Below are 62,487 nucleotides of genomic sequence, written 5' to 3' on the forward strand. Positions count from 1 at the left end.
AAACCTAAACCTAAACCTAAACCTAAACCTAAACCTAAACCTAAACCTAAACCTAAACCTAAACCTAAACCTAAACCTAAACCTAAACCTAAACCTAAACCTAAACCTAAACCTAAACCTAAACCTAAACCTAAACCTAAACCTAAACCTAAACCTAAACCTAAACCTAAACCTAAACCTAAACCTAAACCTAAACCTAAACCTAAACCTAAACCTAAACCTAAACCTAAACCTAAACCTAAACCTAAACCTAAACCTAAACCTAAACCTAAACCTAAACCTAAACCTAAACCTAAACCTAAACCTAAACCTAAACCTAAACCTAAACCTAAACCTAAACCTAAACCTAAACCTAAACCTAAACCTAAACCTAAACCTAAACCTAAACCTAAACCTAAACCTAAACCTAAACCTAAACCTAAACCTAAACCTAAACCTAAACCTAAACCTAAACCTAAACCTAAACCTAAACCTAAACCTAAACCTAAACCTAAACCTAAACCTAAACCTAAACCTAAACCTAAACCTAAACCTAAACCTAAACCTAAACCTAAACCTAAACCTAAACCTAAACCTAAACCTAAACCTAAACCTAAACCTAAACCTAAACCTAAACCTAAACCTAAACCTAAACCTAAACCTAAACCTAAACCTAAACCTAAACCTAAACCTAAACCTAAACCTAAACCTAAACCTAAACCTAAACCTAAACCTAAACCTAAACCTAAACCTAAACCTAAACCTAAACCTAAACCTAAACCTAAACCTAAACCTAAACCTAAACCTAAACCTAAACCTAAACCTAAACCTAAACCTAAACCTAAACCTAAACCTAAACCTAAACCTAAACCTAAACCTAAACCTAAACCTAAACCTAAACCTAAACCTAAACCTAAACCTAAACCTAAACCTAAACCTAAACCTAAACCTAAACCTAAACCTAAACCTAAACCTAAACCTAAACCTAAACCTAAACCTAAACCTAAACCTAAACCTAAACCTAAACCTAAACCTAAACCTAAACCTAAACCTAAACCTAAACCTAAACCTAAACCTAAACCTAAACCTAAACCTAAACCTAAACCTAAACCTAAACCTAAACCTAAACCTAAACCTAAACCTAAACCTAAACCTAAACCTAAACCTAAACCTAAACCTAAACCTAAACCTAAACCTAAACCTAAACCTAAACCTAAACCTAAACCTAAACCTAAACCTAAACCTAAACCTAAACCTAAACCTAAACCTAAACCTAAACCTAAACCTAAACCTAAACCTAAACCTAAACCTAAACCTAAACCTAAACCTAAACCTAAACCTAAACCTAAACCTAAACCTAAACCTAAACCTAAACCTAAACCTAAACCTAAACCTAAACCTAAACCTAAACCTAAACCTAAACCTAAACCTAAACCTAAACCTAAACCTAAACCTAAACCTAAACCTAAACCTAAACCTAAACCTAAACCTAAACCTAAACCTAAACCTAAACCTAAACCTAAACCTAAACCTAAACCTAAACCTAAACCTAAACCTAAACCTAAACCTAAACCTAAACCTAAACCTAAACCTAAACCTAAACCTAAACCTAAACCTAAACCTAAACCTAAACCTAAACCTAAACCTAAACCTAAACCTAAACCTAAACCTAAACCTAAACCTAAACCTAAACCTAAACCTAAACCTAAACCTAAACCTAAACCTAAACCTAAACCTAAACCTAAACCTAAACCTAAACCTAAACCTAAACCTAAACCTAAACCTAAACCTAAACCTAAACCTAAACCTAAACCTAAACCTAAACCTAAACCTAAACCTAAACCTAAACCTAAACCTAAACCTAAACCTAAACCTAAACCTAAACCTAAACCTAAACCTAAACCTAAACCTAAACCTAAACCTAAACCTAAACCTAAACCTAAACCTAAACCTAAACCTAAACCTAAACCTAAACCTAAACCTAAACCTAAACCTAAACCTAAACCTAAACCTAAACCTAAACCTAAACCTAAACCTAAACCTAAACCTAAACCTAAACCTAAACCTAAACCTAAACCTAAACCTAAACCTAAACCTAAACCTAAACCTAAACCTAAACCTAAACCTAAACCTAAACCTAAACCTAAACCTAAACCTAAACCTAAACCTAAACCTAAACCTAAACCTAAACCTAAACCTAAACCTAAACCTAAACCTAAACCTAAACCTAAACCTAAACCTAAACCTAAACCTAAACCTAAACCTAAACCTAAACCTAAACCTAAACCTAAACCTAAACCTAAACCTAAACCTAAACCTAAACCTAAACCTAAACCTAAACCTAAACCTAAACCTAAACCTAAAGCTTGCTTGCTTGCTTGCTTGCTTGCTTGCTTGCTTGCTTGCTTGCTTGCTTGCTTGCTTGCTTGCTTGCTTGCTTGCTTGCTTGCTTGCTTGCTTGCTTGCTTGCTTGCTTGCTTGCTTGCTTGCTTGCTTGCTTGCTTGCTTGCTTGCTTGCTTGCTTGCTTGCTTGCTTGCTTGCTTGCTTGCTTGCTTGCTTGCTTGCTTGCTTGCTTGCTTGCTTGCTTGCTTGCTTGCTTGCTTGCTTGCTTGCTTGCTTGCTTGCTTGCTTGCTTGCTTGCTTGCTTGCTTGCTTGCTTGCTTGCTTGCTTGCTTGCTTGCTTGCTTGCTTGCTTGCTTGCTTGCTTGCTTGCTTGCTTGCTTGCTTGCTTGCTTGCTTGCTTGCTTGCTTGCTTGCTTGCTTGCTTGCTTGCTTGCTTGCTTGCTTGCTTGCTTGCTTGCTTGCTTGCTTGCTTGCTTGCTTGCTTGCTTGCTTGCTTGCTTGCTTGCTTGCTTGCTTGCTTGCTTGCTTGCTTGCTTGCTTGCTTGCTTGCTTGCTTGCTTGCTTGCTTGCTTGCTTGCTTGCTTGCTTGCTTGCTTGCTTGCTTGCTTGCTTGCTTGCTTGCTTGCTTGCTTGCTTGCTTGCTTGCTTGCTTGCTTGCTTGCTTGCTTGCTTGCTTGCTTGCTTGCTTGCTTGCTTGCTTGCTTGCTTGCTTGCTTGCTTGCTTGCTTGCTTGCTTGCTTGCTTGCTTGCTTGCTTGCTTGCTTGCTTGCTTGCTTGCTTGCTTGCTTGCTTGCTTGCTTGCTTGCTTGCTTGCTTGCTTGCTTGCTTGCTTGCTTGCTTGCTTGCTTGCTTGCTTGCTTGCTTGCTTGCTTGCTTGCTTGCTTGCTTGCTTGCTTGCTTGCTTGCTTGCTTGCTTGCTTGCTTGCTTGCTTGCTTGCTTGCTTGCTTGCTTGCTTGCTTGCTTGCTTGCTTGCTTGCTTGCTTGCTTGCTTGCTTGCTTGCTTGCTTGCTTGCTTGCTTGCTTGCTTGCTTGCTTGCTTGCTTGCTTGCTTGCTTGCTTGCTTGCTTGCTTGCTTGCTTGCTTGCTTGCTTGCTTGCTTGCTTGCTTGCTTGCTTGCTTGCTTGCTTGCTTGCTTGCTTGCTTGCTTGCTTGCTTGCTTGCTTGCTTGCTTGCTTGCTTGCTTGCTTGCTTGCTTGCTTGCTTGCTTGCTTGCTTGCTTGCTTGCTTGCTTGCTTGCTTGCTTGCTTGCTTGCTTGCTTGCTTGCTTGCTTGCTTGCTTGCTTGCTTGCTTGCTTGCTTGCTTGCTTACAGTTTTTGCTCGCTCACGTTTTTGTATGAGTTCACTCACGTATTCATCCTTAAACCTTTTCCGTAAGTCTTCGCGTAAATTCTGACAATAACGATACCGGATATTTAAGGCCTTTCTATCGACTTCATCAAAGTCAGTTGTATGATGGGACATAACCCACCACCTTCCCATGGTCCTACCAACCTTTCGGTCATACGGACCGAGGACCGAATCATGGGCGATGCGAGTGGTACTTGCTCGGGGCTCTTTCCCACCCGCACTTCTTGACACCCTACAAATTTTTGTCCTGTCCCCTGGACTTCCCTTCTCCCCTTTCTGGGGCGGGACACCACGCCACGGCTTCGTCGCCGACCTTTTGCCTCTCCCTGTCTATGCCTCCTCCAGCAATCTCCTCTGACGGTGCCAAGTGTGCGCGAATTCCCGGAATCGTGCGAAGTTCGCCTCGGAAGATACCAGTTGCGCGAAATAGACCGGTCCCGCTTCCGTCCTCTCCAGGTGGTCAAACAAAGTGCCCCGTTCTGAATCGTACAGACGACAATCCCACAAAACGTGATCCCGGTACTCCTCAGCCTCCCCGCACGGACACACCCCGTCCTCGGCCAGCCCCAGATCCCTTAGCCGGCCCCTGAACGTGCCGTGGCCCGTCAGGAGTTGCGACGTCTGGTGATCCGGTTCGACCCAGGACGCCCGGAGCCTTTCCTGCACGCATGGGAAGAAACGATAGAGGTCTCGCCCCCTGTCCTCGGACTCCCATCGCTCCTGCCACATGCCTACCACCTCGGAGTGGGCTGCCTTCCTTAACGCCGCGAGCTCCTTCCCCGCTTTACCGACCCGATTCGACCCCACCTTGCCCGCGCGAAGCACTTCCAAATCGGCTGGTAAAACCCCAGCTAGTACCGGCAGTGCCGGAGTGCTAGTCGTCCTGTATGCCTTGGTCAGAAGGACCGCGGCCTGACGCTGAGCACGCAACAACCGACTCCGTACAACATAGAAGCTAGTCCTATGGTGCCACACGGCTGCGGCATACGTCAGGGTCGCGACGAATGTACCATAGTACAGTATACGTAGCGCCCTGTACCGCACCCCCCATGAACTGGCCGATACCCTAGACATTTTGCCAAAGCATCGAGCCGCCCTATCCCCGATGTCCTGCGCATGCTCCGCGAACGACTGCTGTTCGTCCAGTACCACTCCCAGTAGCTTCACCGTCGACACGGTCCTGATCGATTCGCCGCCCATGCGTATGAGCGGCGGCCGCTTCAGCTTGCCTTTCAAGGTAATAGATTGCGTCTTCGCGGGCGAGAACGACAATCTATTCCTCTGGCCCCACTCCAGCGCGAGCTGTAGTGTAGCCTCCGCGTTGCGCTCCACGGTCGCCCGCGAGTCGCCCTCGACCAGGATCGTGACGTCATCCGCGTATGCCACCAGGCTGACCCCCGCGGGCACAGGAAGACGCAGCAAGTCGTCGAGAAGCACATTCCACAACGTGGGACCCAGGACAGAGCCCTGGGGACACCCCATCGTCGATCCCTTCCACTCAACACATCCACCCGCAAATAGTCCGACCCGCCTGTTGGTGAAGTAGGAGGTCAGCAGCCGATACATGTTCGGCGGGCATCCCCCCTGTTTAAACTTCACCAAGACCATTGGCCACCAGGCGTTGTCGAACGCCCCGGCAATGTCTAACATTATCCCTTGCACATACTTGCACTCTGACCCTTTCACCGTCATAAGGACGCTGTCCAGCGCAGACACAGTCGACCTACCTCTCACAAAGCCGTGTTGCCCCGGTGATATGCGGCTGTAGAGACCCGGGGTACAGTCACATATCACTCTTTCTAGGATCTTGCCCATCACTGGTAGAAGGGTCACGGGTCTATAGGCCTTAGGGTCTGTCACGGCCTTCCCGTTCCCCTTCGGGATAACTACCAAACGACCTATCTTCCAAGAGTCGGGAAAGACACCTTCTTGAACGCATTTTCCGTACATAGCCGTCATTTCGTTCGCGGTTACCTTCCAGGCGTTCTTGACAATTCGGACTGTTATGCCGTCGATGCCGGGGGCTTTGTTCGGTAGCTCCCTGATGATACGATCGAGACGCTCCAGTGTCACTGTTTCCACGTCCCGACCGGGCGGCTCGCAGGCCGCCGCAGCCCTAACTTGCCTATGGTACGCGGAGTCGGCCCCCGGATTGTCGTCGGGACACATTACCCTAAGCACCCCTCCCATGGCGCCCGCCGCGTCGTCGGCGAACCCCTCCGCTAGCTTCAGCCCGTTGATCACCCCCGGAGGCGGGCGCACCCTGCCGCTAGCGGCCCGGTACGCCAGCCCCCACGGATCATCGATCCCACTTTGCGCTATGCGCAGGCAGTGGTCGGTTTCCGCTTTGTGCATCGCGCCCCTGTACTTCGCCCGGGCAGCGTGGTACCGTTCCTTTGCCTCTGTTTCCGCCGGTCCGCCCGCACGCCTGGACTGCTGCCATTTGCGCCTACGCCTATTATTTTCCCTGCGAAGACGGTCCAAGGAGTTGGACCACCACTCGTAGCCCACCGGTTGCACTCTAGGCGTTCCTAGGCACTCGGCCGCCGTACGATCCAGAACCCTACAGTACGATACACAGACTTGCTGCGCGGGGGCGCGGAGGTTGATGGTCTCCATCCGCATTGAGAGCGTGGTCTGGAAGCGCTCCCAATCCACCCCGCGGTCCCGGTACCTCCTCGGCTCACTGCATGGGTCTGCGTCCTGGCACCGCGAGGCTGCGCGTGCTTCACTGTCCAGGATGCTGAGTGTGATCAGCTGGTGGTCACTGCTGCTTACCCCCTCACGCACTGTCCACTCTGCGGATTTGACCCCCCTTGTGGTTAACGTCACGTCGATGTTCGACGTGCCGTTTACGCTGGAGAATGTCGGGGGCTGGCTCTCGCGATTGACGACGATGAGTTGACGTGAAGCGATGAAAGCCTCCATCGCCTCCCGCCTCCTCTCCGCGTCCGCGCCTCGGCCCACCAGATGTCTCCTCTCGCTGAACCAAAGGGGAGAGTGCGTGTTGCAATCTGCGCATATCAAGACTGGAGCCCCTCTCAGTCTGTCCAGTACCCGCTCCAAATGCTCCAGGTGTCCGTCGATCGGCTGTGAGTACTGGAAGTAGGCGGAGACGACGTACAGGCTACGCTTCCCCCCCCTGCGTAACCTGTGCCACCGTGCAGTGGCTGGTGCTAAGATGGTGTAGCACCAACGTGGCGATTGTTCTCTGGTTCGCCACGTATATCCCCGCCTTGGCCGTTTCCCCTCCCTCGGTGCTGCCTCCCTCCAGGAGGCCCGCGCACCCCGACCTCGGATACTGTTCTTGAACAAGAACGATATCGAGGCCGAGGCTCTCTGCGACGGCCGGGAGCTCCTTTGTAGCAGCCTCAGCACCCTGCAGGTTTAATTGGCCGACGCTTAGCCATCCTCCCTTACTACGGTGGTGCTCAGCCATAATTTACAGTGTTGAGCGCCCGCTGTTCCGCATACTTCCTCGCGGGGCACTCGGGCGCATGCGTACGGTGCGTAGTGTGCGGCCTCCCGAACGACTTGCATGTGGCGCACACCGCCTTCTCGCTCTTACAGTCGCCGCTTTTGTGCCCGCCCTCTCCGCATTTTGCGCAGACTATCTTCTCTGACCGGCAGTACTTTTCGGGGTGTCCATAGCACTGGCACTTGGCGCAGCACGTGATATCCACGTAGTCACAGACCAGATGCCTCTCCCAGTTTATGAACACTCTCTGCCGGTCTATAATGGCATCTCTGAGGGCGGGGCTGCACTCCAGCACCACCGTAGTCTTCCCGCCGCGGCGGCCCTTCATGAATGCGATCCGCGCCTCTTTATTGAATTTGTCGGCAGGCCACGCAGCGTCTTCGCCGAAGTTCTGTGAGTGCACAGCGCGCAGGAATCCTTCAGGCTCGGGGTCTTCAACGCCGAACACCCCCACCAACGGTTTCTTGATTTTGGGCTCCCCAACCCTGAGTGTCGGTGGGGCCGCCTTCTTGATCCGCTCGGCCGCCTCCTTAGTTGTGGTTTGCACTAAGACCCCGGCATTACCCACGCGCCGCACTCTGGTCACTTGCGCGCCTACGGACCGCGGATCGATGCTCTCCTTCAGAACCCTCTTAGTGTCGTCCGCGGTCTTTAGGCCTGCCGCCTCCTGAGTTTCGGCCGGGTAGATAGTTAGGACCCTACCATCGCTCGCTGGGGGCTTAGGCTGGGCCCCCTTTGGTCCAGTCCTTAACATTGCCGCATAGCTTTGAGGGCCGCCCGTGGACGCGCTGGACTGCGGCCGTACACTTCTTTCGTTGATAATATACGACTTTATTTCTTCAATTGCATCAACTGCGTTGGCGCCCTTCTGCGCGTCTGCTACACGCCACGCCATAGTGGCCAGTGCCGCAGTCATGCGTTGCACAGCGCTCCCTATCATCGCAATCTCTGCCTTGTTTAGTCTCGACGTGGAGCTACTTATGGCCGCCATGATCTCTGCCCCGGCAGACGTTGCCCCGGCCAGAATCTCGTCTACGCCCTGCTGGGCATTATCTCTCCCCTCGCTAGTGTCCTCGGCTCCGCACTCTCTTGACACACACTGCCGCGCCGAGTCTGACACTATTCCCGGCGATGACCGGGGCCTCTTACTCGGGAGCGCCAGTGCACGCGTCTCCGGCGGGGTATTACTCCCGGGGTCCGGGGTTGGTACCGGTGTCCCCGGGGATCTCCTAGCCGGCCTCACCGGTGTTGGTACCAGGGGCCGGTATGTGGGCGCTGGTGCCCGGAGAATATCCACGTCCTCATCTTCTTCCTCCGGCGCCGATCTTGGTACCGGCGATGGCGGCGGGCTCCTAGCAGTCAAGCTAGACCGCTGGAACGCCATTATCCCAGTGTCCCCACTCACAGATTGTCAACAAAATACAAAAAATAAACTTAAGACTAACACGGTTTAGCAGTGGAAGTAACAGAAGATAAAAATAAATACAAGTGTCGGGTGTAGTTCTTGTATTGATTTTTCGAACTTGTCGAAAAATCGCCTAAGTCCCGCACACAATACACAACCACGCAAAATGCAACAAACAAAACAGAAAGAAACAAAAAAACAAAAAAACAAAGTAAAGAAAAGATACAAGTGCACGGCGTAGTTCTTGTATTGACGTATCAAGAATTTCGACTAAGTCCCGGCGTAGGTGTATGATGGGACAGTAGAGGCTGGATGAACATTGAAGGAGTCAACGGTTGCAGATCCTTTTGACCGCTTACATATGTGAGGGGCCTGCTATTAATTACCGCCTCGCAATCACAAAGTACCGTCTGCAGCTCTGTCAGTGTGATAGAAGCTGTTCCTAACACTCTTCGTAGGATTTGTTTTAAGAATCCGATCATCCGCTCATAAAACCCTCCCCACCAAGGCGCAGCCGGAGGCAAAAAGTTCCATTTTATTCTGGCAATTGATGAAAAACGTTGTATTTCATCCCAATCTAGTGAACTGAACGCATTATCGAGACCTCGGAAATTTGTGCCGTTGTCACTAAACAACTGTTCCACTCGTCCTCGTCGCGCTACGAAACGCCTTAGCGCCATCAGAAAGTCGCCTGTCGACAGTGTCTCCACTACTTCTAGGTGTACAGCACGGTATGTGGCGCATGTAAACAGAACGATCCAAGCCTTGTCTCCTGAACGCAATGTCAAAGGGCCAGTTAGATCAACACCAGAAAACTGGTAGGCGACACTAGCTTCCATCCGCTCTATTGGCAAAACTCCAGTGGACGCTTCACATCGCCTTGCTTTAAATCTTTTGCATATAATGCATCGATGTATAGTACTTCGTACTAATTTTCGGGCTCCTATTATCCAATAATTTTGCCGCAAGTTATTTAGCAAGGTCTGTGCTCCAGCATGCTTCAGCTCGATGTGCCTTCGCTCTACTAGACGCTTAACGATCGTGTCTGCTCCAGGAAGAACAATAGGGAACTTGAAATTGTAGTTTTCACTTCCTAGTGACAACTTTGTGTTCAGCCTTATTAATCCATTATCATCAACAAAGGTTTGTATATTTTTATCGAGTAACGACTATTTATACCTCTGTTGTATTAGCCTTATAAGTACATTCTCAGCATATTCAAACTCGTCGAATGTTATTTCTCTAGATCCTGTTCTTTTCTTTAATCGCAGTATCCAGTAAATCATTCTAACCAATTTTGTGTAGCTTGAAAAATAGGTTAGTCTATCTAAGAAAGATTCATCTTCGACAAGCATGGCAAAAGTACTAGTCTTCTTTCGCTCGTCATCAGCTTCTGGCGCGTTAGATGTGAATTCTGCAACCGGCCAGTGTTCTTTGTCTAAGCGCAACCACGCTGGACCCTCCCATCATCGGCTCTCGAGCAATCCTTTAGGTGCCACACCTCTGGAAGGCAAGTCGGCAGGATTAAGGTGACCTGGAACATGTCTCCAGGCAGCGGAGGAACTCAAACCCTTTATTTCCTTTACTCGGTTTGTTACGAATACGCTCCATGGTCCCTCACACTTGATCCACGTAAGTACGACGCTTGAGTCTGACCAAAAATATAAGTCATAATCAGGCAAATCCAGCGATTCAATAACAGTTACGGATAATCTGCTAGCAAGAGTTGCAGCCACCAGTTCCAGTCGCGGAATAGTTATTTTGTCCACCGGTGTTACTCTGGACTTTGCTAGAACGAGACTCAGGTTAACATTTTCACCTTGTTTTGACCGCAAAAATATACATGCTGAATATGCGTCCTTGCTTGCGTCACAGAACACGTGTAATGATGTTTCACAATCTTTTATAGGCATACTAGTCAGCCGCCTGGGAATAATGCAATCATTGATGACGTGAGCTTGTTCTAACCACTTTTTAAAATCCTTAGCCAAATCATCGGGTAATTTCTCGTCCCAAGAAAGTTTTCTACACCAAGCCCTTTGCATTATCATCTTAGGAACAATAGTCGTAGGACAGGTTACTCCAATAGGATCGAAAACCCTTTGAGCTATCGATAGTAAGGATCGTTTTGACAGTTTCATGTCAATGTTTTTCAAATTAGCATTTACGCGAAGACTTACGGAAAAGGTTTAAGGATGAATACGTGAGTGAACTTATACAAAAACGTGAGCGAGCAAAAACTGTACCGCTACAAGTTGGCGACATTGTTTTGGTAGAGACTGAAGGCAAGCGCGTGACGTGGCCATTAGCCTTTATAGAGGAATTGTATCCTGGTGCTGACGGTGTGACGAGAGTGGTTCGGGTACGGACTTCAACAGGAACAAAACTAAGACCAATACAACGTGTTTTTCCTCTTGAAGTGCACGCGACTGACAGTTCTATATTAGATTCTATCTCCAGACAAAGAGAGACTGACTCAACAGACCATAATGACGACGACGCGACAAACCATCCCAACACTGCTGAGGCCAGAAGCACACGGTCTAGGCGAGCCGGGAGGCTGCCGCTGCGCCTGTTCGATTATATCTTAGACTGAATAGGTGACCTCCCGGTTTGTCCGGCCCTGGCAGTGTGACGTATGTTGCTTAGTAACAGATCTACAACTGCTGTTTTTTTGAGTGTCATTTTTCTCTCTCCGAATAAAATATTGTTTTTACGTTGCACAAACGCCTTTTCATCTGCCACAGAGAGAGAAGCATTTTTATGCAGGTGACAGAGAAAGAAATAGTATCTGTTCGTAATGCCTACTTTATTGAAACTTCTTTTTCAAAAGATAAACCACATTTTTTCATGAATTTTGCGACACGAAATTATATTTGATATCAACTGATGGTCTGAAAGGTCTGAATCATCCTTCAAAGTTTTCGTTGCGATGTCGCTTACACCCAGCATAACATATTCTCTTTGCTAGCAAGAATAAGGCAAAAAATATGTTTTAAAATAAGACACATAAGTGACATTATTTTGTAGAGGTGTCAAAACAAATATTATAATTATGGTGATTATGGTACCTAAGTACAGTAAGCATAGTGAGGGCACCTAGTCCAGGGAGGCGGCGCGAGTCCCGTCATAACACTTGAGTCCAGCGGCCGCCTCGTGTACTCCCGCGCAGGTAATCGAGTCGCCGCTGCTCGCGCCCTCGCCTTTCCCTGGGGTAGTGTTTGTATAGTTAGGGCGTGTAGAGTTAGAAGCTTGGCTCTAAATGAGATCTGATAACTTTTTGAAATTGCAATCGCCATAATCTCGTCTTGGCATAATTTTACGTGTTTTTGTTGGGATTTTAATATATCTCAAGTTACTGTTCTTTTCAGACTTTGAAGCCAAGCAGATTAAATGATAATAGTATTTAAAAATTACATTCGAAATGCAGAAGTCTAAAGCGATTCACGAATTACAATTATTCATTGAGGAACATGCAACCGTTGATGAAGTAGAAGATGAAGAAGGCGGCGGGGGTGCGGCGGGGGCGGCGGCGCGCGCCCCCTGCTGGACTACCCCCGCCCAACCCGCCGCCACCGCCCGTGACCCCCGTAAATCAATCAAATTATAAATAATACAAGACAGTCCCTACTACAATATTAATTTCATCAAGTTTCTCTTTTGACACCTATAAATTCCATAGAATTTATCTAAATGTTTTTGTTGGGATCGTTTTGACGTTTAATAAAAAGTAGGAAACTTCTTCTATGGTGTAGGTTGTGAGGTGGATTACCAACCTCACTTACATCAGTAAGTAGTAACCGGGACCAACGGCTTAACGGGCCTTACTTTCAGATTATCAGGTGATCAGCCTGTATTGTCCTAACCAAACTAGGGATCACAAAGTGATTTTTGTGATATGTGGGGACCGGGATCCGAACCCGGGACCTCTGTATCGTGAGCTCATCGCTCAACCTCTGACCCAAGAGGCCGTACAACTGATTATGTTGGACGGATTGTAGGAAGTCAGGTACGAGTATGTATTAAATTAATTCGTTTTCTGAAGAGATATGTGACGAGAAAGAAAATCCTAACCAACCAGCGATGGAAGCTAAGAGAGGGTCAATGAGGTTGGCAGGCCCCAGAGACACCTTACAAGGCGAGCCGCCCCACGAGGCCGCGCCACGGCCGGTTGCGCGCCGGCCGCAGCTAGAGGTGAATCCTTCTGTTGTATTCAAACGTCGAATATAGGTCAATGTTCTCCCAGTAGATACTTCTATTTCGTCAAAATATTCTGAAAACCGAAAAAATACCGAATAGATTTAATATTATCTTGGATTAAATATAAGACCCCAAAATATAATAATATAAATAAAAATATAAGTTTAAAAACCCGATTACGGAAAAATCGCGCTCTAAAAGTATGAAACAAGAAATATTTCTTTGAAATTCTTCCGACGAGTGATGTTATATTTAGGAGCATTGGAGGTAAGTATATCAATGTTTAGGACACAATCGTGGATGTATGCTGATCTGTCCTAAGAGTTTGCTAACCACGGCACTTGAACTTTATTTTTATTGAACAAGTAATAACAACGTCATCATCGTCTCCCTAGCATGCATCTCTTACCTATTCAATAGAAATATTATTTCTTACTTTTTATTAGACATATTTTGAAGTCGGTTTATTTCTTTATAAACATATTTTTGTAATAAGGAGCGCCCGTTTAAGAGTTTTAAATTATTATATTATAAATTGTCAATTTTATTTAATTATAAGGCTATGGAGTCATATGGTCTGAATGTGACGCCTGCGCCGTCTGCCGCGCAGACGCACACGAGCCACGATACGTCCGCCGACACTGACGAGCGAATAAAAACAAAAAGTAATGAAGCGGTGACAACGAGCGACGTCGGCGGTCAAATAGAAAATATTAAGAGAGAAGATAAGCGTGACGTCGTGTTGGCGGACCACGCCGGGAGCACGGATGATGTGAAAATACGAAAATGTCACAAAGTTGTTGAAACAATATATATTGCTAATATGAAAAGAATAAAAAATAAAAAAAGACGTCAACATGAAACTATCAAGAAGCACGCAAAATTGACGATAAATGAGAAAGGTAGACATTGTTGTACAATTAGATGCACTCCACTTGAAATGTAGTAATTGAGTGTGCCTGCCCTTGATGGACAGGAGCGGTGCAATGGCAGAACATGTGGTTGTGACATCGTATACAACTAAGAGCCCCTATTAAAAAAGCTTCATTAATTATTTTATAACTTTGTAAGTAATGTTTTTCAGAACATGACAAAATTTGCTGTAATTCCAACCCTCTTGATGTGAAAACTGATGCAGATAGTAAAATAGCAATGGAGCAGTTAGGATTTGAGGGAGAGCTGCCGAGCACCAGCGGCCGGCTGCAGCAGGTGAGCCGGAGAGGGTCACTTGACTAATTATGAAGTGTTGTTTGGGCTGTACCGTCAAATAAAACGATGGTACATACTAGCGTTACACCATTTTATATTTTGTTCTAAGCTTTAACAATTATATTTTATAAGTCCTATGTCCATAGGTGCGAGATGTATTAAAACAAGTTAGGAATAAAGCAAAGGATATGTACAAAATGCAAGCATACCAGGAACAAACAGGACGACGCGAACACTGCACTGAAGGAGATAACACAAGTCAACAGGGACATATTGCGAAGAAAAGAACCCCAGACATACAAGAGAAGTGTGCAAGTCACAGAGATGTTACAATGAAACAAAGAAACACGTGGGAGGACAGCGAAGTAGACTACATGCGGGCCGCGTGCAGCACCTTAACTGGACAGTTAAAAATAACTAGATGCAAAAAAAAGGTAGGCTTATGAATATACTTTGAACAAATAAAATATTGATGATTCCATTTTCTAATTTTAATTATGTTTCTTTGTGACGAAGGAAAGTCGTACGATACATAAAGTTAATTCAATCGGCAGTAAAAGAAACAAACGTTTTCCAATAGATTTGGTAATCTTAGTAATGTTTCTATGGCTCATAGCACGGAATGAAATAATAATTAATATAATAATTACAGCGAATGAAGCAAATAAATGCACTGTTTGATTTTGTTTTCATTTATTTGCTTGAATAAACTTCCAAATGTAATTTAAGCGCCTTTTTTGAAACTATTTCCATTATTATTTGCCGTAAAAACACCTCGACCAACCCGCAGTGGAGCAGAGTGGTGGAGTAAGCTCCATACCCCCTCCGGTTGAGACGGCCAGGGAGGCCAGTGCCCTGCAGTGGGACGTATACAGGGTATTAGTGACATCGTAACGAATACTAAGGGAGATGATTCAGACCATGATTCTGAATTAATATCAAATGGAATTTTCCATCACAAAATTCATGATTTTTTAAGTTTTTGTAAATTATTTTTAATTCTATACTTTTGCGATGGAAAATTCCACCTGATATTAACTCAGAATAATGAACTAATCATCCCTCTCAGTATTCGTGACGATGTCACTCACACCCCGTGCAAGTACATACAGATAGCCATACAAGTAGGTATGGTATGGGTGTTAGTGATTATGGGTGTTAGACATTAATTATAATTATCAATTACCTCACATTTATAAAAATATATATTTCAGGGTGACTTTTTACTCCACCCAGCTAGTGCAGAGAAGGTAGAGAAGTCGCTGCACGTGGCGTCCCAGGCGGGCAGCGAGGAGGAGGGGGCGGGGGCGGAGGGGGAGGGGGAGCGGGACCAGCCGGCAGTGTCGTGCGAGTGCCGGCGTGCGCTGGAGGAGGTGCGTGGCGCAAGTCTTTCTTCTCTGTTCACATAAACAAACAGACCGGCGGAAGGACAGAGTCACATTATAAGGGTTCTATACCAAAATTTGCCAGGCTTTACTTCTCTTTTTATCAGGTATACTCCTCTCTTCTGACAACCTTGGATATGTCTCCTTGTAGTTCTTTTAGAAACAATAGTAAACTAAAATTTCAACGGTGTTGACCCACAAAATTTATTTAACTAGTACCCTGGATAAGTACTCTAATTTGTGAACAAAATATCAAACTGGTTCTTCTCAAAATGCAACATTCGCACACCCACCGTACATAAGTTGATCATTTATTACTAGCGTCATTTTAATGTCGAGTTCCTATAGCGTGCCCACCTGAACATCATCAGATGCTGAATACCAAGGGCCAGAGAGCTCATCAAGACTAATTAAACAAAACCAAACTTGAAGGACTTGCGCTTTTGTCGAGTGCGGGTTCCTATGACCACCTGGTCATCATTAGACCCTAGAACCTTTAATCCTATCTAAGAACCTTCTCGCTAATATTAATTATAACACCCCTCTCTGCGTTGCGTCGTCGCAAACAAACAAGGATTTGACTTTGCCGTTGAAATAATAGCACAACAATCAAAGACATAACACAATATTTTTTGTAACATAAGGAACGCAACACACGCACGTAACATACAGCTGGCAAGGAGTGGGTGTATAATACTATAATACACCTTTGTCTACCCCTTTAGGGATACATGCGTGATGATGTGTTAAATAAGCTTAGAAAGTCTTTTTTTCTATTTTTGTGTGAAAATGTTAATGCGGTTCACAGAATACATCTACTTACCAAGTTTCAACAGTATAGATCTTAGTTTCGGAAAAAAGTGGCTGTGTTATACGGACGGACGGACAGACATGACGAATCCATAAGGGTTCCATTTTGCCATTTGGGTACGGAACCCTAAAAATGGCCACGTTTGGTTTGCATTTATTTAGAAGCTTGATTTTATACAAGTTCATTAGACCGCAGACATAAATATTACATAATAATTTGCACGCGTTCCGTGAAAAAGGTCTTCCGACCTTTCGACAAAGTGATCCTACTTATAAAGGTTCCGTTGTTTCTTTTGAGTTTCGGAACCCTATACATATCGTACAGCTATAGATATATGTACATTACTCAAATATGTAGCGGAACACATTGATGCATATTTTGTATTATTTCCAGGACATTAAAAAAAAGATGAAAGAACAAAAAATATTTAAAAGAACACAAAAAACGAAAGAAAAGCAGGATATAACAAAACCGCAAAGAAGAAAAGGTGAGCAAGACAAGCAAAACTTAGAATGTTGCCAGACGGATCAGAATACTAAGAAACACACGGACGGACATACAAGAGGAGAGAAGGTTCGAGTGAGATCAAAACCCAAATCCAGTTCACAAGAAAAGCAAAAATTTGAATCAAGATTAGAAAGAACGGAAACCGCAAACAAGGACCGTAAACGAACTGACGTAGTGGAGTCCATGGAGGTGGAGGAGTGTGTGTACACGGGCGTGTTTGGGGACGGGCGGCGGCGCGTGGACCTGGTGCTGGTGGTGTCGGACAGCGAAAGGCACGCCAGAACGAAGTTCGATCTATTGATGGGCCTGGTGCTGATGGGGGTACAACAGGAATTCGAAGGGGGGCAGGTACGTGGGACGCGTCTGCTGTCTCTGTTTACTAAAGTAAGCGTATTGGTAAAATCGTTCATAAGTTATAGCGTCAGTCGTGACCAAGGAAAATAGTAATTCTCTATAAAAAAAATATATTTAGATTTAGGTATATATTTATTTTTCATCTGAAAGATTTCTTTTATTTATATTAGTTGATTTTTTTTTTGAACCACTTGTTGTTTGTAAAACCACTTTTAGGTCTAATTTTGATAAACAAACCAACGCTATTGGCTACGAGCATTCATACTAATATTATAAAAGCGAAAGTGTTGGTTTGTCCGTCTTTCACGGCAAAACGGAGCGACGAATTGACGTGATTTTTTAAGTGGAGATAGTTGAAGGGATGGAGAGTGACATAGGCCACTTTTTGTCTCTTTCCCCCCCACTTCCCCCCCCACTTCCAGGGCAGTCTTAGAAAATGGTTTCAACAATGTCCCCATCGGGAATAAAACCCAGACCTCCGAATCGCTATCTTAACCAATACCTCGATATAATTGATTATTGCAATGTAGTCGATTTAAATGTATTGCAATTATTCAAAAATCGATAGTATCGATACTATTATTTATTTATTTTATTTTTTATTTGATTGTAACTATCGATAGAGATAGACGTATCGATATTAAGATTATTTAGGAGTTTAGAAAATAATTAAACATTAATCCATATACTTACTACTTACAGTGGATTATCAAGCAACACTATGCCGTTCCGATTTCCAGTTTGGATTTAAATTATATTTCTGCCTAAAATTGACGTGTGTTCCATAAATTTTATGCCTGTCAATTTCCCGTCCCTTTCGTTTCGGCGGATAAGAAATGGCAGGTACTTGTAACTTAAAATAAAATTAGAAGGTGTGTACTGGAATTAGCACCAATATTCCTGGACTTTACAATAAGATAATCACTTTGGTTTTGCTTTAGATTATATTGCTAGTACTTTTCTGTGTTCTAAATCAGGCGTTACTTACCCCGAATTTAACGCGAGCGCAACCGCGGGCAAAAGCTAGTAATAAATAAGTAAGCAGGTATATCGTACCGATTATGTGGTGGCAGCATGGTGCAGCGAGTGGTGTCTGTTGGACGTTGTAGTTGTCGAGTTCAACGACGTTCGTGAAGCTGCACGCGGCGGACGACGTGCTGGACAGGTACGCGGGGGTGCTGGAGGCGCGGCCCCACTACCGCGCGCCGCACGAGAACCTCATGACGGACAAGGTCGCCTTCCTGGGCGCACACTTCAAGTTGAAACATGAACGCGAGTGGCTCAAGTCAGTCAGGTATGGATCTTAATCAACTATAAGTGGTAGCGGTGCGCTGTGATGGTGGCCATTTGAGATGCAGTATTTTTATTTTAAAATAATATAGGTACCTAACCCCAAATCAGAGGAATTCAATTTACTTAGTGTAGAATATTGAATAGCAAATTTATTTGTATTCCTTGTATTGTAAGAATGTCGCGCGTCGCGGGGTCGCGTGTGAGGTGATTGGTGGTGTGATGATGGTGGTTGCCTGTGGTTGGTGGAGTGGTTGTTGGTTGCAGAAGCCGGCACGTGGCGCCGCTGCGCTACTCCAACCAGGAGCGCAGCTATATCATGCTCATGATGCTGCGCCACCAGTGCGCCCAGCTCGGCTACCAGCTCGAGCGGTACGTGTTTCTCATGTATACTACGCTAGGACTGCGTTGTCCATCGCTGGTGTGTTGACGGCGGTCTGGTGTCCGTCGCCCAACCAAGGCTTACCAAACCTGTTACCATTTTTATATTACAGTTTATCATGTCTATCTTTAAGATCAAACGCAACCAGCCAGTTTTTCGACTATTTTCCATTGCCTCGTGGCTTATACTTAGATAGGTACGCCCGTGTGACCCCTCATCCACCCACGTTTGTTAATGTAATAGGCCCTGTGCTGTGGACCTGGACAGTGGGCAGTTAGCTATCAAGTAGGACCACTCGAGATCGGGATTATAAACCAATATTTCGAAGAATATTCTTAAACCTGTCTTATAGTTTAACAGTACGTAGTAACTATTGTAACATTTTCCTAATATGTGCCACGAGGTCTCAGTACGAGATCAATACGATTAAAGGATACATCATCTCATTTAAAAAAAGGAAAGGTTTTATTTCTATACTTACATTTTGGTATTACACAATTAACGCTGTTTAAATGACTTGTTTTAAAACTCAATAAGCAACATTGTACTGAACTGATTTTAGTAATTCACAAAGTAAATTCATTGGTTATCCGTAAATGAAACCATGAAATAAGTATAAGTAGTTTGATCCGTTTATTTTTACTCATAATGATCTAAATGATCCCCATTAAAATATAACAGTGACAATGCTAGTCTTATTTACTTTCGTGTTATTTTATCTTTACTGTACCATGTTTTATGAACAAATAAATAATTTTGTTTTTTTTTATTTATAACGTATGTAGAGATATTCTCTTTTTTACTTTTGGTCGGCACCTGAGGTCGGCACGATTATCAAACGAATCCATTTTTTTTTATATCTTAACTATAAATATTATCCAATCAAATGTATACAATATATCGTAGCATATTAATTAACATTAGTTGTTTCAGATTGCAGTTTTTGGGAATAATTTTGGATGTGTTTGCGCTACACGACGGCCCGTACTATTGTCCGGAACAAAACAACTTCAGGATATATAACTGTCGGCAGGTAACTACCGCCCTCTATACCGTACCCACACCCAAGTTGCAGACGAATACGGGAATCAACAGTGCCAGTCGTAGCCGTCGGCGAGGTGGCTAACCCCCTGGTCCAACATCGTTGTCACTACGTCATAGAGTAGGTAAGGAATAACACTACGTTAGAACGGCAACACTGCAGGGTAGGTACCTACTTACTTGTTGTGGAGTGACACAATATTGCTTGTTTAGATAGAATGCGTTGTATGTCCCTATTAAAGCCCCCAGAGTAGAAGATAAATAAAACTTAACTTCGTTATTTGCAGGTGCTATTTCTAAATTGGGCTGGCACTCGCAATATGTTCAAATACCAACCAATGCACATAGTAAACGAGTATTTTGGTTCCAAGGTAATATAGGATTTAAGTATACAAATATACTTTTTTGCATTCTAACGTGTAACATGCAAGGTTTTCTTTAATAGGGACTTACCCTAATAGTAACTTGATCGACCATTAATGTCCATGCCGTTCATCACATTACGCATCTGACGGCATGTCAAGAGGGACAGTCGTAGTCGCGCCCCTGGGCCCGGGCTGTGGTCGGGTACAGCCTCCTCTGTTATACATTATGTTGGTCGCATCACCAACACAGCTCACTTGTGTCATAATGTAGTATTAATAATTATAATCAGTTATTAATAAGTTTAACGGATTGTTGTCAGCTCGCGTTTTATTTTATGTTCTACGGATTCTACAACAAGGCTCTGATATTTGCATCTCTGTGGGGTATCTTCATGACTATTGTGTATCTTATTAAAGACGGTGATTACTTCAAACAAATAAGGTATGTAAGTATATCAATGAAATAAAGTTAGTATTTGACATCTGCTCCACGCGACGAAACGCGGAACCATCCCTTTGTGTTCCTTGTTGTCCGAACAGCGACGATGGGCAGGAGCGGGAGGGGCGCGGGTTCAACCAGCATTGACCACTTGTCTGATTTTAAATATCTAGAGCCAATTGATCTAAATAATAATCGTGTGCCGCCCGCGTCCGTCACAGGTCAGCCGCTTGCTAAAGCTTTATAACGACTAAGAGATCTTGGCATGGTTTTCACCAATAAGTAGACCAATACACTATACATAATAGTTCGTTACGAATCCATCATTGGATTTTAATGTAATTTTATTGTACTTATGAACTACCTCTTAAACAATTTCAGGTTAAAGAGTCATATAGATTTTATAAATAATGATTTATCAAAATTAAATGACTCCGTAAAAGCGTCCGTGGGTGTCCTCGCGTATGGCAACTTCCTGTGCGAGGGCGAGCCGGAGCCGCGCCGCTGCCACATGACCGTCCTGCAGTACCGCCGCCACTCGCTGTGCGTGCGGCTGCTCACCGACAGTCCCTATACTATACTATATAGCATCGGAATCGCGTTGTGGGGTACGTATTACAAATACAAATACAAAAAATACAAAATACTTTTTAATATTACCTACTTACGTATTATTTGAGAGGGAGATATAAGTAGATCATAATATACATATAATCCATAATCCGAACGATCCGACAACAACAAACACAACGATTACTCTCATTCAGCGCTTACCGCTATCGACCCACTAGGATCGATTAAATGTTTCAAACACAAGGTAGCCCGAAGGTTCACGTTCAAAATGAAAAATTAGTCAGAGGAGCTCATTGGTTTCCTAAAAGAACCCCATGTACGTTGTTAAGTAGACGTAATTAGTTTGTCGCTATCTATTTCATAAAGATTCTTTTATTTTACCTTATAAAAATAAAAACTGCCAAATCAAAGATAAAAAAAAAATATTGGAAGTCAAATACAATTGTTACAGTTTTTCATTGGGTTTGTAAAGAAAAAAAAGTTACGTACACTTATTCTAAAGCCATTGCGAGATTTCGTCTTAATTAGCCTTATTTCTCTAGTTTTAGTTCGTATGGCGCACCATTGCGGGACATCGCATCTCGCTGTCCCACGAAGGAGAGTGCCATTCCATGCATAAATGCATATGCTGCCCAATAGCGGGGAACCCCCATTTGTCCGGCCAAGTAGTGCCATTTGCGGCAAATCTACAATAAGTCACGTCAACAAAAAGTCAATACGTACAAATCTATCTTTGTACCACAACAAGATCAGTGGTTTAGGCGCGAAAGCGTAAGACAGGTGGATTTGTATCTCAGCATTTATAATATTAGTAGGTATTAAGTTAAACAATTGTTATCGTGAGTAAACAACGTGAGACAGAAAATTCCGCTTGATATCAACTCAGGATCTTGGCCTTTATCACCCCCCTCCATATTCGTTACGGTGTCATTAACACCCTGTATACAGGGTGGCCCAGAAGTTCAGGTTCAAAATGAAAAATTAGATAGAGGGGCTCATTAGCTACCAGAAACACCCCCATGTATGTTCAGCAATTATTTACGGTTTAGGAGATATGACCCATTTTGTACCTTTTTCTAGATTTTCTACCTTACTTCAGAAATAATCATTTTGTCGCTATCCCTTTCTTAACAATTATTTTATTTTACTTCACAACCATGCCTAAGGCTGTGTACCGCTCAATCAAAGATAAATCAAAGTCAAATCAAAAATAAAAAAAAAGTTATCGGAAGTCAAAGTGAGAATTCGACCAAAATTGTTACAGTTGTTAAAACTTCGCCGAAGAATAATAAACACATGAGATTGTCATGGACCCTGAAAGTATTTCTAAAAACTGCTCCATTTAATAGGCTTTTAGAAACATCCAAGAAAAGTACCCTTAATACGGGCAAAAAACTAAGTAATTTGACCTCAAATATTGCAAGACAGACAGATTTGAAGGAAAATTTGACATTCTCATACAATGTAGCCACATTTTCCGGGCGGGAAGGTGTGACACGGCACATTGTGCTTGTACTAAATGTCGATAAAAGAACTATCGATAAATTCAAAAATTTGTTCAGGGACATCAGATTTAAAATATCATAATAAAGATGGAGTGGAGGAAATATTATTGATGAACTGACAGGTAAAATAAGGGAAGTACCTAATTGTAATTGACATACATAATCCAAGTAGAAATTGGGACCACAAATTTTGACTTGGATTGAAACAAGCTTGTCTATTGTGAGGTTTTATTCAAAAAATCATATCCGAATATGATTTTTAAAAGTGGCGCTTTCGTGCTTTTATTATAAGGCAAATGTAGTGTATTCGCCTCAATATAATATATAAATATAATATATAAATAAATATCGGCTCGTTGGCACACACTACGTCTTCACTACAGTTTACTTTTTTTGTGGCCACCGCGTAGTGCATTGCCCGAGACGATGTATTTTATAACGACATAGTCGGCAAGCTTCCCTCTTTTTCCTAACTCCTTCATAACTAAAAGATATTCCAAACAGCTTTCATCCTCGCTTCCATTTTTGCCAATTTTATAACTATCTTTATTATCATATTTTTAACCTGATTTCCCTGAACGAATTATACGATCCCGACGACCCGATTACTTTAGCCATAGAGGCAGCCAATCAGCTCGCGACACCGAACACTTCAGAACCCCGATACCGACCCCGCCGGCGTGGTCGACGACTTCCTTCAATCAGCGCTTATCGCTATCGACTCACTAGTACTCACTACGGTCGATTAATTCTGACAAATATTTTTCCTCTCAGACAAATTCAAATTCAAAATTCAAAAATATCTTTATTCAGTAGGTAACATAGTTACACTTTGAATCGTCAATTTTTACATAACGAACGTCTCATCCGCCAAAAACTACTGCAGCTTCTCACAACCTGTATAGCCGGGGAAAAGAAGCTGCAAGAAAAACCTCGGCACAGGGCCCTTGACGTTCTTTAAAAAAATAAAAATAAACATAAAATATTGGTATACAATTGAGTAATTTAGCTACCTAATATCAGTTCTCAGACAGTTAATCCCATGCATTCATATCTTCTAAATAATCACTAACTTTATAATAACCTTTTTTTGTAAAGTTTTTGTTTAACTACTGTCTTAAAACAGTTGAAAGGCAAATTCTGAATGTCAATGGGAATCTTATTGTAAAAAAAAAGACGACGCCCTGAGCCGAGATTGGCGTCCAACTGGGCACCCTCAGGCCTGTTGTCTTAGATTTTGTACCGGGGAGAGCCTTCAGCGCTCCCCATTTGTCCGGCCAAGTAGTTAATGCCATCTGCATCAAAATTGACGTGTGCCTGTTGTACCCGTCCCTTTCTTTTTCAGTGGATAAGAAAATGACAGGTATAACTGAAAATAAAATTAGATAGCATCTGCAGGAATTAGCACCACTACTTGCATTAAACATGTTACATTCCAGTGTTTTGATGACATAGGTAGGTATCTGGATACTGGCGTATAGTTACCCACTCGAGTTTAAACTAAAAAGGTAATTCAAAAAAAATTACCGACTTCAAATTCTGTCAAATAAAAACTAATAAATAATATTTTGTTGAACACAATGTTAGAGTCTCAATTCTGAAGTCGGCGCAAATAGAAAGTCGGAACTGACATGTTCCACCATCGTCATAGTGACCACGGTGGATGGTGAAGATTGCTGGATGCGCTGAATATTACATACCCCTATGTGTATGTAATATTCAAATTGATAACCTCCTTTTTTGAAGTCAATCAAAAAAAAAGAAGAATTATGTACTTAAGTGTGATAGTTAATGCTTTGTTCCAGAACAGTCAGCAGTGTCGAGCTCTGTAGGCACTTGAACCGAAGACACAGCAAAACCAACAACTCCTGTAAATACCACACGATCAATGGTTTTCTGGCTTCATGTGTGAGTATTTTTTTATGTCCCTGTGGTCTTGTGGGTCATAATGTGATTGAATGTGGCGCAGATGGTACGGGAGAGATATTGTTTGACGGTGACTGAATGTTATCTGAGTATTTAATTCTTCATTTTGTAGTACGGTGGATATGTCTGTTTTTATTTGAGCAATGACATCATCAGATGGCAGCTTATTTCTCAGTATGACTCGCAACTGATCAGCGACGCTTTGGTCAGTTGTTTTATTATTATTATTATTTGACATATTGTACATTATTTTGTTTTTTAAACAACCTCCCAAAATTTTATATATATTTTTAAAATTAAGATGGGTATTGGGTTTGGTTTGGGCAAAGGTTTGGGTTTTTTGGGGATGGATATTGGCCAATAACTCGACAAAATTACGTTGACAGCACGCTTCAAATAGGTTGCATATCAACGATAAGCTTATTATATTCGCCTATGAGTTATTAATTTCTCTTACATAAATTAATATGACAAAGTAACGCGCGGCGCGCGCAGTCTGAAGTCTGGTTTAAGCTGGAGGCTTACATGCCATGTGAATACGTACCTTTCGTTTAGAGATTAGTATGTTCCTTGACAGACACGGTTTTCAAGCGCAATATTCTACAAACATAGGTAACAAACATATCTATGCGATAAACTGAGACAATGAAACATTATTGATTAGGGCTAAACAATGTATCTATGGCTCCATTAATATATTATATTTCAGACAATGATTATAATATCAGCCATGCTGTTCATCATCGTAATTTACGTTGAAATAGAATGGCTAAAGCCACTGACGATCACTCTAGAGCCGATAGATAAATTGACACCGAAGATTATAGTGGTTCCACAAGTGAATGAAGCGCTGGACATCGGCTTGTTGATGTTGTTTACGTTTGTTGTGCTTGCGCTGCTGTTTGTTTTGGAAAAGGTAACATAGGTATTTTTATTTAAAATACATTATGTCGTATCTCGACATAAAATACTTTAAAATTAATTACTGCAACAAACTTATGTAGATTTTCAATATAAATCTTACATACTTGTATGCTGGAATGGGTGCAAGTGAACAACATGAAATACTGTTCGAGAAGCTACTGTTCTGCCCACGGCCCACACACGTGGTTGTGGTAGAAAAAACCGACTGAGGGATTGAGTCCTTTCCAACATCATGGCCATCATATTATGGGCTGATCACCTGTTACCAAGAGATTCGTCATGAGTGGATACCCTAGCCTAGGTTGCTGGATTACACATATCTCTGCTCACCCTTATAGAGTTAACGGGTGAGTTGAGTATCTTGTTATTAAAGAAAATAAAAAAATATTGTGTATGATGAATAATATTACATTATAGTAGGACACGCGAGAAAGGATCCTCAATTAAGACTGACTTTTCAGCTTGTTGTTATCAGATGTTCCACTCGGCTGCGTACGCGACCACAACACTGTTTGAGAGACACTTGACTTACGAGAGGTTTGAGAAGTCGCTGGTGTCCAAATATTTCTTCTACAGCCTCGTGTACGCCACCAATTTAGTTGTGTATTTTACTTGGCTAAAGGTATGTCGGTTTTGTTTTGACATGAATGCATTTATTCACTTCTGAAAGAAGAAAGGTGCAAGGGCCTGTAAACCTGCCACAGCCCTCACTCTGCGCCCATCCGTCCGAGCCGCCCGCTCCCACCACTTATCACTTTTCTTTATGTTTCTTGATGTAAATAATATAAAAAGATTATGATTATGCTGTCGTGCGGCAAAGAGACATTAGTCAAGTCCAAGTCACTCGCGTCATGCGCGGTGCGCACTGCTGGACTGACCACGGACTGTCACCAAGTTACGACTTTTCTTAGTGCTACGAGTATAATTCACAGGTCTATTGTGGCCGTGCTCTTTTTTACCCAATTACGGCGGAGGGTGATGTGTTTGACGTCTATGTATGTATGTATGTGCGTCTGCACACTCCTAACTTCTAAACCTCTTATTAGAATTAAACAAACGAAGTGTCACTAAAAGTGTCTTAATTGTCTAGTATGAAATGTATTAACTAATACATTTCAAATATGTACATGTTACAAACATTTCTAAACTCACCGTGGCATCCTAATCAAACTCTCTATACATCATTTTTACCAACCGAGGCTGCTTCTGGAAAAACAAAATTTGGTATGGTGGCCATCTTGTTTTGCCGTCATTTTGTTTTTTTTTTCATTGGCGATGGAATTCGACCAAGATTTAGATTTTTCAGTTTTTGAAGATCGTGAAGTATTTCCACTTTCAACGTTCCGATCAAACCCCTCATCATTTCCACCCCCCGAGGCTTCTTCTGTGAGAACAAAACTGTGTACGGCGGGTCTTGAATTTCCACCAATTTGGGTCGGTTGGTCGGTCCGTCAGTCGATCGGTCGGTCAGTCAGTCAGTGGGTCTCCAGCTATACCTATGTATGTAGAATATAGGAACACATAGCGGTCAAACACATAACCCTCCTATTTGCTTCGCCGCAATCGGATAATGAGTGTTTCATTCCAGGGAGCGTTGTACGACGGTTTCCTGGACGTGTGGTACGCCACTGTGAACGTGACCACGCCGTGGGCGGCCTACGAGCTGCCCACCCCCAACATCTCCGAGTACTTGACGTTCGTGGTCCGGCGTGCACTCACCTCCAACTGTGCACCATTCGCCTGTTTCCATGAGGGTGTCATTGTGTTCATTGTGACGCTGCTGTTCAGAGAAGTTATTGTTAGGACGATAGACATTGTAAAAAGGCAAGACATCAGTTTACAATTGAGAGCTATACATAATACTTATGTTAGATTCCCGATGGGAACATAGTTACAGGAATAACTTTGGTTGGGGCATTGCAGGCTGATCGCTACTGTCCGAAATTAGGATGACCCAAACTTCAGAAGATACGCTGAGATAGTGTCACATAGTGATTTTCGACAGTGTCTCCATCGGGAACCAAACCAAACCCGAACCTCCAAATCTTGAGCCCGATATGCTCTAATCTTACCGGGGTTCGAAGCGTTCAACCCAGCGTGCTCCCCGTTTGAGAAGCAAGCCGGTGTACCGCAGGATCGCATTGACATCTGATCTAAGCAAACATAAATTACACGCAAAACAAATTATCGCCCGATACTTCCCGCGAATCAATCCGTATGGTGATATAATAATAATATCTGTTTGCTGTCGTTTGTTTTTGCCAACTCGTTATAATCGAAACACCTACGTATTCCAAGCGGCTGGCTTTGTTTCAAAAATATAACATGGTGGACCTAAGATTTCCTACTTTTTGGAGTCATTTTTTATTGCCATTGTTCTCGCCCGTAAGCCCGTCGATCGAAAACGGGTGGGAATTCAGAAAAGTGTAAATGACAATGTTCTAGAAAAGTTTATGAGCTTTCATTCAATGTAGAACCTAGGGTAATTTTTTTTCTCATGGACGCACCGTTCTTGAGATATTGGCGAAAACCCCAAAAACGGGACCTTCCCCCCCTCCCCCCTCCCCCCTCCGGCGAACACATTCAGGAATGAGTTCGATTTATCTGCGAAAAACTATAGACCCATTTTTATACATAGTCATGAACTTAAATGTCATAATATTAATTACTAGAAAAAAATTGCAGAAATACGCATAAGAAAGTTGAAACGCAGAACGAGATGACGACGTGCGAGAGGGAGCGCCGCCTGCAGCCGGTGACGGAGCGGCAGCTGGTGGGCCGCTTCAACGCGCTGTGTGGGTGCCGGCTGTGTCTTGTTGTATGCTGCTGCCTCTGGCTCAGCCGGGGACCTAAAAAGGCCATATTGATGCTATTGACAACATTCCAAAATAATGGTGTAAAATTGAAAAAAAGAACATTTAGAGGTTTTGTCTTTCTGAACACAATATACTTACTTAGACATTATTCCTTATTCTATGCTTAGACTTAACTTTTCAGACTTTATTTATGCACTAAAAAAAAATTGAAATTAGAGACATTTGAAAAAAAAAAACGTAAAGAAGGTTTAGGTTATCAAGCATCAATATACTTACTTGTCTTCATAGGTATACAGGCCGTTAGTGAAAAGTTAAAAAGACACTAACATATGTTAATTTTAGTGAATTTTCCGACAGGAAATTTCACTTAATATCAAGTATCAACTAAGAGTCATGGCCTGAATCATTCGCCAAAGGTTTCGTCACGGTGTCACTAAAACCCATACGTGCAGCTACCTGTAAGTACGTACTTGTACGGTATGTAAGTGACGCCGTAACCAATACTGAGAGGGATGATATTCAGCTTTGTTTCATGTTTGTTTTTTTATGGTTCCGAACCTCAAAAGGAAAATCGGAGCCCTTATAAGTATGTTCACTTTTGTACCCGTCGATCTGTTTGGTGGCGCTGCAGTCGTGCAGCTGGCGCTGGTGACGCTGTTCGCGCCGCTGTGCCCGCTGGCGCCGCTGCTCGCCCTAGTGGGCAACGCTGCCGACATGAGGTACGCCTCGCTTGTTCCTCTCACACCACTCCTTTTATTAGCCGTTACATTTTTTTTTCGCCCATAACACTTGTTGATAATGTTAGAAAACGCACACAATCCGGATTTTACGACATACTCGGAAAGACTTGCGGCTGAGCGTGTTCTGTTTTAGGGTTCCGAACCTCAAAAGGAAAAACGGAACCCTTAGAAGTAGAATCATTTTGTCGTCCGTCTGTCTGTCAAGATCTTTTCCTCGGAAACGCGCGGAGGTAGTATCAAGTTGAAATTGACATGTAATACGTATGTCTGCGGTCTCTTGAAGCTGGGTATAAAAGTCAAGCTTCTAAATCAATGCCAACCAAAGATATGCCTGTTTTTACATTTACAAACTTATATTTGGAGTTGGATAATGAAGGTGTATCCGGAGCCAACAGTTTTATAACAGCAACAAAATAAAATTGTTTTTCAATTACTTACAAACTTATTTGCAGTTGGTAAACTAATCGCGAATAAAAAAGAAATGAATTTACAAACTTATTTAACAAAGATCATAGAGCAACGCGGACCTCCGCAACATAGCATCACGCCTGTATCCCGAGAGTGGTAGGCAGAGATGTATAGTGTTATACACCCACTCCTTGCCAGTTATGTTACGGTACGTTCGTGTGTGTGTTGTGTCATGTCTTCGATTGTGGTGCTATTTTTGTTTGTTTGTTTGCGACGACGCAATGCAGAGGGATGCTATAAAAGTTTCATCCCTTTGTCTATGTATCGCTCCAGAAGGGATGGTCCAATTTAGATGCAGTTTCTTTCGTGTGATTAGCATATTAGGTATAATAAGGAATAATACTATGTAGTATCAGTGAGAAGGTTCTTGGAAAGGTTCCTGGGTCTGATGACGACCAGGTGGTCATAGGAACTCGACAATTAAGACTTGTTAATTAGTGAGTTTGGACTTGTTTAATTAGTTTTGATGAGCATTCTGGTGCTAGCGGTGGTTGGTATTCAGCATCTGATGATGACGAGGTAGTATATGAATATTATACTATATATTTTTACATATAATTATACATTAAAATGACGCACGACCCCTGAATTTGGACTTGTTTGATGTCTTGATCAGCAATCTGTTCCTAGGTTCATGTTCCTAGGTGCATTCAGGGTCTGATAATGATCAGATGGCAAATTGTGCGGAACCCTCGGTGCGCTTTGATAAATGTTTTTTTATATAATATAAAGATCAACTATTATTAAAACCGGGTGAGAGCCTTCAGCGCTCCCCATTTGTCCGGCCAAGTAGTTAATGCCATCTGCGGCAAATCTACAATAAGTCACGTCAAAAACTAAAAAACTAACTACTATTAAAATAATCTCGCCCTGCACCCTCGCAACCCTATTTATAGTTAATTACTTATGCCCACTTCAGGAACCAAGCAAGTACGTACGTAATGCACAGCCGGCGAGCGGTGCTGTTCCGCAGTGCCGGCATCGGCTACTGGAACCACATCCTGAAGCTCATCTGCTACGCGACGCCGCTGTTCCACGTGAGTCCTCTACGCCAGTGGTTCCCGATCACTGACTGACCACTGGTGGTTGGTCCGTGAAAGATGATTTCTTTACCACTTTATTACTTAAGATGATCAAAGTTGATTATTCTTCTTCCGGCCTTTCCCTTTTCCACTTGGGGTCATTCTTGACCACGGATATCAATATTAAACGGGGCCTGCCGCGGCTCCTTGGCTCCGATTTCAGTTTAAGCAGAATTTCCTTGTCAGGTGATCTTTTGACCTCCTCATTATGCGGGGCCTACCCATATTAGAATGAATCCATAAGCATTTCTATAATGTTACAATGTCTAAGTTGTAAAATATATCTTGAATATAGTAAGTAAGTAAAAAAAGCATAAAATTAATACCCATACCTTTAAAATGGTTCTCCTATGTTTGTATTAAAGGTTTTTCATATAATTTCATTAAAACTAACAATCAATTCATAATAATACTCGTAAATTCAATTCATGTAATTTTTATTTCGTAATTTTTTTTATTTGCGTAATAGGAAATCTGCTTGAAATGAATTGTCGGGCTCGCGCCGACTAAAGCCCCCTGGTGTCCGTATCACCGCCCTTATGCCACGCCGCGGGGACGACGGTTTCGCTTTCTTCCGCGGCGATTGCCCATGGATTGGGCACCATCGGCGGGGGGCGGGGCAAATGTTTCACGTCGGCCCTCTACTTCCTTTGGAGCCGGGTAGACTCCCTGGGAACGCGCTTCCTCAAGCCAATGGAACACTAATCACACCCAACTGAGCTATAAGTATAGCCTTCAAAGCCTACATCAACAGTGTCGAACTACGTGGAGTTCGTGCTGCGCTTCGCTCGCTTCCGTTTCCGCCATAGTTAATAATTTAGGTTAATAATTCAAATTATGGGATTTTCTAGTTTGTTTATAAAATTATGAATTTTCGGAATTATGGCAAGTAATGGTAAACGATTTGATTATTATACTCTCTGATCATTATGTGAATTGACGTTATGGCAAGTCTGTTATGAGGAGAGGGGAGGCCAGTAGTCTTTGCCGCGAAAACATTGTTATACATAATAACGGCGCCAACTTTCCAAGCCGCGTTCTCTTATAAAAATATAGGTAGTACGTGTAACCTTCTCATGGTTTTCAGCTAAATGCATCTTTTACCTTCGTTTTTGGGTATAATGATGACCCTTGTTATTATTACACCCAGGCCATAGAATAAGGAAAAAAATCTAAGTAAGTATATGCCGAGCAATGAGAAAATAGGTAATTATCACGTCAGCGGTGTTGGCCAACGCCATCTGTAATTTTTAGAAGGAACGGAGCCTGGAAAAGTCCCTCATTCTTGCTTTGGTTTTTGCTTTTTTTATTTGCTTTCCGTGACGATATGAGGAATGCTTGTATTGTAATTAAAACAGAGTAAAAAAATATTGCCAGTTTAATTTTTGTTTTGAGAGTCCTCATCTCCCTAGCATTATCCCGGTTACTTAACCTGAACATTTGACAGGTCCGGTTTTTGCTTGCACTGCCTGTCTGACCTTCCAACCTGCGAAGGGAAAACCAGAAACTTTTCGTTTTGAGAGTGAGAGCAATGAAAATCGGATAGCTTTGATAGCGGGATTGTTTTGTATTGTATTTATAAAAATTAAAAATTTTGAAAAAAAAACCCACGACGGTAAAAATCTCATCGAAAAAGAATAAAAACAATTAACTAATAAAAACTATTGCAAATAAATTGCTTTTATAAATTGAAGAGGCGTTTCGAATAATATTGATTCTAAACACTAATATTGTGGCGCCCCCTAGTGAGAATAGAATAGAATAGAAAGAATAGAATAGAAAGAATAGAATAGAAACTTTATTTGCGTCAAACATGGTGAATAAGGTGACAAGTGGGTATTAGAAGTAGGTACAATACATGTTTCGCCATAACAATGTTGGCATGCAAATGTTATATGTAGACAAAGGTACATTTATTTACACTAAACTTTTTCTTTAAACTAAAAATTACATTACTGCAGAAATTCCCTGACTGAATAAAAATTACGTTCATTAAGCCATTTATATAATTTTGTCTTAAATAATGTCAATTTTAGCATTTTAATATCAGTCGGTATTTTATTATATAATCTAACGCACATAGCAAGACAGCTCTTATTAAAAATTTCAGTAATTGGTGTTTCATCAAATACCAATCTGTCTAGATTTCGACGGATACGAGGATTAACATCAACTGCTTTTGTAAATTCATCTTGATGCTGTTTCACAAATACACACACTTCATAAATGTAAAGTGAAGGTAGTGGCAACAAACCAAACTTTTTAAATAATGGCTTGCAAGAGTCGCGAGGCGGCTTGCCAGCTATCGCTCGTATACATTTTTTTTGTGCAATGAAGACACTTTGAATATTAGTTCCATTTCCCCAGATGATAAGACCGTAGCGCATGATCGATGCTATGTACGCGTGATAAGTAGACATAACCGCATTTTTATTAGTTACGTGACGGAGACGTTTGAGGGCATACATAAATTTATTAATTTTTCCACATATATACTCCATATGACATTTCCAGTTTAATTGACTGTCAATTTTTAGACCTAGAAATTTGGTTTCATATGATTGAATAATGTCCGATTCGTTATATTTAACATTTAATTTATTGGGCAATTTATAATTAAAATTAATATACGTAGTTCTCGCTAAATTTATTTTCAAATTATTTATGTCAGTCCATTTAATTATAGTGTCAATTGTATTATTAATGTCAAATTGATGTTCTCTAAAAGAGTTGTCATTTATTTTTTGTTTAGTAGTGACTACAATAGAAATATCATCAGCGAACAATATGCACTTATGTTTAGTAACTTCTGGTATATCATTTAAGTAAACGAGAAATAAGAATGGCCCTAAGACACTTCCTTGTGGGACACCGCGTTTATTATATTTATACTCTGAGACGAATGGGACCACTTCGTTTTTATCGTTAAGTTTTTTTAATAACTACACATTGTTGTCTATTAAATAGATAAGAGCTGAGCCAGTCCAGAGGTAATCCCCTTACTCCTATTGCTGCTAACTTGCTTAAAAGAATGTCGTGGTCTACAAAATCAAAAGCCTTGCTCAGATCAAAGAAGAGTGCAGTAGTGAGGTGCTTTTTATTTGCACTTTTTAATATCTCCTTGATGAGCGAAAACATGGCAAGTGTTGTAGATTTCTTTTTTTGAAATCCGTATTGTTCTGGTCGAATTATAAGTTTTTTGTCACAATACACCGTAATGCGCTTCAACATACATTTTTCGAGTATTTTTGATAATATTGGTATTAAAGTAATCGGTCGATAATTGTTTATATCACTTTTTTCACCTTTTTTAAAAAGTGGCTTAACTATAGACAACTTTAGGCTTTCTGGATATTGTCCCGACGAAAAAGATAAATTAATTAAAAATGTAAGTGTATTAATAACTTTGTCTATACAGGCCTTCAAGACTTTGGTGCAAATTTCATCATATCCTTCGGAATTCGTGTTATTGAGGGACATAACTTCATTCCTTACTTCACTTTCCGTCATTGGTATCAAAAACATAGAGTGTAAACACTTATTATTCATTTTAAAGTCATGTTTGCAGTTAGTTTTATTGGTCATGTCAATGAAGACGTTATTAAATTTGGTTGCTATGTCTACTGGATTATTCAATATTTGATCGTCATCTTGAATAATCTCTATGTCATGAGTGTCATTCTTATTGTAGCAAATTTCATTGTTAATTATTGTCCATGTAGCTTTCCACTTATTTTTACTTCTGCTTAAAAACTTCATATTGCAGTTTTTTTTAAGGTTATAAATGCATTTTTTTAGAATAGAAGAATAGTTCAAATATTTACATTTATTTTCAGTGGTTTTTTGTTTGTAGTAATTGTAACGAAGTCCCCTCTTTGTTTTGCAACTTAATCTAGATCCGCGGCTAACCCACTTTTGTTTTTTAATACACTTCTCATCAAAAAAATCGAAACACCTTGCAAATTTACGTTTTGTCAGGATTATCAGAAAAATGTGTACATTTAGGAATAAATGTTAAATGACGTTTAATAGTGAGTAATATGAGCTTATCAAATCTTAATGTTAATGTTCTAAATTTAAATGAATTTTTCATAGGTTTCGTATTTTGTTAAATGAGTCATTTTTATTCCGTATGGAGTATAAAGGAAATGGATAAAACAACACACGTAAATGAAAAAAAAAGCTAAAAAACGTTTATTTAATAACTTGTATTCCCTCCCCGAGCTCTAATTACTGCTTTCATACGGTTCTTCATCGATCGGATGAGAGTCACGATCACATGCTGTGGTATATTGTCCCATTCCTCTTGGATTGCATCTTGCAGATGGCTAAGTGTTTCTGGGGCAGGATCTCTTGCTCGAATTCGTCTCTTTAATTCATCCCACAGATGTTCAATGGGATTCATGTCCGGGCTTCTTGCTGGCCATTCCATAATAGAGATATCGACTTCGTTAAGATAATCTCGTACGACGCCCGCGGTGTGAGCCCTAGCATTGTCGTGCATGAATATGAAGCCGTTGCCAATAAAATGTGCATAGGGCATCACATGAGGCTCGAGACACTCTTCGACGTACCGATGACAGTTTAGTGCAGGCAGACGTGGCCCAGACACGAAAGCAAGCTCTGTCTTACCGTCGGCGCTGATTCCTCCCCAAACCGTCCACGAACCGCCACCATAGCTGACCTTTTCTTCAATGCAGCATTGTGCATAGCGTTCTCCGTCTCTTCTGTAGACCTTGTTCCTCCCGTCGTTACCATACAGCATAATTTTACACTCATCAGAAAAGAGAACTTTGCTCCACTGTAGGTATGACCAATTTAGGTGCTCACGTGCAAAGTTAAGGCGCGCTCTTCGATGGTCTGCAGTTAATTTCGGCCCATTTGCTGGCTTATGCGGTACCAGTCCACGATCCTTCAACCTTCTTCTAATTGTAGAGTCACTTACAGCCACCCTTCGTACAACACGAAGCCGCTGCTGCAGTTGAAAAGCGTTAAGGCGTCGATTTCTTAAAGAAGTTGTTACAATAAATCGATCATCTCGCTCAGAAGTGACCCGATTCCTGCCAGATCCTGAACGGCGCGTGAACAAACCAGTCTCCCGATAACGTTTATAGACTCTATGAACAGATGACAGGCTTAGATGCAGTCTTGCAGCCACAACACGCTGACTAAGGCCAGAATCCAGCAATGCCACAACTTGGGCGGCTTCTGTGGGCGAAGTATCCATACGTTTTAGAAAAAAAACCTTTTTTCAGACGTCCCAAAGTCACAGTATTGAAATAAAAAACAAAAAGTTTAAGGATAGGCGCCAATTTTTAGTTTTTAAACGCTAAATGTACTCCAACCCTAAACACACATTTGTCTCAAAACAGTGATTCATTTCGTTTATAAGATAAACAAATGAAATTCTAATTTTGAATTTAGAATTTTCGCTTATTACTGTAATGGCCAAACTGCCAGCTATACATTTATGTATTTTTTTTCATCGTATGAATTCTTTTTTGTGTTAAATTCGGACAGAAACAATGAAAACGGAAGTGTTTCGATTTTTTTGATGAGAAGTGTATTATTAATTTTTATTTTTGTTATAGGGAAACACAGTTTATAAAAAAGACAGAAAAGATCATGAAATGCAGTAAAAGCTGTATTTAGATCTCTCTCTTGCTCTATCTCAGAAAACGAAAGGTTCCCCAGACATTCTTTGAACCTCATAATGTTCTCATCACTGTAATCTCGTTTATAAATAAAGTATGATTTACTTGTAATTCGTCTTGATGTTAGGGGAAACCTTAATAATTGTGCAGTTTCATGATCCGATAGATGTAACGGGAGTACCAGAGACGTTGCATTTTTTATATTGCTAAGTATGTGATCTAAACATGACAATTTACGGGTAGGTTCATTGATGTGTATAGACAAGTTGTGATTTAGTGCAAGATCACGTAAGTAATTTGTCGTTTTTCCTGGCTTTAGAGTATTTATATTTATATCTCCCACCAACATAATTTTCTTGTTAGCTTTATATTTTTTATAAATTTCGTGCAAAACGCAATCAAGTCTATCCAGGAAGAATACAGGGTCGCTGTTAGGGATTCTATAGAGACACAATATTATCAGGTCACAGAACGGAATTTCTATACCACAGCATTCAAATGATTTTGGCGTTGCATATTTACTTACAAGATTTAACTCTTTGAAAGGAATGCATTTTTTTACTAGGATGCTAGTACCACCTCTACTTTTATCTTCTCTGCAATAACATGATGCTGCCTTGTAATTATGGACTTTTAAATAGCGCTCTGCTCCCGAGATTAAAAATGTTTCCGACAAACAGATAGTCAGGCTCGTTGCCGCTTTCTTTAAGTTCTTCAATCGTTATAGGTGTACCAGAATCTGATGGCAAATGGGGAAATAAAATTTCTATAGTAAGCAACACTCGGGTAATTGGATGAAAACGTCTTGATACTTTTTATTTTTTACCTATTGACGGACAATATGGACATTATATAAAGTACTTATTGTATGCAATACAGTATTGCTTTCGTTCTATTTTTTGCCCTGTCGTGTCCAGTATTGTCCGCCCGGTCGTCTTGTGAACGCTAACGCCTGAATGTGAGTTTGTCTGTTTATCCACTCATCACGTCAAAACTAACTAAGCAACGGATCGACTTGAGATTTTGTATGGAGATAAATGGAATGGAACATACGCTATTTTTTATCCCGGGAAAATAATTGCGGGATTTCTGAAAAACCTCTAGATTCCAACAGTTGCTTGAAGCGATAGATGTCGCTAGCGAAGCTGCGGGCAAAATCTAGCTAGTGTAGGTAGGTATATATAAAAAAAAACAAAATATTTATGAAAAGATCACTTATATTATGCTATTTCCAAATCAAAACTCTCCTGGTTATTTGTTTTCTTTCCACCTCTCTTCTTTTTACCGGGTGCACTAAATACACTTCCATTCGGTCTACCTTCAGCAATTATTCGTCGTATGGTAGTGCTAGGAACTCCTATAAACAGGTCACAGGTTAGTAACTAATAATATAGGAAAAATATATTCAAGTATTAAGACTAGTTAGTCCTACTTACCGGTCAACTTTGGACGCGATTTAAAATCGAAGATTGCGGTTGATCTCCAACTGCTTCTTCACTAATTTTACAATAAACAATGTAAACAATCTTTCTTGCTTGTGATCGAAGTGGTTTTTTTCGACATTCTTATGAAATTCAGAATAGTTTCAAGGAATCTTTGGAAAATCTCAGTATTGTTGACAAAACATGTACTTCGACATGACAGGAGACAGTTTAATATTACCATAGGAAAATCAATATTTTTTTTACTTTTTTTATGCCATCAGATGCTGGTAGACCTATAACTCTAATATTTCAATTTTTGATAAAATGCTCGCTATTTTGATGAAAAACAGTAAAATATGTCTTACATTTTTCATTCTTTGAGAGGTCGAAAAAAACTGTTCCTATCCATTTCTGAGAAATAAAAAGAGTTACAGACATGAGACCTATGTAATGACATGAACTCATCAAACACAAACCCGTTATTGAAAACCGTATCAAAATCGGATCATTAGTTTAGAAGATAAGTGATAACATTACTTTGCACAAACGCACACACAAACATCTCTCACCCTAAACGCATATACCTGCTCCGTTCCGTCGTGGGTAAAAATGGGAGACTTTTACCAGGCTACGTTCCCCAAAAACAATACAGATGGCGTTGTTGAGATTTACCATGCTAATTAAATTACCTATTTTCTCTGACCACTCGGGTACACAATTATTCAAACATGTAATGGCAGAAGCATATATGTATAAAAATAATTGTTGCTAGATATTTGGATCACAATAGGTATTAATACGTTGCTATCTATATTGCTTTACTTTATTTTGATCAGGATAATAATATAGGTGGAAGTTGTATTGTGCCTGGGTGTAATAAAATGGGTCATCATTTATATCCAAAAACAAAGATAAAAGATGGTTGTCTGTTATCCTTGAAATTAGAAGGTTAAATGAAGGAAAATATTTACAACGCCTTCTGTATTGTTTTTGTAGAACACAGTCCCTCATTGTTACCTACAAACATATAAAATTTGAAATTCAAAGCAAATAGTGAACAGTATAGTTATTTATAATTGCTACGGCGTAAAAATTCACAGTAAGCAGCATGTACCGCTCACCGAGGGTGCGTGGACGCAGCCCAAATGTACACGAGTTGGGAATCGTACTTTCTCAGATAAAATTTTTGTAGACCTCATTTTTTACATAGAAGGTCCACCATAATGTGTAGGTATTGTGCACTGTGGAACGGGCATTTGCTCAAATATGACAAACTTTATACCCAACAGGCAATAACTATAACACGTACGGAAGTATTTAAGCTGTACTTGTTGCATACTAATTATGGAGAAGAATGGAAAGCGATTGCCACATCTATTGGATTGCCCTGGGAAGGACTTGCAACGCTTATTTTAAGTGCAAACAATTGGAGAGATTTTGTAAGTGATTGATTATAAATTATTGTCGTATTAATATTAAATGCCTTTTTCTTTTAAGAGAGTCAAAGAGCACTTTTTATCTATACGTAGAGTATTCTTAGTCTAAGTATATATATATATATAATAGGTATGTATGTAGGTATAGTATATTTTATATGTATATATATATTTATAGAGGCTTAGGCATATGTTTGTGTATATATTTTTTTAAAACGGTTTTATATGTAGATGTTATTATTATAATGTATTTAATATATTGCACCTCTTTTTATTCTTCCGCAGTTATTCTAATACTACCTCTGGGTTGGCTGGAAGAGATCTCTCTTAGAGATAAGTCCACCCTTGTAAACGTCCATTTCTTGTTTGTGATGTAACTAGTTGTTAAGTGCAATAAAGTATATTATAATGATTGGGAGACCTAGGTCTAAGTCAATTTTGACTTGCGAAGGAACCATGAGGCCTCCGTGGCTTTTCGCATTTTGTGTCACCTGGAGAGTGTGGTTCTAAATCCAAACTGCTAGCTTAGTCTCGTAATCAGCAAATTGGAGGTATTGTGGAGCCTTGACTGGCATAACCTCTTGTTTTTTTTTTAATAAACAAAAATAAAAGACTGCTGTTGGCGACTTTACAAAAAATATATTTAAAAACAACTACTGTTTCAAAAGCAAAAATATTCAAATTAGTTTTTTCTAATAGAATTTTCTTTCATTTAAGGACATAAAAAAGATAACTTTAAAATACCTTACATATCCAATTGTAGGGTAAACTAAAAATAAATCAAAAGATTCCTTGATATACGTTAGAGGTGTGTCATGATTGACTATTTGATTGATGATGAAACATTCTGTCTGCAGGCTTTAGAGTATCACTCCGGTTACTACAAGACATATAAAGAAAGAGTTTATTCTGTACTTAATGATTCGTTCATTACGCGCCAAAGTTATAAGTTGGACAACAACGCTATGGAATACTGGTTCGCAAGGAATACGAGGTGTGATGGTTAGCAATGTCATTCCTACGGAGAAATGATTAGATGTTATTGATCCCATGACAAAGGTGTATGTCATAGAGCGTGCAGCCCCGCTGGCGGGGTGTCGCCGCTCGCCGTCGTCGTCGAGGACGTCCTGCCTACTGCCCGCGCCAATCTATTTGCCTGATGGTTTTACTTAGTCGAAAAAAAATTCCTACACAGGGTGTCCAATAAATTAGTATTAAACCGAAGTCCAAGGATAGAACAATGAAAGAAAGCGTACCTGAATGACTGAAACTATTTGGCCAATTAGTTCTGCCCACATGCAACAGATGGCGCCACCATTCAATAATGCAGTTCTGAAACGCGCAAGCAAAATTTAAACTCGAAGCATAATATACAACTTCCAATATGATACTGATGGATTGTCGATCCCTAGTCACTACCAACTTGTGGCTAGCGGCATAGAATAAGGAATAATACTTACTACACTAGCAGGGTACTATGCTCTGTTCGGTTTAGTACCCCGAAAACATCCTTTGGAGTACACGTTCGGCGCCAAAACCTATGTGGATGCAGCCAACAAATTATTCGGCGATTATTTACGGTTTAGGAGATACCTATTTAAATATTTTCTCAAATTATTATTTTTCGCTAGCTGTCTCATTTTAAGTAATTATTTTATTCTACGCCATAACTATGCCTTCGGAAGTGGCTCACTTACTTACTTCATTAAAAACTATTTTGGTTGTTGCATTTGGGTTGTCTGAAATACGTATCAAATGTGGCTGCAAGTTGTTTTCATAACGGGCGTGTGTTTATGTGTGTATGTTCGGTTGTTATTCGCAACTTTTCAGATGACTGTACGTGTATGTTATATTGGTGTAAGTTTACAGGTTTATTTAATGTTTACAGGTTTCTATGTCTTAACGAAAGGTAGACTTGACGACGAGTGGCCGAATCAATGGAACTTTATAGGGGAAAACTATTCCTTGAACACCCCTCACCCTGCGCATTACAACGTGAAATTCTTGAAAGTTGCTTTTATTCTGTCATACGTGGTAAGTACACATTATACTGCCCCACCAATACAAAAAATATAAGTTTAAAAACTAAAACCCGGCTACGGAAAAATCGCGCTCTAAAAAGTATGAAACAAGAAAATATTTCTCCGACAGTCTTACCTGCTAACAATTTAAAAGACAAATAATTAAACTACTTACCTATTTACTCCCAAATAGCATTGGCGAGTCTAAAAAGGGGATATTAGATATCTAATAGAATGCGATTTGATTGTCTACCTCTAGAGTAAAATATCCCTCAAGTTATCTTCAAGAACGCTTATAGATAGCCTCTAGCCAAGTGGGCACAACCTTGTAGCTATTCATAAGAAGGAGTTAAGAACGCACGAATAGATAGAGTTAAGAGTTGAAAAGTCTAAAGGCGTACTTCTAGAGTCTTTCTAAACTGTTTATAGACCACAATGTGCACTAGTAGATAGTCTATAGATAATGTTAAGAGCTAAACAGAAATCTTTGCATGTGAAGTTTTAAGACCAAATTTTCTTAACATTAACAGCTTTAAGATAATTTTCATTTGAAATAGACAACGATTCATAATGGCGCAGATCTCACAAGAGTAAAAGTTAATATTATAACATAGCGTTACAAATTTCTAAATTCCTATTTATTTACCGCTTATACGGGCTGATACTGTCACCTAGACATGAAAAACCTAATGCGGATGAAAGTCTCTCGTGGAATTTGTGTAAAACTCTCTTAAAATAAGAGCGCCCGCTTTAAATGTAATATTTAATTAATAATTTACCAAATAAAAAATATTTTGTAAAAATAATATTTTTTAAATTAGATTTAAATGCTTTAACCATTTATTTCATTCATAATATAGTATTTTAAAACATGTAGAATGATTTATTAGACATAATTTATTCATAAAAACACGAATAAATAGTTCGTTATAATAATGTTAAAACGTATCAAGCAATAAAAATGGCGTCTAGTTAAAATTGTCTAGAAAATCGATTCCTTTAGAACAAACATTCTAAAGAATTATCTGTAGTATGGCTCTAGATAATGACAAGACTATTTGTACTTGTTACATACTAAACTTACTAGTCGAAGAAAAAACAGGTTTATGAGTGATTTAAGATTGCCTATAAACTGTCATTTTTGTATACTGTTTTATCTTCTCGGAGTATTTCTAGACATTCATCAGAGAACTGTATTTTTTACGTTGTGAACAATTATGGATGGAATTGTGCAGAAGCAATCGATTGCATTAATTGACGAGGGAAAGTAAAATATTTTTATTTGTAAACAATGCGAAATATAATCTTAAGTCATTTAGATCTTTCGTTAAATTCAGTCTAGTATGGTTTAAAGAAGGCGATAAAATGTATGAGTGGTATTACATCTATCCAAAAATGCTCAGACGATAACCTCTTGCATATAAACATAGTTACTTTGTTTTTAACTCCCGTGGAGACACTTCGTGCGTATCCCTGTGATATTAGCGTCAAAACGATATTGAATTCTTTTTTATAAATAAACCTACCATTTCATTACATTATTGATAGAATGTATTTCGAAATTATTAATATATTAAGTGACGCGGCAAAGCACAGTTATGTAAAAACAGTACCAAATAATAAAAAACATATTGTTGGGTGGAATAAACACGTGACAGAAGTACATGCTGAGGCTCGGCTTGCATTTCAAAATTGGCATTTGTATGGCAAACCTAAAAGTGGTAAAATTTATGAAAAGATGGTATCTACGCGAAAAGCTTTTAAACAGAAAATTAAATGGTGTCAAAATAACTCTGACCAACTAAAAATGGATATCATAGCATCATATCATGCAAATAAAAACTTCGGGCACTTCTGGAAACAAACAAACAAGCTTAATGTTAAGCCGAGCCTACCAGCAAGCGTAGAGGGTGTTAGTGAGCCTGCCGACATTGCTGAATTGTTTAAAAATCATTTTAAAGTGGTGTCTCCATTGGGTCGAGCGGAGGGGGAGGTTCTATCCAGTGAGGTATCTTCTAACGAACCGCACATTAGATTTACAGCAAAAAAAGTGGCGGATGTGGTGAGACGTATGACAAGAGGTAAATCACCTGGGCATGATTCCCTTAGCATTGAACATTTGCAACATGCAGGTGTACATCTGCCCAGAGTACTAGCGATGTTCTATACGTTCTGCATCAGACATACTTACCTTCCGGTCGACCTGATGAAAACTGTAGTGGTGCCAGTAATAAAGAACCGTACTGGAGATGCCTCTTCCATCAATAACTATAGGCCCATTTCGTTAGCCACTATTGTAGCAAAGGTACTGGATAGTATGCTTGACAAGCAGTTGGACAATCATTTGGAACTCAATGATGCACAATTTGGTTTTAGGGCAGGACTCTCTACAGAGACAGCGGTGTTATGTCTTAAGCATACTGTCCGGTACTATACTGACAGGAAAACACCTGTCTATGCGTGCTTTCTTGATTTGTCTAAAGCTTTCGATCTGGTTTCCTATGACCTTTTATGGAAGAAGCTACAAGAAGACACGACATTACCGGGCGAAATGACAGTGTTACTTAAATATTGGTACGCAAACCAGATAAATATGGTGCGCTGGGCGGGCTCAGTATCTGGTGAGTATGGGCTGGATTGCGGGGTGAGGCAGGGTGGCCTGACCTCACCTAAGCTCTTTAGCCTGTATATGAACCGGCTTATTGGTGAGCTCAGCGGCGCCATGGTTGGCTGCTCCATTGACGGCAATTTCGTTAATAATATAAGTTACGCTGATGATATGGTGCTGCTGAGCCCATCAATTAGCGCTCTGAGGAAGCTTATCGGCATTTGTGAGCGATACGCGGAGGTCCATGGCCTCAGATATAACGCCAAAAAGAGTGAGTTGCTGATTTTCAGAGTAGGTACTAAAGAGCAACAATATGTACCGCCGCCGGTCACTCTTGAGGGCACTCCTCTGAAAATAGTGTCAGAATTTAAATATCTGGGGCATTGGGTCACTGCATCGCAAAATGATGACATGGACATAGAGAGGGAACGTAGGGCGTTGTCAGTGAGGAGTAATATGTTGATTCGTAGGTTTGCTCGGTGTACTAAAGAAGTGAAAATTACATTGTTTAAGGCATACTGCCAATCTTTTTACACCTGCAGCATATGGATCAACTTTACTCAAAAAGCTTACAGCGCTCTGCGGGTCCTATATAACAATGTGTTTAGATCATTGTTGGGGCTTCCACGTTACTGTAGTGCGTCTGCAATGTTTGCTGATGCGCATACTGATGGCTTCCATGCTATCGTTCGCAAGCGAGTCAGTTCCCTAATAACGAGAGTACGTGGCAGCGCCAACAGTCTTCTAAGAATCGTAGCAGAGAGGATGGATGGCCCATTCTGGAAACACTGGGTTATGACTCACGTGTTACCTATACGCCGTGTGGCCAAGTAATGTCATTTAATTTAATATACTAACATAGTTCGTAAGTCTCTATTGTTTAACTAACATTATATGGATGCAGAATCTGAAATAAATATTTTATTATTATTATTATTATTATTATTTCTAACATTTTTCAAATTTTTGTGTTCATCATTATCCACCTTAGGATTTTGTATCATAAGTGGCTGCAAATAGTTTCTTGATTTGTAGTTCTGCCTACCCCTTCAGGGAATATGGGAGTGAGTTTATGTATTTATGTATTTTTTTTTTATTTAAATATAAAGAAATTTAATGATAGACGTTCTGTACGTTTTTCTACCTCTTAGGTGAATTTTATTATTGGACTTACTTGCAATATTAGAGATTCCTAGAGTTTTAGTTTTTTCAAATCTAGCATATTTCTTTTTTTTACTGGTATACAGGGTGGCCCAGAAGTTCAGGTTCAAAATGAAAAATTAGATAGAGGGGCTCATTAGCTACCAGAAACACCCCCATGTATGTTCAGCAATTATTTACGGTTTAGGAGATATGACCCATTTTGTACCTTTTTCTACATTTTCTGCCTTACTTCAGAAATAATCATTTTGTCGCTATCCCTTTCTTAATAATTATTTTATTTTACTTCACAACTATGCCTAAAGCTGTGTACCGCTCAATCAAAGATAAATCAAAGTCAAATCAAGTATAAAAAAAAAGTTATCAGAAGTCAAAGTGAGAATTCGACCAAAATTGTTACAGTTGTTAAAACTTCGCTGAAGAATAATAAACACATGAGATTGTCATGGACCCTGACAGTATTTCTAAAAACTGCTCCATTTAATAGGCTTTTAGAAACATCCAAAAAAAGTACCCTTAATACGGGCAAAAAACTAAGTAATTAGCCCTGAAAGATTACAAGACAGACAGATTTGAAGGAAAATTTGACATTCTCATACAATGTAGCTGCTTCTTTCTAACGTTGTTAAAGGTGCTCAAAGACACATTTTCAGTTAAAAGTAAATAAAAATCACGCTTATAATCGCTAACAGGGTAGACATAGCAACAATCCGAAGACAAAACTTGCAGTCACTTTTGGTATTCGTATTTTAATGAAGGTACATAGATTTCAAGAAAAAAGTTATCCCCAAACACTGTTGGTGATTCATACTATTGGATACTAAAATAAAATCTGTCTTTGAGCACCTTTAACAACGTTAGAAAGAAGCAGCTACATTGTATGAGAATGTCAAATTTTCCTTCAAATCTGTCCGTCTTGCAATCTTTGAGGGCTAATTGCTTAGTTTTATGCCCTTATTAAGGGAACTTTTTTTGGATGTTTCTAAAAGCCTATTAAATGGAGCAGTTTTTAGAAATACTTTCAGGGTCCATGACAATCTCATGTGTTTATTATTCTTCGGCGAAGTTTAAACAACTGTAACAATTTTGGTCGAATTCTCATTTTGACTTCTGATAACTTTTTTTTTATACTTGATTGAGCGGTACACAGCCTTAGGCATAGTTGTGAAGTAAAATAAAATAATTATTAAGAAAGGGATAGCGACAAAATGATTATTTCTGAAGTAAGGTAGAAAATCTAGAAAAAGGTACAAAATGGGTCATATCTCCTAAACCGTAAATAATTGCTGAACATACATGGGGGTGTTTCTGGTAGCTAATGAGCCCCTCTATCTAATTTTTCATTTTGAACCTGAACTTCTGGGCCACCCTGTATAATGACGATGACACAGGTTCGTTATTTTCTCCTGATATTATTCATTTTGCAAAATAGAATTCTCTTTTATCCGTGCGGCGACGGAGAAAGAATACGATTGTCGCCGCTCCCCTCTTCCCGTGGGTGTCGTAAGAGTTGACTAAGGGTAATTCCAAACATAACACCTCTTTTAGCTGGTGGTAGACCCCGCCACCTGGTTAGCTACCACCCTCCCGCCGGAGCCAGGCGCCAAGCCATTTGCTGCGTTCCGTCTGTGCGCGGGAGTACCAGTGCCTTTGGGGGATGTAAGGGTATCAGTTGTGTTGCTTAGAACCGATTTGGTTCCTTAAGCGACGTCAGGCCGGGAAGCTCCCTCTGGAGGGTAGTGGGATTCGAGGCACGGTCCTGCCGGTGGCCGACCGCAGGTAGTTGAGGGCCCTGTGGTATTCCGTCAATCAGCACACGACCCTAAAATGATTTGTGACCGCAGTGCAGTAATAATAAGGTCGCTTTTTCTAAACTTCATTTTTGTGCATTTCTTTTGTCTATGGTGGTGGTTTGGTGGTTTGTCCATGGCAATCCGTCAATCAGCATACGACCCTACAAATACCAATAACAATCACAGTGAAGTAATAATAAAGTCGATTTTTGTTTGAATAAAAAAATTTAAATTGGGGGATAGATTAAAACCCCTCTTACAGGTATAAGTGGCAAATGGCTTCACCAGCCCCCTCCATCTCAATGGCACCACCACAAAGGTCACCTTTATACTCGGCGCTGCGTCAATTTGTACACATCCATGAATAATATAAAATGTTATGTCATTACGATCTAAGAAATTAACACATCCAAGGTCCTCTAAGACCTCTAAGTCGGTCCAAAGCATTTAATCTCTCGCCTCTTGAACTATATCTTGAGTATGAGGCAATATATCGGCTGAACGCTCAGGTCAGGACCAGTTGGGAACCCCAAAAAATGAGATCGTGATCTTCAAATTTTTACTGTCTCCGTTGCATAAAGCCAATCGATCTAGTAAAATTGCACTTAGTTATGCTATTGTTAGGCAAATAAACACTGGAAACACTGTTTCACTAGCAAATTTTTAGAATAACTATAACATATCTATAAAAGTAGTTTATTTAGACTTTAGTGTCTCTCTAAAACAAAGATAAGAGTACCACTAGCTAAAATTGAATATTTGTAGAAAGTTATATCTTAAAATATACCATCTTATCTATAAAATATCTTGAAAATAGGTTCCTCTAGGCTTTATTCATTACTTATAGATAATATTGTCTTAAGATAATCGTCATACCTAGAAATGTACTTAAAATAAGTGCTCTATAGAGCAAATTATCTAAAAATAATCAAATATTAGTGAAGATACTCTATAAGAATACTAATACTTTATAGAAGCCATCTGTAGAAAGCCCTTGTCTAGAAATAAACCACGAATAGACTATCAATAGATAATTTAGTTTTAAGCCTCCAGACCGGTGCTACTTGGGCTTTATATGTATACGTAACTTTTTCAATATAATAATAGGAATATTAGATATCGTGATGTTTAGAAGATAGCGACTTATTATGACATTATGTATGTATCTAAAACAACACCCTCCAGTTTCCTGGTCAATTCCGCGTACCTAGTCAATAGTTATTTTACATAGAGTACAATAAGTAGTTAGTTGCTCTCGTTACCTACTCAGCAAAGGGCTGTCATTCAGGACTGACACGAACAATGTGAAACTGAAACGAGTTGTTGTGTGTGCGTGTTCTAATGTTGTGCGCAGATAGTGTTCGCGGCGCTGTCAGTGGTGGTGTGGCACCTGGTGCGCGGCTGCCCCGGCGCTGTGGCGCGCCGCCAGCAGCGCGAGCGCGTGCTGCGCCGCCACCACCAGCACCGGCTCACCCACCTGCGCCGCCACCTACACCCTTACTAGTCGCTGCCACTGCATCGTTACCTTTTATAAATAAATAAGAAGTCGTCTTCATATTATTATTCTTTATATAAAAGTAATGTTTCATTTCGTAACTGAATTTTACGTTATTTAATTATTTTATTAGTTAATAAAGTACTATCATTGTTTTCATTTCATAACAAATAAAATTATTGCTATTTTGAAAACTCATTGATGGCGTCTTCTTGTAAGTATCGAGTTGGTTGTGAGGTGGATTACAAATGTCTGGACGGTGTCAACCAGCCACGGTCGAAGCCTCCTGCCAAGAGCTGGCAGCTATTTTGCGCAGAGGATAGGCCTGGCAGTTCAGAGGGGAAATGCTGCCAGCGTTTTGGGCGCTCTGCCCCAGTGTGGCGCGCTGGAGGAGATTTTCTATTTATAATTAGCTCGTGTTGTTGTTTTTGTTATTTTTAGATTATTTGATTTGATAATTATGTTGTACTAAATAAATTACTTCAATATTTAAAGATAAATAATTTGTTGTAAAAAATAACAAACAATACGTAGGTTAAATGAGAACACTATTAATTAAAACTTAGTCATAACATATTTCATAGTTTTCCTTTTAACCAGTACAGTTTACATAATCTTCTATTGTATTACGAGAAAACAAGCGCCTGTTGAAAATTTATCGGCAAACAGCAATAAAATAAATAAAAAGGATATCTTAACACATTTTTTTAATAAAAAGACCTGTGATTATTATGAATAAATAATAGAAAAAAAAATATTTTGATTTCATAGATATCAAGTGCGAATATTGGCAGTTTTATGAGATTCAGTTTAGGTACAGTTTATTGAAGTATGTTTCAGAACATACCTAGTTCCCACACGTTTGGGCGATATCCCACTATGCGTGTCAAGCTGACGTCAGGGTGGCGTGCATATTTCACTATCTATTTAATATTGAATTGCTTGAGGTACAGTTTTCATGAGCATAGATACAGTTTAGGTACAGTTATTACGTGCACATTTCGTGACTATTCAGACATCTCTCACGCCATCCTGACACACACTGCAGTTTACTTAATTTTGCTCACTGTTTAAATGATAACCTTTCATAAGGGGTACACTGGAAATGACTTAATGCAATCATGTTGACCGATACTTATTTAATCACTCCGTTTATTCATGGAGCAATACCATAGAGCAAGACGGGCCTCCGCGGACCGGGAAGGGATCTGCCACATTTCTCGGGGCGGGAGGGTGTAATACGTCACACTGTGGTTGTATCAATTGTCGATAAAAGAACTATCGATAAATTCAAAAAATCGTTCACGGAAATCAGGTTCAAAATATGATAAGTACTTATAAAATTGGCAAAAATGGAGTAGAGGAAATATTATTGATGAAATGACAGGTAAAATTGAAATTGGGACCACTTGGCCTGAAACGAGCTTGTTTATTGCGAGGTAAAACCACGAAAGCGCCACTTATTAAAATCATACAGGCTGATGACCTGATTGTCCGAAAGTAAGATGATCCGTGCTTTGGAAGGCACGTTAAGCCGTTGGTCCCGATTACTACTTATTGATGTAAGTAAGTAGTCGTTACATGAGTCATGCCAGGGGCCTTTGGCGGCTCAATAGTTACCCTGATACCAGGGTTGATGAGGTTGGTAATCCACCTTTCAACCGAGCGAAGAAGAGAATTACTTCCTTAATTTTACCTGTCATTTCATAGTAATAAGAAAGCCTCAATTCAGAACACCTGCCGGATAGTTAGAATGTTCCTCCAAACAGATGAATGCGACACATCGACAACAGATGCAAATCCTTAATACCTATGTTGTTTACTTGGCGCCAGCCCGTAAATATCATACACATACCAGCATTAAGCTGAGATAATATTAATCTTACAAGAAAATAATAATAAAATTGTATTTATTTGCACATATTTTTTACAATAGTGTTCATAAAGATAATTCTTAATTTAAGTTCTTAAAGGTAATCTTAAACAGAAAGTACCTACAGCTGATGCCTAAAATAGACTAATAAAGTCTGAGCTATAGGCATCAGCTACCATCGCAGAGATGCAGTATGATGATGATGAACATAGATACACGTGTGAAACAAGTTTACAAAAAAGTTAGAACAGTTTCATCAAAAATATTTCCTCCGCTCCATTTTTGCCCATATTTTAAACCTGAACCCTGAACGAATTGTTGAATTTATCGATACTTCTTTTTTGGTACAAGCACAATGTGACGTGTCACACCTTCCCGCCCGCGAAAAGTGGCAGACATGTTGTACTGGCAACTAACGCCATGGCCACTCCCCTCCGGTCCGCGGAGGTCCGTGTTGCTCCATGGAGAGGAACACCTGCGTATGTCTACTCCTACGTCAGACCGGAATGTTTACAATACAATGGTCCTTTGTTGCGAGCTTTTTAGTAAAGTCTTCACAGTATATGAGTGACTACTCTGTGGTCTACATAGGCGTAGCGTCAATTTGACAGTGACAATAAGTTTTTACATGTGAATGTTTGAACTGGTCAGGCAGGTGGTGCGAGGTGGTCGCGGATGCGGCCGGTGAACAGCCCTCGCTACCCAGAGTGGACCACCACCACCAATAAAACATTAGAGCTGCGGCGTCGTGTGCACTGTGAGTGGCGCCGGCGCCGGCGTGCCGCGAGGGGCCCGGCCGCTAGTACACTCGGTACGAACTTTCCTACATGCACGATTTAATTAGGCAATAACATAATATGACAGTAACACTGTGTATTAAACAGAACACTTTCAAGGTGCCGGAGGAAAAGGTACTTTCCTCATCGGCTCTGTCCTCTGCTTCAAGCCAAAGGCGGTGACAGGAGTACCTACCATTGGATGTGGTTTAGTACTGAACAAAAATTATGTTAGCAGATACCTATTTAAGGTATGTTTGAGGTGGTCGTGTCGATGCGGAAGGCGCCGCGAGCGATTGCTGTAATCTGTTGAGCTGGCTGCATATCTGACGACAGTTGGCGTATCTGGTGTTATCCGTATCGCGCACGTATCACACAACTGAAAGGCGGACGCACGCGCAGCGAGGCCGCGGTTTCGCGCCGCTCTACTCGCCTGTGTGGGCCTAGAATGTTGTTTGATGGTAGAGCAACCCGCTGCGATTCTACACAAGAAGGAGGCATCCTCCAGCACAAAGGGGTGGGTTATAACCAAAGATATTTCGATAAAAAGTCATTTTAAAAAATACCACTGTTATAACAATACATTACGTTTGTGTCCCTAAGGCGAGGGAATAAGTAATAATTAATAATAAAATGTCATCTACGCCTCTTACAAAAGGAGTGTGTATTGTTATCCGTATTTAGGCATCCTAAGCTTAACAGCGGCTATCCCACACATTCTCAAGAGACGCAAAGTTCGTTGAAGTTGTACCGCTTTTCAGTGTATAGTTGAGGTACGCTGTAAACAAATCACATAGCAAACAAATTAGCAGTTAGCCGCTGTAACGTAGGATAAAAAAATCTAAGTGTTTATTTACATTTAGTTCGGCCGAAAGTGAAACTGACACCGAAGGTTCGGTTTCGGCAGAAATGTTGTTTCGGTCGGACAGTAGTGTTTTAAAATAATAAGGTGCTGTGTGTAGGTAGCTAATTGCGGTGCAATCTAGACACGCGGTAGCGTGTCCAGCCAAGTTAAAGAAACAGAACTGGCGGGCCGCACCGTGTGTAATATTACACGAACCATTTGGAGCCACTTTTGACCCCCTCATAAATCAAAAACTATTTCACATAAACGTATCAAATTTGGCATAAATATTGAGACTAACGAGATAAATATGTGTTCTAAATTTCATAAGCTTATCTCAAACGGTTATTTAGATATTAAGGTCCAAAAATCCTCATTTTTATCATTGACTGACCTATAGATCAAAACTCTAACCCAGTTCCAGATGACCTAGAGAGTTAAAATTTGGTATGCAGATAGGTAATTAGATGAATACAAAGGAAAAAATACAAAAATGGCAATTTTTAAATAATTAGATTCTATTATAAACGCTTAATATAAATACCTAATGAAGAATGTTACTAAGTATGCCAAATCGCTTAAAATGATGTGTCAGTAAAGCCTGTATGTATACAAATACACTAGTTTTTGTTGTAGTCAAAAATACTTAGTAGTTTTGATTTTATAGGCACTCAAATTTTCGAAAAATATCGAGTCCCGCTAACAGTCACGTGACCGCTTGTGACGTCACCACGCGACGCGGGGGCCGCGGCCCGCATAGTAGGTATTAAGTCGCCAGCAGTTATAGTAGTAGTTTGCGCAGTATTTAGTTGTTTTAGTACAAATAATAGTAAATATTATTCGATTAAGTAATACAATGGATGAAGGATTCGAAAAAGGGCAATCGGGTAATCTACCTAAATTACCTAGATGAATGAATAGTTGCGCATTATTTGTCAACAAATAGTGATTTCGTTGCCGCCGAAACGCGAGGAATAAAAATGCAATGGTGAGTGAACTTTCCGTGGTACTACTTATGCTTAATAGTTTATCTATTCTAAATTGTTTTATCAAAACAAAATAGGTGTCACAGACAAGCGCCATCTAGCGTAAACCTATTGTAACAATTTAGTTTGGCAGCTGGCTGCGTCCATATTTTATGATAGGAAATTGTAAAGTAGTAACCAAAAGACCAACAGATGGCGCTGTTAACCAACGCCAAATAAATAGAGAAATTAAAATAGAGTAACGACGAAGGACGCATTTTATTTTCCCGCTCCCTAATAATTATTATATTGAACAAAGTCATACCAAACATACCAAATCTATAATCTATTTCTTCAATAGGTAGGTACCCAACTTATGTCATAATGGAAGAATGTAACTCAAATAGTAGAAACTACCATTATTTTTTTACGTTATAGGCAACAAATATGTACCTATTATAGTTTGTAGCTATTGGTATGTATGAATATATGTGTAGGTAGGTACCGCCCTTCTTAGTAAATTTAAATGATACATTAGGTACATACATTGATTTATTGCAAGCTAGCTTCCGCCAGCAGGCCAGCAGTTTCGCCCTCGTTTCCCTCGGGAACTGTACATACCTATTATGTGTTTGTTATAATTGTTGTTGTTAAGGCTATAATTTCATATACTATGAAAACTAGCCAAGACAGAGCTTAGGCTACAATACATTATCTTATGTTATACGAAGATATTTTATGTTATACTGTTACTTATAAATAAATTCAGGACTGACCATTGAACTTGGCACCCATTTAGATCTCACTTCTTTTGTCGTTGAAGTCAACAACCAAGGCATTTATCATTGTATTGAACTTGGCTGTCATTTCACATTTATGTTTTTGATTGGATAAGTACTACACTTTGAGCAAGAGTGTTGAAAAACTAGATTAGGTTATATAGTAGAGTCAAACCGGAGCTCCTTATTTGATGATTGAGAGGGACAAGTGGATTTTGATGTTTTAATGGTAAAAAGGAACCCTTATGGTGAAGACTAAGTCCGTCTGGTCAAAAAGCGTTCCGACAGATATACGTAGACGTCGATGACATGAGAAAATATTTTCAGAATCATAAATTATTGAAAGTAATTGCTTTTGCTTACATAAATACATAAATGTTATCTCTAATGGGGTGGGCAGGGCCGTAAGAAATCAGGATAAGTACCGCCACTCTCGATAGGTTCGATATCTCTTCTTTGATTCCACATTTGTTTGTGGGATTGAGAAATGTTGCCCCATGACATCCAGGGTGTGAAGATGGAGCCGGCAGGTGGTCAAAGAAACTCTGTTATAAAAAAACGTGATTTTGTCGACGTTAGGCTCGTTTGATTTGTCTTGACAAGCACTGTACCACATGGTACATGATATTCAATATTTAAGACGGAGCCGAAAGCTGGTCAAAGGGACTCTGTTATAGGTAGAGTTTGCATTCATATAATTTGTGTGTTGCGAGCTCCCTGCCACTGTTGCCTAGTGTACCTACGTCTCTGGTGCTACGTGAGTGCCGGCCGTCTGTCTAACCTACCTCAAGTTCGTCTTACTTCGCAATTAGGATTTCCTTGTACCTAATCGGCAGGTTGTTTCGGGTTGTACGCAGTTGTGAGCTTATCCTGGCACGGAACCCTCGGTGCACGAGTCGGGTTTGCACTTTTCCGTTTTCTTTTTCTTTTGATGTGGTATTTTTTTAAATCAGAAACATCTGCGGGGGGGAAATTAAGTAAGTAGATAATATAAGTTTCTATTATAAAAAAAACGAAAACTGGATTTAAAGTACCTACTTTTAAGGTTCTATAGAGAGGCGGGTTTCTATTAGTACCCCTAAACCAAAATTTATTGTAAGGGCACTTTCACATTAAGAGAAACATCATTTCTGATTTTTCTCGGCGTCATATCTTATCATATCACGGGATCGTGTTGATTTAGAAGGTCGATTTTTATACAATTTCATAACGCTGCAGACATAAGTACTTATTTGCTAATTTCAACTTGATACCTCCACGCGTTTCCTAGAAAAAGGTCTTGACAGACAGACGACGGACAGACAACGAAGTGATCCTATAAGGGTTCCGTTTTCCTTTAGAGGTTCGGGAAACACAAAAATACATGAATTTTGACTCACTTCATGTTAACTCAGAATCAATCATCCCCCTCATGGCCTCAGTAGTAGTGGGTACGGTGCCACTAACACGTATGGTCGCAGGCGCAGATGTAGGGCAATATTTTATATTCTTTACCGTCTCGTTCAAGTAGAGCGCGGGTCAGGTTTGGGACAGTAAGCTGTAAGTGGAGATCTTGAGTCACTTAGGGTAGAGATACTTACTATGTGATACTGATAGCCCATAAAAGGCTGCACCTATCTTTTGCAACGTAAGAGGTAGCGAGCTAACACAATAATAATAAACAGAATAATAATGTGTTTTATTCTAATGGCGGACTTCCGAGGCAATGTAAGACACTGGTTAGAGACGTGTTTTTTCGACGCTTTTGTTTTTGCTCTCTCGTAAAAACAGTAATAATCAAACTATGTATAGCCACTATAATCGCCGTGGCAGTAAAACCTAAGTGTAATATAATATCATATTGCAAACTTTATCGAAATGGCTTGGCTCAAACAAACACGTAGGTTTTCAAAATTGGATTGTTTACGTCGACGGTTTGATTGGAAATTCCTATTTTGTTTTGATTAGGTAAGTAAGTAGGTATAGCGCGGTTGAATCCTGTTCGCGATGTGTTTGATCCTCAGCAGATTATGCCTATAGATCCTTGTTTGACTGCAGTTCTGGTTGGACGCAATTCAAAGCGACACCCGCTTTTATTAATTGTTATTTTATATTCAGACTAGTCTACAATCAGTTAGCCACATCGATGCTGTCATACCTATACTTATTTAGTAAGGTTTTTCATGGAGCCAAAACAAAAGCTCCAACAACATACCTTCGTCATTGCAAGTGGGGCTCCTGTGGGGGTCCTGTCCAAGTCCCGCCGTGCGTCACGTGACCGCCGCTCAGGGCTCTACTCTGCTCATGAACTGTCATCATGCATCAATATATAATACCATACGAATATATTCGGTGCATCTCTAATCAATCAAGAGTAAGTATCTCGAATTCTCGACCCACGGAAAGAAATTTTATTGCAAAACGCGTTAACGGAGGTATTTACAACTTTACTAATTGAAGTTTATAATAGGGGCTTTCCAGGCTACGTTCCTCAAAATCAATACAGATGGCGTTGTTTCTTTTTGGGTGCCTTGCTTTCACTCGCCTAAACTTCATTGTCCTATCATTAATTGTCCAAACCTCATTCGCCTATTTTCAAGTTTAATAATGATCTAATGTCCTAATATTTTATTTAAAAAAATTGAAATTCCTAAATGTTTTTATAAATAAATTTGTAAATAACAATCTTTTAATGTTCCACAATTTGATTGACATACCTTTGAGAATACATAACTATCTATATTTTAAAATGTTTTGAGACCTAACTTTGATAAGTATTTTTCTATACAACATACTTAAATAAATTCCTAAATTCCCTTAAGCGGGGCTCGGGGGGCGAAGAATATTTTTTATAATTGAGAACATTAGGTACGTACTAAGCGATTGCTTGCATGCAGTTGCATAGTTGCACCCTGCGGGGGGCGCCCCTTGGTCGGGGGGGTCGGGGGACGGAAGGCCCCCGCAAGAAAAAATTACCACAAACCCCTCGAAAATGATAGGTTAGGTTAGGTTAGTACTGATGTGACCACGCATAGAATATCATCAAACCCACACAATTCGAATCGAATAGGATAGGTTAGGTTAGAACATGACTTCTGCATGTCACTTACCTGTTTAATGAAATTATGCCAGATATAATTTAGGACTAAGAAATAATTATATATATCGCCGTCCCCGGAGAATAAAATGACATACGCATATATCGTTTTTTTAATGTTTTATGATATTCTGTTTCTATGAGTTGAAATACACCTTGTCAATTTTTTCCACATTTTTCTAGTGATTATTTACGAAGATACTGAGGATTATTATTTTATTCTTTTTAATTTTAAATTACAGTATTAACCAGAAGATTATAATATGAACACATTAAAAAAATCTTTCAGTTTACTTTAATTTGGTTATAGCACGTGTATTATTGTTCCCTTGGATTTATCCAGTTACTCAAATAGCTAAGAGCACTTGTCATTTTATTCTGTTAAACCAGAAAGCAACTACATTCACTAATTTCCTTTAATAAAATTTACTTCACAGATTACTTTGATAATGTCTGTTGGTGAAATTCGTTTATCTTTAATCATTTTTAAGACATTTTGTAACTATATTTTAATACAATTAGTGTGCGGCCACTCAAACTATGTGGTTAGATTCACACGATGTAAAAGAACATTCTGAAAGCACAGACATCTGTGGGGTTTTCTCGTGCACTGTCTCGTGTTTATCTGTTACTGTTATATCGTCTGCATAGCCATAGATACCAGGCGTTAACAACAGATCTTTAATATGAAGAAGGAGAGAACAGGCATTAAAACCAAGTAGATCGGACGAGCAGCCATCAAGGATTCAGTCACTGAAATCGGGGGCGTTGCACACACAAGAAGATCGCCAGTAGATGGAGGATTTGATTCGCCATTTGCCTCTTTTTCGGGAACAGGCTGCAACTTGACAACCTTTCAAGATTTTGATACACGTACCTACTGTCCTCACAGATAGACAACAGAGGCGCATCAGCCATGGAACGAGATAATTCTGGTACACGGTTATAGGGGACAAATGCCGGAATACCACCAGAAACATTTTCCTTGTGATGAGATTGACCAGATGTTCACTTTCACCGGATGGTAACCAAAATGTTCTACCAGAAGAGGACTTTACCAAATTTCCATTCCGATTGTTAATGAATAGTTAAAACGAGCCCTGCACGTCGACCTCTTGGAAAACTTGTCAGCTTTGGAGATATGACCATCGGTCTGCGCTTAATTGTTATGCGAATTGCTTTGGTGGCTCGGTACTGGTACATTCCGCATTGCATGAAGAACGGGCGTCAGATGATACGATAAAATATTCCATCGTCTGACATATAGCACCCGATTACGCCAGAAAATCTTCAAAAAAAGTGGCCCATGAGGATATGGTTACTGAGTTAAGTCTCCTGTATCGGAGCTAGCTGAAGGGTCTGGCGATCTCAGCATCATTGCTGTACTAGTAATAGATACAGGCTTAAATTATCTAATGTAGGTCAGTATCCGCTAGAGTTCACAGAATAGACAGATTTTGAGCTATGTGGACCCTGTCCACGAGGTTTAGACGACGTCTACAGTTGTAGTTGTGTTTCAGGATGTATACGTAGTAGGTAGGTAATTTGTGCAAGGAGGTTAGTTGAAAATGTGGTTTGTAACTGCCTCTTGAAGAACATCAGTAGTCTGTCATAATTGATGTGATAGTAGCCCAGATTGAGTTTTCAAATAAACTTCATATCCATCGAATTAGTTACCCTCGAATACCATACCTTAGTGCTCTCATGTTCTTACCCTTAAAGGTGTTTGTTACGCTTACTATCTTTTGTATACGAACTGATTGCAAATGAAATAACGAAAGTTTCCAATTAGCGAAGGTCAGCCAGCTTCCACAGAAGCTACTCTGCAATGGAGCACATTCAAGTAATAGGTGAAGTACCACTTCAGAGTATAAAAATCAGCGCAGTGTTTCACTTTTTGATGATAAGACTTGCAACAGTCGAACATTGAGCTGTCCCATGCCGTTATCAATGCAGGATTAAGCAATCAAGGAATGTGAGAATTGTGGAAATTTTCCATGTGAACTACACAGTTTTGCCAAAAAGCAGGTCCGCATCTAAGAGCTGGCCAGCGTTGGTATCGCCGGATAACAGTAGCGTGTGTGCAACAAGGGAGTGTTCTTTAGCCCAAGTTTGTGACCATTGTTCTAGACAGCTTTATGTAACTCTCGAGTGTGGTGGAAAAAGCGATTTACGTCTATAACTGTGCAGCTATAGCTGTAATACATAAATACAACTGAAAAAAGGCTATAATAGGCATATTGATTAATTCTTACATACGGCCGCAAACTGACTACGGGTGACCGCAAATCGAAAAATGGCCGTAAACTAGCCTACTTTTGCAATAATATTTAATTTATAAATAAAAAAGACAACATTCAGTAATTGTTATGTTTTAATTAAAACTTGATTATGTGTTTCATCCATTAAAAATATAACGACGAGCCAAATATCAAAATTAATAGAAATAATTGCTTAAATTGCCATAAGTTGAAATACAGGACTGTCCCCTGAGCAGCTGAGAGATGTATGTAATAATTATAAATGCGAAAGTAACTTCTCTGCAATATGAAGTAAAAGAAATGAATCAGTCTGATTTTTACAATACTACAGAACTAGTAACACATACAGGAATTAACTGGACAAAAGACGAAAGTTGACTAAACATACAATCGTCAAAAATTATAGAGGTTTGCACCTGTCATACTTACCAAAACGTCTTATATTTTTAAATGTTTTACAAAAAATATTCCGAATACCATACAATAAATGTGCATAGAAAGATAAAACACGGACCAACAGTGACAACCACTGCTACTAACTAGATTTAAGGAGTTAAATCAAGCACAAGTTAATTAAACTGTATTTATCTATTATTTTCATATTTGTTGTCACCTCCTACAGTCGCATCATCAAAGGTAAGCGATTGATAGAATGTAGGATAGTGGGCAGGTATGGCCTCTTAATTGCACAAACTGATCAAATTATTACACACAGCTTAACTTATAGAATAACGTCCATAATATGTTTACTTTAACTTGATTTGAGCAGCAGTGGTTGTCACTGTTCATGGACGTCTCATGGTTCTAGACACATTTAATTTATTGTATGCAATATGGAATATTCTTTGTATAAATCATATTAAAAATATAAGCCATTTAGGTGAGTATGACAAGTGCAAACCTCCATAATTTTTGATGATTTTATTTTTTGTCCACTTTAGTCTTTTGTCTAGTTCTTTACTTCCTGTATTTGTTTCTAGTTCTTTAATATTGTAAAAATCAGACTGATTCATTTCTTTTACTTCATCGCATTTATGATGATTCCATCCATCTGCTCAGCGGTGTAGGCAGTCCTATGTTTCAACGTATGGCACTTTGAGTAATATTTTCTATTAGTTGTTTTGATGGATAAAACATAGAATCAAGTTTTAATTAAGTATAACATAATAAATTATACTGAATATTGCCTAAATGTTTATGTTTTGCCTAAATAAATTAAATATTATTGCAAAAGTAGGTGAAATGCTAGTTTATCAAAATTGTTTTCACTTTACTGTTTTAAATTTTATTAAATTAATTATACTGTATCAAAAAAAGTAAATCTCATGAAAATAATATTTCCTAATTAATATACTTATATAACATTAACAAAATTTTGTTTTATTTTAAGTACTAGAACAAAGTTATATTTGATTTTGCGAACCTCAACAATAACTCAAATAACCAGAAAAAAAATACTACTGTCTATAATCGGCAAGCTTTCACTCTAATATTTCCAGCGAATAAAATGATAATGATTCCTTTTTTTTATATTGCGTAATAAAATTTACAAGAATAAAATGACAAGTGACTATTAAAAAAATATTCATTATTTGTTCTTTTGCTAAAGTAAAAAAAATACATTATCTCCCAAACTGTAAACTTAATAGCAAATTAATAATAAATAAGCGTTAGTGTAAAAAATTTGCTATTTAATTCAATCTTTGATGTTTCACATAGTTTATTTGTTACAAAGTTATGACGATATTTCAGTTTCTTATTTTTCCTGAAAAGTTGACTTTTTGCACTTATACTTTTATTCTCCGGGGACGGCGATATATTCCAAAATTAGGGCAAATGATAATTATGACGATTGCAAGAAAGTATAAATAAAAAAGACGTATTTTAGGTCTAACAATTTAGGGCAAATGAACATAATGCGTAACAGTTTTACTTAAATGGTGTGTATGCGAATCAAAAATAGACATATCGAAAAGTATGCCAGCCAATATGGACCCGTTTTTTTTTCCTTTCCTTTGTTTATTTTCCTTCGGTTAACCTTGTAATTTCATGGATAAGATAAGATATTTATTGCATTTCAGGTGTTTTACAGAGGTCTTAATAGTAGAGGAAAGTACAAACAGGAACCCTGTAAGGGCACTACAACAGTAGATACTGATTATTGTGAATGTTTTAGATAAAAGATTCGTTTAAAAACTCCTGCAGCGTATAAGAAATAATTTTTCAATTAAGTAGGTTTTTTACGACATTTTAAAGAGATGTATTTTAAGGGAGTTTGGCCAGTGCGTTGTGGGGTCTTTAATTAAGAATAATAATAAAATAAATTTATTGCCAGTAACAATTTACATTTGCTATAAGAACTAGGTGATTATGAATATTACGAATACGGGCAAAAGGAAATGGTTCAGCTTGTGCTGCCATGGAGCCATGTTATGGCGCCATCCAGCGCTGGTTTTCAGTCATTTCCTCTTCCTGGGATATTGTGCGGAAGTAATTGTCAACGATTAACAATTAACATAGACATTTATAATAACAGACATAATTATTGTGCATCTTTCATTGTTGTTTTAGGGTACCTATAAATGATGACCCTTTTTATTACACCCACGCACAATTACATCTTCCACCCTTTATTATTCTGATCAAAATAAAGAGAAACAATATAGGTAGATATATAGCTAGTGCGAAACAGGTTTGCAGCCGGCCTGATGATCGCACTCGGTATCTATTGTGGCGCGTAGTGGGTATCAATCTACAATATTGTTAATGTTCATTAGGTAAGTAAATACATAATTATTATAATTTTAGTTTAAGTAAATTTTAGTAATTTTAAGGCGGAATGTTCATCAGGACTAATTTATTGATGAGATTTATTGCTTTTAGTTTATAAGTTTGTATAAGTATAAAATAAAAAAAGATAGAAACAATATAGGTAGGTACCTAGCAACATACCTAATTATTCTGTACAATACCTATAAAGTGAACCAAATATCAATCAACAATTATTTTTATAGCTACCTAGGTATATGCTCTGCCATTACATTGTATTTTTGAAAAATCATTAGGTACATAGGTACCTACCTATGCGAGTAATGAGAAAATAGACAGGTAATACTAATAATTAAATCACGTTAAATCTCGATAGGTATTATTTTTGGGAAACGTAGCGTGGAAAGTCTCTCATAGAATTGTAGGTAGGTTATATATAAAATTATACAAGTAGGTATTGGTGCTGCTTCCTGTGCACACCATCTAATTTTATTTTAGGTTATAGGTACATGCCATTTTTTTATCGACCGAAAAGGAAAGGGACGGATAATCGACAGGCAATTTTTATGGAACATTCGTCAATTTTAGGCAGGAATTTAAAAACCCTCCCAATAATTCCTGTAAACACCATTTACATTGGCCAATAACCCGCCAGAATTATGTTGACAGCACACGTCAAACAGTTTGTATACCAGCGAGATACCTTTTTGATTCGCCCGGGTTATTCATTCATTTACTCATTCTTCCTAAAATTAAGAGCTGTCAATCATCCGTCCCATTTCTTTTTCGGCGGATAAGAAACTGACAGGTATAACTTAAAGTAAAATTAGAGGATGTGTCTGCAGGAAACGGGGCCATTGGTCAATAACACGACAGAATTAAGTTGACAGCACACGTTAAACGGGTTGCATGCATATCTACTAGCGAGACGCCTATTTTATTCGCCCGGGTTATTCATTCATTTTCAAATTTACAGTTGT

General features: G+C 39.8%; 2 protein-coding genes and 1 long non-coding RNA gene across 3 annotated transcripts; 2 read left to right on the forward strand and 1 right to left on the reverse strand.

Moving 5' to 3' along the window:
- Positions 1–25,582: 25,582 nt before the first annotated feature.
- Positions 25,583–30,566, forward strand: LOC126380051 (anoctamin-7-like). The gene is made up of 6 exons (XM_050029173.1): positions 25,583–25,657; positions 25,942–26,088; positions 27,055–27,290; positions 28,152–28,261; positions 28,914–29,001; positions 30,410–30,566. Exons 1-6 carry the CDS (start codon positions 25,583–25,585, stop codon positions 30,564–30,566), a joined length of 813 nt encoding a protein of 270 aa, XP_049885130.1.
- A 6,859-nt stretch (positions 30,567–37,425) lies between these two features.
- Positions 37,426–37,943, reverse strand: LOC126379947 (uncharacterized). The gene is made up of 2 exons (XR_007568408.1): positions 37,663–37,943; positions 37,426–37,583 (listed from the first exon to the last, which is right to left on the reverse strand). It is a non-coding gene; the product is annotated as an uncharacterized LOC126379947 (long non-coding RNA).
- A 2,193-nt stretch (positions 37,944–40,136) lies between these two features.
- LOC126380052 (uncharacterized) lies at positions 40,137–48,173 on the forward strand. The gene is made up of 3 exons (XM_050029174.1): positions 40,137–40,248; positions 40,975–41,120; positions 48,024–48,173. The coding sequence occupies exons 1-3, from the start codon at positions 40,137–40,139 to the stop codon at positions 48,171–48,173; spliced, it is 408 nt and encodes a 135-aa protein (XP_049885131.1).
- The last annotated feature ends 14,314 nt before the right edge of the window (positions 48,174–62,487 follow it).

Source organism: Pectinophora gossypiella, chromosome Z (genome assembly GCF_024362695.1).
Source record: "Pectinophora gossypiella chromosome Z, ilPecGoss1.1, whole genome shotgun sequence".
Taxonomy (NCBI): domain Eukaryota; kingdom Metazoa; phylum Arthropoda; class Insecta; order Lepidoptera; family Gelechiidae; genus Pectinophora; species Pectinophora gossypiella.

Bases quoted from the DNA above. Each gene is read 5' to 3' on its own strand.
- LOC126380051 (XM_050029173.1), top strand. From the start codon at position 25,583: ATGGGTGCAAGTGAACAACATGAAATACTGTTCGAGAAGCTACTGTTC. The intron at 27,291-28,151 runs GCAAGACATCAG...AAAAAATTGCAG, and splicing joins ACGATAGACATTGTAAAAAG to AAATACGCATAAGAAAGTTG. The intron at 29,002-30,409 runs GTACGCCTCGCT...TGCCCACTTCAG, and splicing joins GGCAACGCTGCCGACATGAG to GAACCAAGCAAGTACGTACG.
- LOC126380052 (XM_050029174.1), top strand. From the start codon at position 40,137: ATGACAAAGGTGTATGTCATAGAGCGTGCAGCCCCGCTGGCGGGGTGT. The intron at 40,249-40,974 runs GTTTTACTTAGT...TAATGTTTACAG, and splicing joins GCCAATCTATTTGCCTGATG to GTTTCTATGTCTTAACGAAA. The intron at 41,121-48,023 runs GTAAGTACACAT...TGTTGTGCGCAG, and splicing joins CTTTTATTCTGTCATACGTG to ATAGTGTTCGCGGCGCTGTC.